The 61944-nt window shown below is 43.3% G+C and overlaps 1 protein-coding gene, 1 long non-coding RNA gene and 1 pseudogene across 6 annotated transcripts; 1 reads left to right on the top strand and 2 right to left on the bottom strand.

The window, feature by feature from the left end:
- Positions 1-4771: 4771 nt before the first annotated feature.
- Positions 4772-28524, bottom strand: senp3b (SUMO specific peptidase 3b). 2 transcript variants are annotated; one of them, XR_011672242.1, is made up of 12 exons: positions 28354-28524; positions 26701-27495; positions 26159-26299; positions 24629-24740; positions 20327-20474; positions 12694-12741; positions 8866-8943; positions 6744-6881; positions 6419-6502; positions 6275-6325; positions 5468-5631; positions 4772-4989 (listed from the first exon to the last, which is right to left on the bottom strand). XR_011672242.1 is itself a non-coding variant. In XM_071379328.1 (11 exons), the coding sequence occupies exons 2-11, from the start codon at positions 27455-27457 to the stop codon at positions 5521-5523; spliced, it is 1668 nt and encodes a 555-aa protein (XP_071235429.1). In that variant the 5' UTR covers positions 27458-27495; positions 28354-28524; the 3' UTR covers positions 4772-5520. The 2 variants fall into 2 exon arrangements, 1 of the variants encoding a protein (XP_071235429.1); XM_071379328.1 differs by having other exon boundaries at positions 4772-5631.
- On the bottom strand, positions 7497-7629 carry LOC139561959 (U1 spliceosomal RNA; annotated as a pseudogene).
- A 190-nt stretch (positions 28525-28714) lies between the features above and the next one.
- Positions 28715-58865, top strand: LOC139561908 (uncharacterized). Of its 4 annotated transcripts, none has more exons than XR_011672246.1 (7): positions 28715-28796; positions 29341-29503; positions 29861-30096; positions 32715-32805; positions 33677-33772; positions 42832-42939; positions 58503-58865. It is a non-coding gene; the product is annotated as an uncharacterized lncRNA (long non-coding RNA). The 4 variants fall into 4 exon arrangements; XR_011672245.1 differs by adding an exon at positions 37719-37826 and having other exon boundaries at positions 29341-30096; XR_011672244.1 differs by having other exon boundaries at positions 29341-30096; positions 32715-32754.
- The last annotated feature ends 3079 nt before the right edge of the window (positions 58866-61944 follow it).

Below are 61944 nucleotides of genomic sequence, written 5' to 3'. Positions count from 1 at the left end.
CGGACACTGATCTTAGAACAGCGTTTTTGGTCCTGTTAGAAAATCTCATTCAAGAATAAGAATTCTAAAACCGATCCAGGGCTAGTTCATGTGAAACAAACCATATGACCAGAGCCCTGCACAAGTCTGCACGTCAACATATCTTCATTTCACAAATTTAAGTAATAATTATGCCGCGTTCAAGTGCTGGTCGGAACTAGGACATTTGGAAATGTTCGACTTGATAACTGGTTGTAGTTATACACGTGCCGCGTTCAACGAATCAACAAGTCGAAAATGTCCTACAAGTTCCGACTAACATTTGAAAGCGGCATTAGAAGACGTCTCCTATTTTCGCAACGTATACTGCTTCAGTTTATGTGGGATAACATGATTAATTTAAGTATCATCACTTACCTAGACTACCCTCTGTTTTTAGTCATGGAGATAAAACGAATCGAATGATGACTAACGTCGTTTGCTTTGGTAATGTTATTCAGAACTAGTCAGTTGATCTTTGTGTCAAAAACGTGTAACGTGTTTTTATAACAGACCTACCTCTTCCCATCTTCACAGGAATTTTGTCAATATGACTTGACCATGATGATAACTGAACATCCAATGTTACTCCTCAAAAGTGTGCTATTTGAACCCAGGGTAGAGTGGAGCAGAGGTTGCCCATCACATCTCTCAGATGTTGAAAAGGGCAACCAGTGAAGAACAAACACCATTGTAAATAAACTAGTCAGTTGATCTTTATAATATTAGAGACACATACCTCCCTCAGATTACACAGATCCACAAAGAATTCGAAAAACAAACCCAATTTTGATAAATTCCCATATCTACTGGGTGAAATTCCACAGTGTGCCACCACAGCAGCAAGATTTGTGACATGTTGCCACAAGAAAAGGGCAACCAGTGAAGAACAAACACCATTGTAAATACAACTCATATTTATGTTTTTTTATTTTCCCTTTGGTACTTTCACTATTTGCACATCGTTACAACACTGTGTATATACATAATATGACATTTGAAATGTCTTTATTCTTTTGGAACTTCTGTGAGTGTTAACTGTTAATTTTTATTGTTTATTTCACTTTTGTTTATTATCTACTTCACTTGCTTTGGCAATGTTAACATATGTTTCCCATGCCAATAAAGTCCTTAAATGGAATTGAATAGAATAGATATTGTCCCATCTTCATGACTGTCCGGTAATATAGTCAATTTTTGCAAAGCAGCACGCCTGAACTGCACACACAGAATTAACATCAACATGCATGATAGTCTTTCATGGTCGAGGAGAAATTGACTACTTCTCTTCTAGACTTTTTAAGAAACATTTGTGTGTTGAAAATGCCTAACCACTTTTGTAATCTATTTGCATAAACTACAAACAGACATACTGTACATACCCCAGACACGCCACTATGGGTTTCTTCACGGTACCCAAACCAAAAGCAGAATTAATGAGTTGCTCAGTTATGTATTGAGCCATGTCATTGTGGAATGCTCTGCCACCAGAGGTTAGTCAGCCAAAAACTCAAGTTTAGCATTTAAAAAAACATATTGTATCACAGCGCATATAAGAATATGAAAGTGTGTAAATAGTATTTTTGTTGTCTTTCATATATATTTAAAACTCTTATTTTATTTTTAATGTAAGCTAAGGACCCTGGGACTAAACACCTCCCTCTGCAACTGGATCCTTGACTTCCTGACGGGCCGCCCCCAGGTGGTAAGGGTAGGTAACAACACATCTGCCACGCTGATCCTCAACACTGTTAACTCATGACTACATGGCCAAGCACGACTTTAACACCATCATTAAGTTTGCCGATGACACAACAGTGAGACAGCCTATAGGGAGGAGGTCAGGGACCTGGCCGTGTGGTGACATGACAACCTCTCCCTCAACGTGATCAAGACAAAAGAGCTGATTGTGGACTACAGGAAAAGGAGGACCGAGCACGGCCCCATTCTCATCGACGGGGCTGTAGTGGAGCAGGTTGAGAGCTTCAAGTTCCTTGGTGTCCACATCAACAACAAACTATCATGGTCCAAACACACCAAGACAGTCGTGAAGAGGGCACGACAAAGCCTATTCCCCCTCAGGAGACTGAAAAGATTTGGCATGGGTTCTCAGATCCTCATAGTTCTACAGCTGCACCAGAGAGCATCCTGAATGTTTGCATTACCGCCTGGTACGGCAACTGCTTGGCATCCGACATTGTTACAGCAACATTTTGGAATAAATATAAAAAGGTATGCATTAATGGCTTTGTTTTCCCCAAATACAGTGGTGTAAAGTACTTAAGTAAAAAATACTTTAAAGTACTACTTAAGTAATTTTTTGGGGTATCTGTACTTTACTATTTATATTCTTGACAACTTTTACTCCACTACATTCCTAAAGAAAATAATGTAAACTCAGCAAAAAAGAAACGTCCTCTCACTGTCAACTGCGTTTATTTTCAGCAAACTTAACATGTGTAAATATTTGTATGAACATAACAAGATCCAACCACTGAGACATAAACTGAACAAGTTCCACAGACATGTGACTAACAGAAATGGAATAATGTGTCCCTGAAAAGGGGGGGTCAAAATCAAAAGTAACAGTCAGTATCTGGTGTGGCCACTAGCTGCATTAAGTACTGCAGTGCATCTCCTCCTCATGGACTGCACCAGATTTGACAGTTCTTGCTGTGAGATGTTACCCCACTCTTCCCCCAAGGCACCTGCAAGTTCCCGGACATTTCTGGGGGGAATGGCCCTAGCCCTCACCCTCCGATCCAACAGGTCCCAGACGTGCTCAATGGGATTGAGATCTGAGCTCTTCGCTGGCCATGGCAGAACACTGACATTGCTGTCTTGCAGGAAATCACGCACAGAACGAGCAGTATGGCTGGTGGCATTATCATGCTGGAGGGTCATGTCAGGATGAGCCTGCAGGAAGGGTACCACATGAGGGAGGAGGATGTCTTCCCTGTAACGCACAGCATTGAGATTGCCTGCTATGACAACAAGCTCAGTCCGATGATGCTGTGACACACCGCCCCAGACCATGATGGACCTTCCAACTCCAAATCGATCCCGCTCCAGAGTACAGGCCTCGGTGTAAAACTCATTCCTTTGACAATAAACGCAACTCCGACCATCACCCCTGGTGAAACAAAACCGCAACTCGTCAGTGAAGAGCACTTTTTGCCAGTCCTGTCTGGTCCAGCGACGCTGGGTTTGTGCCCATAGGCAACATTGTTGCCGGTGATGTCTGGTGAGGACCTGCGTTACAACAGGCCTACAAGCCCTCACTCCAGCCTCTCTCAGCCTATTGAGAACAGTCTGAGCACTGACGGAGGGATTGTGCGTTCCTGGTGTAACTCGGGCAGTTGTTGTCATCCTGTACCTGTCCCGCAGATGTGATGTCCGAATGTACCGATCCTGTGCAGGTGTTGTTACACGTGGTTTGTCACTGCAAGGACGATCAGCTGTCCGTCCTGTCTCCCAGTAGCGCTGTCTTACGCATCTCACAGTACAAACATTGTAATTTATTGCCCTGGCCACATCTGCATTCCTCATGCCTCCTTGCAGCATGCATAAGGCACCTTCACGCAGATGAGCAGGGACCCTGGGCATCTTTCTTTTGGTGTTTTTCAGTCTCAGTAGAAAGGCCTCTTTAGTGTCCTAAGTTTTCATAACTGTGACCTTAATTGCCTACCGTCTGTAAGCTGTTAGTGTCTTAACGACCGTTCCACAGGTGCATGTTCATTAGCTGTTTAATGAAGTTTACTTTTTATTCCTTATATTTTCCTTGACACAAAAGTACTAGTTACATTTTGAATGCTTAGCAGAACAGGAAAATTGTATAACTCACGCACTTATCAAGAGAACATACCCGGTCATCCCTACTGCCTCTGATCTGGCAGACTCACTAAACACAAATGTTTGTAAATGATGTCGGAGCGTTGAAGTGTGCCCCTGGCTATCCGTAATTATTATTATTTTTTAATCAAGAAAATCATGCTGTCTGGTTTGCTTAATATAGGGAATTTGAAATGTATACTTTTGATACTTAAGTATATTTTAGCAATTACATTTACTTTTGATAATTAAAACTCAAAGTATTAGTTTTTAAATGTACTTAAGTAGTATTTTACTGGGTGACTTTCACTTGAGTCATTTTCTTAAGGTATCGTTACTTTTACTCAAGTATGATAATTGGGTACTTTTTCCACCACTGCCAAATATTGCATCTTCTTAAAAATCATGAAAAACCATCCTATTCCTCAATTTAAATCGATTCGCATTATACGTGACAGAAATAGTTAACTTTCATTCATCTCTTCTTTGCCCTGTTTGTTTATTCTTATCATCATTGTCGGTTGCAACTATTGCCACCTAATCTTGTTGAATTACCACTTGTGTTATCCTTGATGATTTTCTTAAATTCTATGTGGAGGCGTCACCGGCTGGAGCACCCTTATGTATGCATTTATTTTTATTTTTTAAATTGTCTAATAAATTCAATAAATGCTTTAAAAGATAAAACAGTCAATTATGTTTTATCTGACTTCTGCTCAAAACACACACCAAAAAACTTTTTGATACCTATCAACAATGTGCTTTCAGTTACTAAAAGAAAGAGGGAAATATGAAGTAATACCACTGTGAAGAATATGTGCTTCCCTGGTCAAAAGTGATGCACTATAAAAGGGGCAGGCTGCCATTTGGGATCCAAAGTTGTTTGTAGCCGACATGGTCCAACCCATATGACGTCAACATGAACTGGTCAGATAGTTTTTATTTGAATCAAAATATGAAACATAATCATCACTGCCCTCAAAACACCATGAACAATAAGCATTAGCAACATGTTTATTTTTTTTACTGACGAGAGAGAGGAACAAAAACAAGAACTTAAGTAAAGAAGCTAGAATAACCACATGTTTCCACTCCAATCTTGTCTGTTTGGGGGGCTCCTGCGTCGATAAGGTGATAAATCTGTTGAGAGAAACAGAGAGAGTCTCCCAAGTCCAAATAAAATGTATTAAAAAAAAAATGTAAAATACAGTTTCACTGTCAGAGAATAGCAGACATGTTTTACGTCCCAAAAGGAACCCTATTACCTATACCTTGTACTGCATTTGATCAAGGCCCATAAGGCTATGGTCAAAAGTAGTACACTACATAGAGAACAGTGTGCCATTTAGGACGCACCCTTAGACTTGGCCTCTGTCAACCACAAGGCAACAACCATGAACATGAAAATTAAAAACTAGGGGGGGGCCTCAAGGGAGAAAAACAAAAGAGGGCAGAAAACACATGGGGAGAAAATATAAAAATGCCCTCCTGACTTATAGTAGTAAAGTCTCTGGATGTCGTTGCCAAGAGGAAAAAATGTTCCTTTGAAATGTAACACTTTTTTCCTTTCTTTCAGTCACTAGCTTGTTAACCATAGCTCGTTAGAACCATCCCTCACTTCCTCATTAGAATCTGCCGCTTCTTCGCTAAGAATCCTCAGAGGGCGTGGTGTCACAGCGAGAGCTTGCAGTGACACAGTTCTTTGTACATGAGTCTTCTCAGTTTGGGCATATCCTGCTGGCCGAAGCTGAACGGCTGCCCCAGGGCCAGAGTCTTGCAGTACTGGAAGGAACACGGAGAGAGAGGTTAGAAATTGTGCAGGGTTGCCCAAACTCTGTCCCAGGCCCTGCCTGGGTGCAGGTTTTGGTTTTTTCCCTAGCACTACACAGCTGATTTAAATAATCAAAGCTTGATGATGAGTTGGTTATTTGAATCAGCTGTGTAGTGCTAGGGCAAAAAAAAAAAAAGTGCACCCAGGGATGTCCTGAGGACAGAGTTTGGGAAACCCTGCCCTAGTGTAGGGAACAAAGGCCCCCAAAGCAGTGTCCAGGCCTTCTGGCACCAAATTGTTCCAGCTAGCCATCAGAAGGCAAGGTTAAGCAGTTATCATATCAAACCTATTAAATCCTAGTGTTTTGGATCTTTGTTATTTCTATATTCGTATTTTTTTTTCTTTTTGTTCTGTCCTTAAGCGGTTCTTGTCTATTAGTGTTCTGTATTGTTTCATGTGGACCCCAGGAAGAGTGGCTGCTGCATTTGCAAAAGCGAATGGTGATCCTAATACAATCCTGATTTAAAGGAGTGTCTAGGTCTTGGGGCTAGGGCTTGATTTGGAATTCAGCACAAGAGTGTGACGTACATGGACAGCTATGAACCATGGCGCTAGATCCAAGTATGAACATCTAGGATTATAATTAGGACCCACCTGAAGAACGAACGCTCCGCAGTCACTGTCATTGTTCTGGCGACCAACATTCTGAAACACACATCGAAATGTTTTGGTAAAACATATTCCCCGACACAGTCAAACAATCAACTGGTTGTTAATTCCTGAGAAATCTTGACATACCATTTTGAAATAGCCTTTCCACCCTGTGAGGAAATCTCTCTGGTCTTTCTTGACAGCCTCCGCCTGCAGGTACTTTGCAATATGCTGAGGAGGTGGTGGAAAAGAGCAGATCATTTATAGAGACCAGTTCTTGAAGTGGGCTGATGCTGTCCGCAACTTCACATTTAACTGCTTTAATACTGGCTCCTAAATATAAAATACCTAACACCCAAAATGAGTACTGTCAACTATTTCAGTCCCACTTCAAAACACAGACTAAATCAATATAGATGATTTTCAGGACTTGTTGTAATCTGACAGTCATAAGTGGCAGTCAGGCACTCACCTTCGGGCAGCGTCGGTTAAGTGTGCGTTGGGAATCGAAGTAGGTGATGGCCCTACGGGGGATGTCCACGCTGACCAGGGACCAGTGGACCTCCAGGTGGATGGGGATCAACAGCAGGTCCTTCTGGAATATGTCCACCTGATAGAGTAGAGTGAGAGCCTTATGATGAATAACAACACGTAATATGTGCTAGTTTCATCTGAGAGGAGGAAGAGAGAAAGGGCTGAAGTGAAAGTGTTGTCTGTCTTGGTTTGCTCTTGGGGAAGGGGGGGGTGTTATAAGGCTTGGGTTTCTGTTCGGCACTTTAACAAAATACATTTGTAAAGACGACTACACACTAGTACAATCAGTGCAAATCAACGTGCGGTAGGAAACACCGCTACGGCAGACGGCAAAAGTTGAAATATTTTAACTGTGGCGGCTGACGGTATTTACCACCAGCCTCAAACGGCTATTACCGTTTGAGCAAGTCCCGTCTACTGTGGCGGCTGACGGTATTTACCACCAGCCTCAAACGGCATTTACCGTTTGAGCAAGTCCCGTCTACTGTGGCGGCTGACGGCATTTACCGTTTGAGCAAGTCCCGTCTACTGTGGCGGCTGACGGTATTTACCACCAGCCTCAAATGGCATTTACCGTCATGCTCTAATAGAAAACATTGAAATCCGGTTTACTGTCTAGCTTGTACCATCTAAACGCACCATTAGGGTTAGCTAAAATGACATCAAAAGCTGAATTCCTTCTAGCTAAAATCAGGAGAAAGCGTGAACGCAGTTCCCCCACTACCATAAAGTATGCCGTTGAGATTCACATTTGGGGAATTCGCAGGTGTCAACACAAACTGGAGTGCAATGGCTTCGCCTGGGTAAACCTGCCAGGTAAGTACACTGAAGAAATATATAAAAAACGCAAGATACATACATTTCAAAGATTTTAGTGAGTTACAGCTCATAAGGAAATCAGTCAATTCATTAGGCACTAATCTATGGATTTCACATGACTGGGAATACAGATATGCATCGGTTGGTCACAGATACATAAAAAGGTAATGTATGGGCATGGATCAGAAAACCAGTGACCACCATTTCCCTCATGCAGCACAACACATCTCCTTCGATTAGAGTTGATCAGGCTGCTGATTGTGGAATGTTGTCCACTCTTCAATGACTGTGTGAAGTTGCTGGATATTGGCGGGAACTGGAACACGCTGTCGTACACGTCAATCCAGGGCATCCCAAACATGCTTAATGGGTGCCATGCCTGGTGAGTATGCAGGCCATGGAAGAACTGGGACATTTCCAGCTTCCAGGAATTGTGTACAGATCCTTGCGACATGGGGCCGTGCATTATCATGCTGAAACATGAGGTGATGGCTGCGGATTAATGGCACAACAATGGGCCTCAGGGTCTCCTCACGGTATCTCTGTGCATTCAAATTGCCTTCGATAAAATGCAAATTGTGTTCTCCGTAGCTTATGCCCGCCCATACCATAACCCCACTATGGGGTACTACGTTGACATCTGCAAACTGCTCACCCACACATGATCTTCAGTTGTGAGGCCGGTTGGACGTACTGCCAACTTCACCAAAACAACATTGGAGGCGGCTTATGGTAGAGAAATTAACATGAAATTATCTGGCAACAGCTCTGGTGGACATTCCAACAGTCAGCATGCCAATTGCACGCTCCCTCAAAACTTGGAGACATCTGTCGCATTGTGTGACATAAGTGCACATTTTAGAGTGGCCTTTTAATGTCCCCAGCACAAGGTGCACCTGTGTAATGACCATGCGGTTTAATCAGCTTCTTAATATGCCACACCTGTCAGGTGGATGGATTATCTTGGCAAAGGAATAACACTAACAGGGATGTAAATACATTTGTGCACAAAATAAGAGAAATAAGCTTTTTGTGTGTATTGAACATATATGGGATCTTTTATTTCAGCTCATGAAACATGGGACCAACACTTTAAAATGTTGCGTTGATAATTTTGTTCAGTATATTTTTGTTCAGTGAGGTATGCTACAATTTCAATGAAAAATGAATTTACAAAGGATCATGAAAAGCCAGCGTAAGGGTAAAAATAATACATTTATGGGATAAATAGGGTTTCTTACGTTCTTTGTCCATCGTTTGACTCCATCGTAGCCTTTCGTCCTCAACTTGTCGTAAAAGAAACTGTTGAAGAAGTGAACCTGAGAGAGGGAGAAAGACGGATGGTACAGGTATTCTCATTCACTGAATAGTGCCTTCAGAAAGTATTAATACCCATTGACTTAATCCACATATTGTATTTATTTTCTCACCCATCTACCACAATACTCCATAATGACAAAGTGAAACTGTTTTTGAAATTTTCACAAATGTATTGAGAATGAAATACAGAGCTCATTTACATACAGTACAAGTCAAAAGTTTGAACACACCTACTCATTCAAGGATTTCTTTATTTTTACTATTTTCTACATTGTAGAATAGCGAAGACATCAAAACTAGGAAATAACACATGGAATCATGTAGTAACCAAAGTGTTAAATCAAAATATATTTTATAATTGAGATTCTTCAAAGTAGCCACCCTTTGCCTTGACAGCTTTGCACACTCTTGGCATTCTCTCAACCAGCTTCACCTGGAATGCTTTTTCAACAGTCTTGAAGGAGTTCCCACATATGCTGAGCACTTGGTGGCTGCTTTTCCTTCGCTCTGCGATCCAACTCATCCCTAACCATCTCAATTGGAACCAAAAATCTAAAATTTGGACTCAAACCAAAAGGACAGATTTTCACCGGTCTAATGTCAACTACTTGTGTTTCTTGGCCCAAGCAAGTCTCTTCTTATTGGTGTCCTTTAGTAGTGGTTTCTTTGCAGCAATTCGACCATGAAGGACTGATTCACATAGTCTCATCTGGACAGTTGATGTTGAGATGTGTGTTACTTGAACTCCGTGAAGCATTTATTTGGGCTGCAATCCGAGGTGCAGATAATTCTAATGAACTCATCCTCTGCAGCCCAGGTAACTCTGGGTCTTCCTTTCCTGTTGCGGGCCTCATGAGAGCCAGTTTCATTATAGCACTAGATGGTTTTTGCGACTGCACTTGAAGAAACATTTAAAGTTCTTAAATGTCTGGATTGACCGACCATCATGTCTTAAAGTAATGATGGACTGTTGTTTCTCTTTGCTTATTTGAGCTGTTCTTGCCATAATATGGACTTGGTCTTTTACCAAATAGGGCTATCTTCTGTATACCACCCTTACTTTGAACTCACAACACAACTGATTGGCTCAAACGCATTATGAAGGAAAGAAATTCCACAAATTAACTTAAGGCACACCTGTTATTTGAAATGCATTCCAGGTGATTACCTCATGAAGCTGGTTGAGAGAATGCCAAGGGTGTGCAAAGCTGTCATCAAGGCAAAGGGTGGCTACTTTGAAGAACCTGAATAAAAAAAAATATGTTTTACACTTTCTTGGTTGTGATGTCTTCACTACTATTCTACAATGTAGAAAATAGTAAAAATAAAGAAAAACCTTGGAACGAGTAGATGTGACCAAACTTTTGACTGGTACTATAAGTATTCACACCCCTTTGCTATGACACTCCAAATTGAGCTCAGGGGCATCCAATTCCCTTTGACCATCCTTGCAATGTCACTACAACTTGAGCGTCTACCTGTGGCCAATTCAAATTTGTTTGGACATGATTTAGAAAAACACATCTGTCTATATAAGGTCCCACAGTTGACAGTAGCATGTCAGAGCAGAAACTATACCACGAAGTCCAAGAAACTGTCCATAGATCTTCGGGATACAATTGTGATGAGGAATCTGGGGAAGGGTATGAAACAATTTCTAGAGTGTTGTAAGTTTCCATGAGCACAGTGGTCTCCATCACTGGGAAAGTAAAAAAAAAAATATGGACCTAGCCAGACTAAAGATGGCCATCCGACCAAACGTGCAAGAATGACCTTGGTCGGGGAGGTGACCAAGAACTAAATTACCACTGATTGTAGATCTACAGAGTTTTAGAGTTCCTTGGCTCAGATGGGAGAACCTTCCAGTAGGAAAACCATCTCTACAGCACTTCACCAATCTGGGATTTATGGGAGAATGACAAGACTGAAGCCACCCCTGAGAAAAAGCCACATGACAGCAAGCCTGGAGTTTGCATAAAGGCACGTGAAAGACAAAAGAGTGTGGTCTGAAGAGACAAAAAAGTGGAACTCTTTGGCCTGAATGCAGAGCAAAACCAGCCACAACTCATCACCCATCTAACTCCATCCCTCCCATGAAGCATGGTGGTGGCCAATGTTCCCTCTAAGCTGCCACAGAAGAAATATCAGACTTTGTATGCAAGACATTTTGTTATAGGCAGAATGCATCGAAGTAGGACTCCATTGCATTGACTCAGTACAGCTAAGCGCCTACTTTACACAGACCGCTGCGGAATAACCGTTCAGAGCTACAGTATTCCCATTTGCAAATAGACCATTGCCATATATAGATCTGTGCCATTTATTTGAACTGGACTGTGTTTACAGCATGAGCGGTGGTGAGTAGACGCGCTTGTTTTGAGATCACAGCGAAAGCTGCATTTAGCCACGTGTGCACAATTCATATCCTTTGCTAGTTAGTGAGTTATTAGCCCAGTCATAGACCATTTGTAGTAAGCAACATTTCTAGACATCTTTGAAAAGTTAGTCAGGTGAAGAGCTTTTTTTGTCTTAAAGGGGAAGTGTTGTATTTTGAGACAGGCTTGAATAAGCTAAGTAGCCAATAGGCAGAGGGTAGCTTAATTTGCCTGATTCCCTGTAATAACGGTATGGGAATAATAATGTATTTTATTTTGTAAAGTGGTTTCTTGCATCAAACACCATTTTCAGTCACCTTGTCTGAAGGACAAGTGGATGAGCAGGTTAATGTCAAGCACTGCATGACTTTTTCAAAAGTCTCATGGAATGCAGGTCTACATTGAACACCACACATTGGCTGCTACTGTAGGCTGAATGATAGACCACCTATTTCCATGTTACATTTTTATGGGATGCATTTTCTCCATTGTTTTTCATGGTAGGCCACTCTGGTAGGCCTACATTATGATCAAATAGCCAAAGTAGCCTACTTGACCAATGTTAAAACTGTAACTTAAAGCGGGTAAAGCCTGTGTTCACAGTAAACACGCGCTGGAAGTTGCACAGAAGTTTGCGCTCAGCAGACTTGAAATTTGCTCAGTGCTGGAAGAAAATTGAGGTAACATTGGTGGCAGCATCATGCTATGGGGAAGCTTTTGAGCGGCAGAGACTGGTAAGGATCGAGGGAACAATGAATGTAGTCAAATACAGGCAAATCCTTGATGAGAACCTTCTTCAGAGTGCAAATGACAAACTGGGGTGAAGATTTACATTCCAACAGGACATTGACCCAAAGCAACGCTAGAATGGTTTCAGAACAAGAAATGTGAAAGTCCTTGAATGGCCCAGCCAAAACCCAGACTTGAATCACGTTGAAAATCTGTGGAGAGACTTGAATATTGCTGTTCACCGCCGCTCCCCATCTAACGCAAAGCTTGAGAAAATCTGCAAGGAAGAATGGGAGAAAATCCCCAAATCCAGATGTGCAAAGCTGATACAGACATCCAACACGACTCAGTTGTAAACGCCGCCAAAGGTGCTTCTACAAAGTTAATACTTATGCAAATGTGGTAATTTATTGAAAATTAAGTATATAGAACTATCAAAAAACATGTTTTCACTGTCATTATGCGGTATTGTGTGTAGATGGGTAAAAAAATCTAGTTAAACAATTTTGAATTCAGGCTGTAACAACAAAATGTGGAATAAGTCAGGGGGTATGAATACTTACTGAAGGCACTGTATATGGTTTTTCTGTGGGGGGGGAAAAACATTATGGATTTTGTGGAAGTATGTTGTAAATGTTTTCCTACCTTCTCGGGCACCGAGTCCATCACAAGGTCACCATACATGTTCATGACCTGAAGAAACATTTTATCACCACAATGTACAATGCCTTTCTTTTAAACTGTTTAAAGGCCCAGTGCTGTCAAACATGATGTTCCTGTGCTCTATCTACACACACACACTTACAGTATGGAATAATACTGTGAAAATGTTACCCTTTTAGTGTAAAAGCAGTTTGGGGAGATTTTTTTTTTGTACATTTCTGTGGGATGGAGTTTTGGCCTACCTGGTGACATCACCAGGCAGTAAATGCATTAATAGATCAATATGAGAGTTCCAAACCTCTCTGCCAACAGCTAGTTTCCCCCTCCCCACTCAGACCACTCCCAGACAGTCGTAGCAAAACTCTTGCTTGAGAAATTGCTATTTGACTATTTTAATCAAAACACGATCACAGTAACCATGTTTTCATCCAGTTTTTATGCAAGTAAAGTCATACTGTATAAAAAAAAAAATCACAACAGCTGTGATGGAAACAGGTAATTTCGGTACAATTTTATAAACGCAGACATAATTTGTTAGTTCGACATGGTGGGATCTTTTTGTGACAGTAAAATTAATTATGCGAGAAATGGTGTGTAAATGCCTTTATGGGCAAATATAGATTATAATAACCATCATATAGAAGTAAACACAATTATATAAATATGGTGTGTGTGGTACTCCCACTGTCCATGTTATCTGGGATCCTTGGGACGTCCCTATCCCATTGAAGTTTAAATAAAATAAAAGAATTGTAAAAGGGACACTTCTGGATTTGGGCAATGAGGCCCTTTATCTACTTCCCCAAAGTCAGATGAACTCTTGGATACAATTTGTATGTCTTGGTGTCCAGTATGAAGGAAGTGAAAGGTAGTTTCATGAACCAATGATAACTAGCGTTAACCTAGACTACAAGTCATTGTGCTATCTGCTAGCACGCAGATACCATAGACCTCCAGTCATTGCGCTAACATTATTTAGCAATTGAGCTAGTTAGCGTAAATACAAAAAAATGGTATCCACGAGTTCACCCGACTCTGGGGAAGTAGAAAAAGGGCCTCATTACCAAAATCCTGAACTATCCCTTTAAGGTAAGGGTTAAGGTGGAGATGAAGGTTAGGGTTTAGAGTCAGGATGTCCCAAGGATTCCGAATAGCACTGCCCTTCCTCGCACTACGACTAGAAAAACCATGAATTTTGTTAAGAACAGATTAAGTAAATTAAGAACTTCACAGGGTGGTGATCGTCATGCTCATCACCGCTCATGGCTCACATCAATACCATTATCCCAGAAACCCTAGACCCACTCTAATTTGCATATCGCCCCAACAGATGATGCTCTCTCTATTGCACTCCACACCGCCCTTTCCCACCTGGACAAAAGGAACACCTATGTGAGAATGCTATTCATTGACTACAGCCCAGCATTCAACACCATAATGCCCTCAAAGCTCATCACTAAGCTAAGGACCCTGGACTTCCTGACGGGCCGCCCCCAGGTGGTGAGGGTAGGAAACAACATCTCCACCCCACTGATCCTCAACACTGGGGCCCCACAAGGGTGCGTTCTCAGTAGAGGTCGACCGATTAAATCGGAATGGCCGATAACTTGAAATCGGCTCTAAGTATTCATAACAATCGGTAATCAGTATTTTTGGACACCGATTTGCCGTTTTATTTATTTTTTACACCTTTATTTAACTAGGCAAGTCAGTTAAGAACACATTCTTATTTTCAATGACGGCCTAGGAACGGTGGGTTAACTGCCTTGTTCAGGGGCAGAACGACAGATTTTTACCTTGTCAGCTCGGGGATTCGTTTTTGCAACCTTCCGGTTACTAGTCCAACACTCCAACCACCTGCCTTACATTGCACTCCACGAGGAGCAGCAAGAAGCCAAGGTAAGTTGCTAGCTAGCATTAAATTTATCTTATAAAAAACAATCAATCATAATCACTAGTTAACTACACATGGTTGATGATATTACTAGTTTATCTAGCGTGTCCTGCGTTGCATATAATCGATGTGGTGCCTGTTAATTTCTCATTGAATCACAGCCTACTTCGACAAACGGGTGATGATTTAACAAGCGCATTTGCGAAAAAAAAGCACTGTCGTTGCACCAATGTACCTAACCATAAACATCAATGCCTGTCTTTAAAATCAATACACAGGTATATATTTTTAAACCTGCATATTTAGTTAATATTGCCTGCTAACATGAATTTTTATAACTAAGGAAATTGTCACTTCTCTTGCGTTCCGTGCAAGCAGTCAGGGTATATGCAGCAGTTTGGGCCGCCTGGCTCATTGCAAACTGTGTGAAGTCCATTTATTCCTAACAAAGGCCGTAATTAATTTGCCAGAATTGTACATAATTATGACATAACATTCAAGGTTGTACAATGTAACAGCAATATTTAGACTTAGGGCTGCCATCCGTAAAGATAAAATACAGAACGGTTCCGTATTTCACTGAAAGAATAAACGTTTTGTTTTCAAAATGATAGTTTCCGGATTCTACCATTTTAATGACCAAAGGCTTGTATTTCTGTGTGTTATTATGTAATAATTAAGTCTATGATTTGATAGAGCAGTCTGACTGAGCGATGGTAGGCAGCAGCAGGCTCGTAAGCATTCATTCAAACAGCACTTTCGTGCGTTTGCCAGCAGCTCTTCGCAATGCGTCAAGCATTGCGCCGTTTATGACTTCAAGCCCATCAACTCCCGAGATTAGGCTGGTGTAACCGATGTGAAATGGCTAGCTAGTTAGTGGGGTGCGCGCTAATAGCATTTCAAACGTCACTCGCTCTGAGACTTGGAGTAGTTGTTCCCCTTGCTCTGCATGTGTAACGCTGCTTCGAGGGTGGCTGTTGTCGATGTGTTCCTGGTTCGAGCCCAGCTAGGAGCGAGGAGAGGGACGGAAGCTATATTGTTACACTGGCAATACTAAAGTGCCTATAAGAACATCCAATAGTCAAAGGTATATGAAATACAAATCCTATAAATAACTACAACCTAAAACTTCTTACCTGGGAATATTGAAGATTTACGTTAAAAGGAACCACCAGCTTTCATATGTTCTCATGTTCTGGGCAAGGAACTTAAACGTTAGCTTTCTTACATGGCACATATTGCACTTTTACTTTCTCCAACACTGTGTTTTTGCATTATTTAAACCATATTGAACATGTTTCATTTTATTTGAGGCTAAATTGATTTTATTGATGTATTATATTAAGTTAAAATAAGTGTTCATTCAGTATTGTTGTAATTGTCATTATTACAAGTACATTTCTATATATTTAAAAAAAAAAATATATATATATTTTTTTAAATCGACCGATTAATCGGTATCGGCTTTTTTGGTCCTCCAATAATCGGTATCGGCGTTAAAAATCATAATCGGTCGACCTCTAGTACAGGTGCATCAAAGCTGGGACCGAGAGACTGAAAAACAGCTTCTATCTCAAGGCCATCAGACTGATAAACAGCCATCACTAACATTGAGTGGCTGCTGCTGCCAACATACTGACTCATCTCTAGCCACTTTAATAATTAAAAATTGGATGTAATAAATGTATCACTAGCCACTTTTAAACAATGCCACGTTATATAATCTTTACATACCCTACATTACTCATCTAATTTTTTTTTCTTTATTTAACCAGGTAGGCTAGTTTGCAACTGCGACCTGGCCAAGATAAAGCAAAGCAGTTCGACACATACAACACAGAGTTACAGATGGAATAAACAAACATACAATCAATAATACAGTAGAAAAATCTATATACAGCATGTGCAAATGAGGTAGGATAAGAGAGGTAAAGCAATAAATAGGCCATAGAGGCAAAATAATTACAATTTAGCATTAACACTGGAGTGATAGATCTGCAGATGATGATGTGCAAGTAGAGATACTGGGGTGCAAAAGAGCAAAAAGATAAATAACAATATGGGGATGAAATAGATGGGTGGGCTATTTACAGACTGGCTGTGTACAGGTACAGTGATCAGTAAGCAGCTCTGACAGCTGATGCTTAAAGCTAGTGAGGGAGATATAAGTCTCCAGCTTCAGTGATTTTTGCAATTCGTTCCAGTCATTGGCAGCAGAGAACTGTAAGGAAAGGCAGCCAAATGAGGTGTTGGATTTGGGGATGACCAGTGAAATATACCTGCTGGAGCGCGTGCTATGGGTGGGTGACCAGTGAGCTGAGATAAGGCGGGGCTTTACCTAGCAAAGACTTACAGATAACCTGGAGCCAGTGGGTTTGGCGATGAATATGTAGCGAGGGCCAGCCAACGAGAGCATACAGGTCACAGTGGTGGGTAGTATATGGGGCTTTGGTGACAAAACGGATGGCACTGTGATAGACTACATGCAGTATGCAGAGTAGAATGTTGGAGGCTATTTTGTAAATGACATGGCCGAAGTTAGGGATCGGTAGGATAGTCCTTTTTACGAGGGTATGTTTGACAGCATGAGTGAAGGAGGCTTTGTTGCGAAATAGAAAGCCAATTCTAGATTTAATTTGGGATTGGATATGTTTAATGTGAGTCTGGATGGAGAGTTTACAGTCTAACCAGACACATAGAATATGTGGACAACTACAAATACCTAAGTCAGAACCGTCCAGAGTAGTGATGCTGGACGGGCAGGCAGGTGCGGGCAGCGATCGGTTGAAGAGCATGCATTTAGTTTTACTTGCATTGAAGCTCATCTGGGGGTTAGTCAACACAGTGTCCAACGAAGGGCCAGAGGTATACAGAATGGTGTTGCCTGCATAGAGGTGGATCAGAGAATCACCAGCAGCAAGAGCGACATCATTGATGTATACAGAGAAGAGAGTCGGCCCGAGAATTGAACCCGGTGGCACCCCCATAGAGACTGCCAGAGGTCCGGACAACAGGCCCTCCGATTTGACATACTGAACTCTATCGGAGAAGTAGTTGGTGAACCAAGCGAGGCAATCATTAGAGAAACCAAGGCTGTTGAGTCTGCCAATAAGAATGTTGTGATTGACAGAGTCGAAAGCCTTAGCCAAGTCGATGAATACGGCTGCACAGTAATGTCTCTTATCGATGGCGGTTATGATATCGTTTAAAACCTTGAGCGTGGCTGAGGTGCACCCATGACCAGCTCGGAAACCAGATTGCATAGCGGATAAGGTACGGTGAGATTCAAAATGGTCGGTAATCTGTTAATTTGGCTTTCAAAGACCTTAGAAAGGCAGGGTAGAATAGATATAGGTCTGTAGCAGTTTGGGTCTAGAGTGTCTCCCCCTTTGAAGAGGGGGATGACCGCGGCAGCTTTCCAATCTATGGGAATCTCAGACGATACGAAAGAGAGGTTGAACAGGCTAGTAATAGGGGTTGCAATAATTTCGTCAGATAATTTTAGAAAGAGAGGGTCCAGATTGTCTAGCCTGGCTGATTTGTAGGGGTCCAGATTTTGCAGCTCTTTCAGAACATCAGATATCTGGATTTGGGTGAAGGAGAAGAAGTGGGGGAGGTTTGGGCGAGTTGCTGTGGGGAGGTTAGGGCTGTTGACCGGGGTAGGGGTAGCTAGGTGGAAGGCATGGCCAGCCGTAGAAAAATGCTTATTGATTTTTTTTATTGATTTATCGGTAGTGACAGTGTTTCCTAGCCTCAGTGCAGTGGCCAGCTGGGAGGAAGTGCTCTTATTCTCCATGGACTTTACAGTGTCTCAAAACTTTTTTGAGTTTGTACTACAGGATGCAAATTTCTGTTTGAAAAAGCTAGCTATATATATTGGTTCCTAACTTCCCTGAAAAGTTGCATATCACGGGGGCTATTCGATGTTAATGCAGAACGCCACAGGATGTTTTTGTGCTGGTCAAGGGAAGACAGGTCTGGAGTGAACCAAGAGCTATATCTATTCCTAGTTCAACATTTTTTGAATGGGGCATGCTTATTTAAGATGGTGAGGAAAGCACTTTTAAAGAATAACCAGGCATCCTCTACTGACGGGATGAGGTCAATGTCATTCCAGGATACCCCGGCCAGGTCGATTAGAAAGGCCTGCTCGCTGAAGTGTTTTAGGGAGCGTTTGACAGTGATGAGGGGTGGTCGATTGACCGCAGACCCATTACGGATGCAGGCAATGAGGCTGTGATCGCTGAGATCTTGGTTGAAAACAGCAGAGGTGTATTTGGAGGGCGTGTTAGTTAGGATGATATCTATGAGGGTGCCCGTGTTTACAGATTTGGGGTTGTACCTGGTAGGTTAATTGATAATTTGTGTGAGATTGAGGGCATCAAGCTTAGATTGTAGGATGGCCGGGGTGTTAAGCATGTCCCAGTTTAGGTCACCTAGCAGCACGAGTTCAGAAGATAGATGGGGGGGCAATCAATTCACATATGGTGTCGAGGGCACAGCTGGGGGCAGAGGGTGGTCTATAGCAAGTGGCAACAGTGAGAGACTTTTTTCTGGAAAGGTGAATTTTTAGAAGTAGAAGCTCAAATTGACAGAACTCTGCAGGCTATCACCGCCCCCTTTGGCAGTTCTATCTTGGCGGAAAATGTATGTGTGTGTATATACATGTATATACTGTACTCTATACCATCGAACAGCATAGGCAAGAAGCAGTAGGCCATCGCTCATCCATATATATTTTATGTACATATTCTTATTCATTCCTTTACACTTGTGTGTGTATAAGGTAGATGTTGTGAAATTGTTAGATTACTTGTTAGATATTACTGCATGGTCGGAAATAGAAGCACAAGCATTTCGCTACACTCGCATTAACATCTGCTAACCATGTGTATGTGACAAATAAAATTTGATTCATAGACTGTTCTCTCTGCTCCCGCAAGGCAAGTGGTACCAGAGCCCCAAGTCTTGGTCCAAAAGGCTTCTAAACAGCTTCTACCCCAAAGAGATAAGACTCCTGAACAGCTAATCAAATGGCTACCCAGACTATTTGCATTGCCTGCCCCCCCCCCCCCCCCCCCTGCATTTGCTGCTACACTCTATTAATCTATGCATAGTCACTTTAACTCTACCTACATGCACATTACCTCAATTACCTCAGCTAACCTTTGCCCCCACACATTGACTCTGTACCGGTACCCCGTATTTAGCCTCGCTTTTGTTATTTTACTGCTGCTCTTTAATTATTTGTTACTTTTATTTTTTACTCAATTCATTTTTACTTAACTTATTTTTCTTAAACCTGCATGGTTGGTTAAGGGCTTGTAAGTAAGCATTTCACTGTAAGGTCTACAGCTGTTGTATTCGGAGCATTTGATAAATACAATTTGAGGTACTTAAATTGTTACCAAGAAATGATTTGATATTGAGATAAAAATGGTTGCACTGGACCTTGAAAAATAACAGCTCTTTGCAAACAAGGCACAATCCTAACTTGACATGCAAACAAGTACAAATTTTGCATAAGTCATGCAAAGATGTCATTGCAAAGTATGCAAAATGTATGCAAAAAATTCAGGTGCAGATATTAAGTTAGAATCCAGTCTGTTGTATTTGGTCGGGGGTCCCACCTTAGGGCATACAGTTGTTTAATTACTTGTTATAAGCATGCAACAGGCCTTATAATGCTTTATAGAGTGTTTAGTACAGGGTCCCACCCACCTGGTCATTGAGCCAGTTCTGTCCGTACAGCGTGCTGAGATCATCCATGGTGAGGACATGACGCTTGTAGTTGACGCGGAACCCTCGCACCATGGCCGTGCCGGACGACCTCTGGTAGGACTGGATTAGGTGTTGCACCACCGCTTTCCTGTTGGACATGGAAACATCAGACGAGGAATATAAAACGTTCAAAACCTTTTCTGTATTATACTGGCCGCCACCTTGTATTTTTTGGAAATATGACACGGAACTGTATCAGTGAAGGATAACTTAACCCATAAAAAAAATACATATACACTGCTCAAAAAAATAAAGGGAACACTAAAATAACACATCCTAGATCTGAATGAATGAAATATTCTTATTAAATACTTTTTTTCTTTACATAGTTGAATGTGCTGACAACAAAATCACACAAAAATGATCAATGTAAATCAAATTTATCAACCCATGGAGGTCTGGATTTGGAGTCACACTCAAAATTAAAGTGGAAAACCACACTACAGGCTGATCCAACTTTGATATAATGTCCTTAAAACAAGTCAAAATGAGGCTCAGTAGTGTGTGTGGCCTCCACGTGCCTGTATGACCTCCCTACAACGCCTGGGCATGCTCCTGATGAGGTGGCGGATGGTCTCCTGAGGGATCTCCTCCCAGACCTGTACTAAAGCATCTGCCAACTCCTGGACAGTCTGTGGTGCAACGTGGCGTTGGTGGATGGAGCGAGACATGATGTCCCAGATGTGCTCAATTGGATTCAGGTCTGGGGAACGGGCGGGCCAGTCCATAGCATCAATGCCTTCCTCTTGCAGGAACTGCTGACACACTCCAGCCACATGAGGTCTAGCATTGTCTTGCATTAGGAGGAACCCAGGGCCAACCGCACCAGCATATGGTCTCACAAGGGGTCTGAGGATCTCATCTCGGTACCTAATGGCAGTCAGGCTACCTCTGGCGAGCACATGGAGGGCTGTGCGGCCCCCCAAAGAAATGCCACCCCACACCATGACTGACCCACCGCCAAACCGGTCATGCTGGAGGATGTTGCAGGCAGCAGAACGTTCTCCACGGCGTCTCCAGACTCTGTCACGTCTGTCACGTGCTCAATGTGAACCTGCTTTCATCTGTGAAGAGCACAGGGCGCCAGTGGCGAATTTGCCAATCTTGGTGTTCTCTGGCATATGCCAAACATCCTGCACGGTGTTGGGCTGTAAGCACAACCCCCGCCTGTGGACGTCAGGCCCTCATACCACCCTCATGGAGTCTGTTTCTGACCGTTTGAGCAGACACATGCACATTTGTGGCCTGGTGGAGGTCATTTGCAGGGCTCTGGCAGTGCTTCACCTGCTGCTGGCGGTCCTGCTGCTGGGTTGTTGCCCTCCTCCACGTCTCCTGGTGTACTGGCCTGTCTCCTGGTAGCGCCTCCATGCTCTGGACACTACGCTGACAGACACAGCAAACCTTCTTGCCACAGCTCGCATTGATGTGCCATCATGGATGAGCTGCACTACCTGAGCCACTTGTGTGGGTTGTAGACTCCGTCTCATGCTACCACTAGAGTGAGAGCACCGCCAGCATTCAAAAGTGACCAAAACATCAGCCAGGAAGCATAGGAACTGAGAAGTGGTCTGTGGTCACCACCTGCAGAACCACTCCTTTATTGGGGGTGTCTTGCTAATTGCCTATAATTTCCACCTTTTGTCTATTCCATTTGCACAACAGCATGTGAAATTTATTGTCAATCAGTGTTGCTTCCTAAGTGGACAGTTTGATTTCACAGAAGTGTGATTGACTTGGAGTTACATTGTGTTGTTTAAGTGTTCCCTTTATTTTTTTGAGCAGTGTATATATATATATATATATATATATACACACACACAGTTGAAGTCGGAAGTTTACATACACCTTAGCCAAATAAATTTAAACTCTGTTTTTCACAATTCCTGACATTTAATCCAAGTAAAAATTCCCTGTCTTAGGTCAGTTAAGATCAACACTTTACTTTAAGAATGTGTCATCTCAGATAGTAGAGAAATAGTAGAGAGAATGATTTATTTCAGCTTTTATTTTTTTCATCACATTCCCAGTGGGTTAGAAGTTTACATACACTCAATTAGTATTTAGTAGCATTGCCTTTAAATTGTTTAATACGGGTCAAACATTTTGGGTAGCCTTCCACAAGCTTCCCACAATAGGTTGGATGAATTTTGGACCATTCCTCCTGACAGAGCTGGTGTAACTGAGTCAGGTTTGTAGGCCTCCAAGTATTTTCAGTTCTGCCCACAAATTTCTAAGGTCAGGGCTTCGTGATGGCCACTCCATTACCTTGACTTTGTTGTCCTTAAGCCATTTTGCCACAACTTTGGAAGTATGCTTGGGGGGTCATTGTACATTTGGAAGACTCATTTTCGACCAAGCTTTACCTTCCTGATTGATGTCTTAAGATGTTGCTTCAATATAACCACATAACATCATGAGGCAGGAAAATTATCTATTTTGTGAAGTGCCCCAGTCCCTCCTGCAGCAAAGCACCCCCACAACATGATGCTGCCACCCCCGTGCGTCACTTTTGGGATGGTTTTCTTCGGCTTGCAAGCCTCCCCCTTTTTCCTCCAAACATAACGATGGTCATTATGGCCAAACAGGTTTATTTTTATTTAATCAGACCAGAGGACATTTCTCCAAAAAGTACAATCTTTGTGCCCATGTGCATTTTTAAACCGTAGTCTGGCTTTTTCATGGCGGTTTTGGAGCAGTGGCTTCTTCCTTGCTGAGCGGCCTTTCAGGTTATGTCGATATAGGACTCGTTTTACTGTGGATATAGATACTTTTGTATCTGTTTCCTCAAGCATCTTCACAAGGTCCTTTGCTGTTGTTCTGGGATTGATTTGCACCATTCGCACCAAAGTACGTTCATCTCTAGGAGATAGAACGCGTCTCCTTCCTTAGCGGTATGACGGCTGCGTGGTCCCATTGTGTTTATACTTGCGTATTATTGTTTGTACAGATGAACGTGGTACCTTCAGACATTTGGAAATTGCTCCCAAGGGTGAACCAGACTTGTGGAGGACCACAATTCTTTTTCTGAGGTCTTGGCTGATTTCTTTTGATTTTCCCATGATGTCAAGCACTGAGAACCGAGTTTGAAGGTAGGCCTTGAAATACATCCACAGGTACACCTCCAATTGACTCAAATTATGTCAATTAGCCTGTCTGAAGCTTCTAAAGCCATGACATAATTTTCTGGAATTTTCCAAGCTGTTCAAAGGCAGTCAACTTAGTGTATGTAAACTTCTGACCCACTGGAATTGTGATACAGTGAATCATAAGTGAAATAATCTGTCTGTAAACAATTGTTGGAAAAATTACTTGTGTCATGCACAAAGTAGATGTTAACAAACTATAGTTTTGTCAAGTCGGTTAGGACAAGAAATTTGTGGAGTGGTTGAAAAACAAGTTTTAATGACTCCAACCTAAGTGTATGTAAACTTCCGACTTCTACTGTGTGTATGTGTATATATATATTTATTAAAAGTTTACACTTGGTAACAGCTGGGTCATATTCAATAGTGCACACTGTAGCAAAAAAAAATTCTACAACTATTCCCGCAGTTTCATTCCATTTTTTTCTGTTTGGTGCCTAAACTCTGGTGATGATGAACAGACAGAACTGGCTCAATGACCAAGTGGGTGGGACCCTGTACTAAACACTCTACAAAGCATTATAATGCCTGTTGCATTACAGATGGTCACCATCTTCAGTTCATAAGATTTGTGCCTTGTCATAACACAAAGACTAACTTGCATCAACATACTGAGAACTTGGGTGATGCTGGTAACATGTTGGTGGTTTCCTTTCCCTTTGGTTCAAATAGCTTAACAAATAAGAAGAGGTAAAAAATACCATATTTGGGAGTCTGAAATCATAGAATTAGAATCATTCAGATTCTATGTCTGAAATAAAGAGTGCTGCGTAGAAGGAATGCGTGACTACTCTCTGTAAGGACAGATTTATTTACATTCCACCTGGCCTCGGCCAAGAGAACCAGGCTTTTTAAGGCCAATATTTAAAAGGCTCCTTACCGATCCCAAGTAGACATCAGTTAGTATAAATATTAGGCTACATTGCGTTTCTTTTTTGGGTTGGTGTCGCTCTCTGTGTATGTGTCCCTGCACAGTACAGGAAATTATGTTTCATTGGGGTTTGTACGGGTGTACCGTGTGTGAACGTGTCCATGCGCAGGTGTGCGTGTATTGCTTTGCATGTCTGTGTGTGTTTGCATGTGTATGGGTCAGACGGACCTGTGAGGCTGTGAGAAGTTGTCATTGAAGATGTCCTGTAGTTTCTCCACCACGTCGTCAGCGTGGATGGGGATCAGACTGCCATACTTCTGGAGAGACTCGTCCAGGATCCCTGAGAGAATGGGAAAACAGAATGTTGGGAGAGTAATAGTGAATCACACAGAGGATTCTACTACGGAATCACAGACAGTAGATTCTACTATGGGATGGGATTTTTTTTTAAATCACAGACAGTAGAGGATTCTACTATCACCGGAGTTGATGCAACACTTCCTTGAAGTGAACTGACCACCTGCACTGACTCTCCCTACCTTAATACACTCGCCTCCCATTTCCCCCTTCCCCAAAGCATGTGTAAATATTGGACTATAAATTGAGCCTTACTGTATTATCCTTCAGCTAACATGTTTATTCTATTCTACTGAACCGTTTACTTTATGTTCATATTCTTATCTTTTATTATTTCTTACTGTTGTTGCATTGTGGAGAAGGTACCTTCAAGTAAGCTTGTCATTGGATGGTGTATACTGTACATACGACTAATAAAGCTTGGAACTTCGTTTTACATTTTCATCATCGGTTCGATATGTAAAACCATGGCTGCGGTACAAACACTTAAAAGACACACCCTCGTCCACTTATCCCCGCCTTGTGCCCTTGCGGGAATCCCCGTCGCCATCTTGGAGGGCGGTCCAAATGATTAGCCAAGCAAGGGAAGTTTGCAACGTAAGCCCCTCAGCCCTCATTTTTAGTCGGCTTTGCGAGTGTACAATTATGTTCATTCCGGGCCTGAAACTCCCCATAATTCAATTCGCGACGATTGTACATCCGCTAAGAAAAGTCAGCGAAAACTTAAAAACAACATCAATGGAGAAGTCAACATAAAAGTGTAAGTAAAAACAAATAAGTTAGAAATTGTGCTACTAATGCACATGACGGCACAAACATGTCTTGTAAACGTAAATGTTTTTGTTTGGTTATCATTTGGAAATTTTAGAAATAAAAAAAATGTCCTTCATAAGTTCCAGCTAGGCAGGCTAACATTAGTTAGCTAATTAATTTGCTAGCTATCATACAGTAGGCGTATATGAATAATTATACATTTAATATAAGTAGACATGCACTCATAATTGACTGTAGCGCATATAAAGCACCCACAATCTACCGGTGGCTGAAAACACAATCATCGCGGGATGAACGAATGGCGAATTTCCGGCCAAGGGTGGTCCATTTAAAATCATTCCTTCCTTCCTCGCCCTGCAACTGTATACACGTCAGACGTCATCAAAAGTATCCACTTAATTTGAGGGCTGAGTGGATAGGGTGTGTCTTTTAAGTGTTTGGACCGCAGGCCATGTCATCCAACAAGCTTAATTTCTCCAACAAAATATGACATGAATTGATGTACAATGTATTTCCCAGAAATGTCTGCATAACATGTTTGTAAGAGTGTCTTAGTAATTTCATTACATAACCAATTTAACTAGAAAAGGTCATTTTCCGGAAGAACAATTATATATTTTAGTTTACCATGCACGCAGCTCATGTGTTCTTCAGTGAGGGCGACCTCCACAGGTTTCTCTCGGACGATGGAGTAGGAAGCCTCTGGTTCCCCCAGAACTCCCATCTGGATGGACGGGTAGTCCCCTGAGTAACCATTCAACCGGTCGTCTGCAGGGATGACAACTTTAGTCAAAAAACTTTAGTCAAAACAGGTGTAGATGAACAGTGAATTGCTTAGTTACAGGCCCTTCCCAACAACGCAGAGAGAATAGCTAACATTATGATGATTGTCATCTTACATCCAGGTTAGTATGAGTTTAGGAATAATTAAAACATTACGGCAATTATCGTGGAGATTAAACCGTTTAAGATTTGTAAAAATCAAGACACTCATTGTCAGACGCTTTAAGCAATACACTTGTTTTCCTCTCCTAAGTTAATAGTACCTGTTAATGTGTATAAAATAAATGGAATGTTTTATGTATTGCTACATCTAAGTGTGTTGTTTATCAAAGAAACTGTCAACCCTTCAGTTTCTCAAAAACAACTTCCCCATCTAGGGAGCTCACCTCGTTCAGACCCACTGAGCCTCTCGTCCTCTGACAGAGGGCTGAGGCCCGGGTCTGCTCCCCTCCTGTGCCGGTTGGCGTACTGACTGTACTGGGGCCACTTCCTCGCCCTCCTGTGCCCCAGGGTGCCGACCCACAGGGCCCGCTGACGCCAGGTCTTCCAATGCTGAGTAAGGCGGGACCGAAGGCCGGAATGGGAGCGGAGCTTCCGCCAGCGCCTTAGCCTGCGCTGCCGGAGCACATTGAGCCTGGACTGGATAGGGTTGCTGGGAAAGTCCCTGGCTTTATTTTCGGCCTGGTTGTTGTCATTGTCGTCGTCATCATCATCCTCCAGTGGTGCTTGCAGCTGGTGATGATGATTCTGCTCTTGTAGTGATGTGGTGGGAACCATGTGTGGGACCTCCCATTCAACCTCAGCCTCCTCTCCATCTTCCTCCTCTTCATCTTCCTGCTCCTCCTCATCCCAGCCTTCACCTTCTTCAAAATCCACTTCTTCCTCATCTTCTTCCTCATCCCCATCTTCCTCCATCTCCTCCCGCTCCAACTCCTCCATGTACTCAGCATCCCAGGCCTCCCTTTCTTTCTGGTCCAGTTTCAGGTGCATGGGGCTGGGCATCTGGTGGGTGGAGGTGGGGTCCATCCCCAGGTGACCCCCAGAGATCCCTACACCACCACCTCCACTGTCTTCCTGGCCCACAGCTAGGCCCAGCTCTCCCTGCCAGCGGTTCTGTGCTAGGCTGCTACCACTGTCCCTCATGGTCCACGGGCAACCCACGACCTGCGCCAGCTCGTCGCCTGTGGAATGAGTGAGGGGAGATAGAGACAACGGAAGAATGGCACATGACTGGTTAGTGTTTTTTTTTTTTGCAGTAGGTAAAGGTATTCTGGTACTAATAAGCAAATCTATATAAAATGAAGTGTCTTGCATGTGTGCACGCTTATTCTGCAACCAGATTTTTATTTCTGCAATTATTTGGCCAAATGTGTGTGTTAGCTAGATAAGCTGTCCATGTCACATTAGGTAGTTATCAACAGCTCAATATAAGTTCCAACAATTTGTATTGACTCATTTACATCCTTGGCCGTGAAAAAGCCATACGTGCAGTTAGGTGACGTTACTTTAACTAATCATTATTGCTGTGAACTGGAAACAGAATGTGTAATTATTGCGCTAGCTGGGCAGTGATGGTTTACACTCCTATTGAAGACGCAAAAAGAATACATATTTTACAAATTTGCATTACAGGACTGCTCATTAGGTAGTAAAACATCAGCTGGCAAGGTGGCTACAGCTAGCGTATGCAGCTAGTTTGTTAGCCATTAGCTGCTAAGCTAACTAGCTAACGTTAGCTAGCTAATGAGAAGATGGAAACATGTTTAGGTTGTTTCGACATGACCTACTTAAGCTAATTTTAGGTTAACTATCAAAATATTTGTGTTACACCTTAGTGTGTTACATACACAATGTGGAAGCAACTGCATTCGTGATATAGCAAGTTAGCTACATAACAAATTAGGTGTAAAACGGTGCTGTTAGCAAGACTAGCTAGTTATGTCGCTGCTAACGCAAGCTAACTAGCCAACATTAAAAAAAACAAAATACAGCCGGTCGGCCTAACGTATGTGTTAGAGATAACGCTAACCCGTACTCACCGTTAAACTGCAGTTTTGTGCAAATGTATGACTTATATACAGTTAAGCGTTTGCGCAGTGTTTTCAATTATATTTGGGATCAAAACTGACACAAATGTTCTAGTAAACCTCATTCAATGAAGCAGACAGGTGTAGTTGAAGCAATCGTCAGTCACCCCCAGTTACTTTGATCCCTTTCCGGACTTCCGGTTTCAAGAAAATAACATCACTTTTAGTACAGATGATTTGCTGTTATACGGCACTATGCATAATAAGGGGCATAACTTTAATTACATTTGGGACGTTTTAAAATGGGTTAAAAAGCAGTAGCAGTTTAGCAATGCGATTTTATAATAACAACCCTGCCAATTGACAACACAAATTCGGTCGCACTGCATATGCGTCATTTTTGACCTAGCGCCTTGACGTGACATCCAAGCAGAGCAGAGCAGGGCAGTGTACAGGTAAGAAAATCAGATTTTTTTTGTCTTTTCGACCATTTTGCTTTTTATCAATTTGGGAAGGAATTTGTCGTTCTGAATTTATATAATCTGTAAATATGCGTCATAACAGAAAATAATACATTATACGTAGTGTAATTATATTCAGCTGTGAGCGCTTTTGAAGTGTGCTGTGTTTTGAAAGTGTTTGTTTATTTGCCTGTCAGTGTCAACAAAATGACACGTTTATCTAGTCTAGGTTTGTGACAGTCAATGTTAAGATGGTGACAGTTATTTGTTGATAGAGCAAATTGATCGTTTTAGAATGTCTACGTGATGTTATGCATGGTTTTCTCAGATATTGAAATGTGACACTTGCTCTATAGATGATTTTCTGAAAAATACGTTTGAACTGCACAAACCCTGGCTGCGACTTCTCTGCACATTCTCAAGAATGTTATCTAAAATCTTTTCTAGTAGACTACATCAAGAGATTGGATGACACAGGGATTGCTTGCATCAATACAACTCTCCACTCATCCCCTGTTATTTCCACTCTTTCTTCTAGGGAAGCATAAAGTGCCTTAGACCGAATGAGTGTCCCCAACTACACAGAGGAAAGTATGAGCAGAGGATGGAGCAGTTCCTCTGGACATACACAGGAGGAAAGTGTCCTTCAACTGGAAAGACATGGTCATGTTCCTTGAGGGAGAGGACTGCTAGCATTGAAAGTACGCTATGCAGTAAAGGAAGGCTAACCTATATCATAGCCTTTTATGTGTAAATAGGTTATGTAAAGAAACACTGACAATGGTGACTGACTGACTGTTAGACTTATTCTTAGAGGAGTATCTACCATGGTGGATAAATGAAGATATCACATAAAGGCTGTTTACCATTAAAAAAAGGTTGGTCACAGTTCCGGTCTACTTAAGGAGTGGCTTTCCCATACGCACCAATGCAATAGCAGCCGGGTCTGGTCTAGTTAGTTCATTGACTGTATATGAACCAGAAAAATATCTCGCTTCCTCTTCAGTCACAGGTATCTACCACAAATCACGTGACAATATTTTTGCCCACAATTCCAGAACAACACGTGCTCCGGACGTTAAAGAACGAGCGTATCTTTGCTTGGCAGCCCGGCGAAGACCTGTCCACGGAGTAGATGTGTGAGGTCACGTTCAGAATCTGTAAACAGATGTTACGGTACCACTTCCTGACACGCGATGACATCATGGGGAAGCCGTGGAGGACAGTGGTGCTGAATGACTGGGCATGTGTGACTGGCCCCTGGGTGCCAACTATTTGAATCCTTAACAAATGGGTGAGTTTAGATGGATCGATGGGCTAAGAGGAGCGAAAGAGAGAGATGGGGATAGAGAAATTGCCTGGGCATGTACAGCTGGTCACTGGGGGAAAAGTTCCTCCCCAACAAATGGGTGAGTTTGGATAGATGGGAGGAGAAAGGATGCATGGATTTTGTTTTCTTTATCTAATCTGCAGGGACCAATCAAAACAGTAGTGTTACGGTAGTGTCTCAAAGACTTGGTTAGACATCATCAAATCAAATTGTATTAGTCACATGTGCCGAATACAACAGGTGTAGACCTTACAGTGAAATGCTTACTTACAAGCCCCTAACCAACAATGCAGTTAAAAAAAATCATAAGAAGAAGAAAAAAGAACAAGGAATAAAGAGCACCAGTAAAATAACAATAGTGAGGCTATATACAGGGGGTACCGGTACAGAGTCAATGTGCGGGGGCACTGGTTAGTCGAGGTAATTGAGGTGATATGTACATATAGGTAGAGTTATTAAATTGACTATGCATATATAATAACAGAGAGTAGCAGCGGTGTAAAAAAGGGTGGGGGGGAATGCAAATAGTCTGGGAAGCCATTTGATTAGATGTTCAGGAATCTAATGGCTTGGGGGTAGAAGCTGTTTAGAAGCCTCTTGGACCTAGACTTGGCACTCCGGTACCGCTTTTGAAGAAGCATCATATGGAGTAATGCATGTCTTTATCTTCTCAAGAGACATGATATGAGAGATTATTACAGTGTAAGCATGGCTTTGTTCTGGTTCAGATGTTTGGTGGGACAGTGGCCAACTCCGGATCCCAGAGACATAGCCAGTTTGTACAGGATACAGAGGACATGACAGTAGACAAACAATCAGCATACACATTCATTCATATCTACCTTCTCCCTTTGAAATGTATTTGGAAGCCATGTAAACACGTCTAAACAGTGATTTCATAGTGGCAGGTTATTGCTGTTCAGTGTGTTATGCATGTATGCACTTTGCCCTGGATGCTGCTAACTGCTAGAATGCTGCACCTAAAAGGCAACTTCCAGTTGTTACCACACTACCACACAATGTTACATTTAAGCAGACACACTTATCCAGAGTGACCTACAGTAGGGAGTGCATACATTTGTCATAATTTTTCCAAACTGGTCCCCCGTTGGGGATTTGAACCCACAAGCCTGGCGTTGCAAGCATGCTCTACCAACTAGGCATTGACCCAAATGTTCTCCATAAAAACAACAGAGAAAAAAACCCTAAAAGGTAGACAGTAGAGAAACAGATTGCACATCGCCCATAGATAAACAGGTATGGAGACAATACGACTACAGGCTATTTATTTCTCTACTTCAATAAACATATATCCAGTGACACAAAACTGTTGAAATACAATGACACGCCAGTTCAATACAATACAACTTCTGGTGTCCGAAGTCCTGTAAGCTGCACCTGTTGTTGTTCCCCTCCAATACCAGAGCTATGAGGACCACAGCCAAGTACGATCCTAGTACACAGGTGGGTGGGACACAAACACTGGTTATTTCGTATTTGTAATAAAAAATAAATACACTGACTTATATAAAAACGTAAATACATTGGAAACCTAACCTGGCACCATTTTGTTTTCTTCAGCAACTCAGCCATGATTCGTAGAGTTAAACAACTTGAGTGTCAATGAGGATTCACTAGTAGCTAGTCTTTACTGTGAATAAACCATACTATAGTGATAAAACCTCTCTCCTATCCATGAATTCATAATCAACACCCCTGATTTTGAGGCTGCTAAGTTCTGGGAAGGGAGCCTGTCATGGTCTGTACTCTGATTAAAAAAGGATTGTGGATTTGATTGGTTGCGTAACCAGCAGGGCTATTGTGATCAGATTGCAGATACACTTAAAAACTAGACGATTGCTTCTCCGATTACTTTTGAATTCGGGAAGAGATGTTTTGGGGGAAAAAGGTGCATTGTGACACGTTTCTGTTTTCTCGGTGGCATTTGGTTTGGCTTTGAAAACGGTGCCAGTTTGCGTCTGTTCCACCTGAGCTTTCGAACCACGAAAGGGACCACTGTGATGACACGGCAGGTTTGTTCGATGGATCCTTTTTGTCTTCTTCTGGGGCCTCTTGGGGGGAGGGTAGTCCAGAGGTAGCTGGGACTTGTCGGGTTGCATTGCTGAGTGTTTGGGTAGTCCAAATATTACGTTGCTGATTGCTGTTTTGGACAGCTGACTAGTGGCTGTAACGGATTGCATCTGGGGAGTAACCTACCCAATCCTGCATAAGGTACAATTATTTCAAAATGTTGCAAGTGTACATTTGTGTGGTACTGATCCTGTGACTATTAGTACTGTTTTGGAGGAAGGGCATAGCCCCCCCCCCCCCCCCCCCTTAGCAACTACCATTCTCTTACCAACTATATTATTTACGTATTTATTTGTATTTATGTATTGTATGTCTCGTTTTGCTCTATATGGAAAGAACACGTTGAATTATTTGTAATGAACATCTGCATCTTTGAAAATTACAATAAAAACATTGAAAATAATGTGGGGCACTCTCTTTCAGTGTTAGCTTGTGATGTTATATATCAAATCTTTCCAACCTATATTGATTGTGATTTATGTCTTCGACAGGTCAGAGACCCCAAGACTGCTGGTGATGCCAGGAGTGATGGTAGGAGATATGGGGGAAAAACTGTGTCAGAACGGACTGGACAATGAATAGGTTCAAAACCATTTGTTTTTATAGAAAAAAAAGGATGCCTTTCATCACACCATCCTATTCTTTGGCATTCAGTCAAAATGAGAAACGTTCATGTTATTATATTACTAAAGAGTCATATTCATTGTGAACTTTGGTGGTGACACTTCAAGACCACCAGAGGGCAGTATAATCCTACTTTATATGACTTAGAACGTCCACAATGTTATTTGGAACAGAACTTTCAACCATGAGAATGTTCTCTCCCAGGGTGTGCATAACTTTCTCTCCCAGGGTGTGCATAACATTCTCTCCCAGGGTGTGCACAGTTTCTACAGTAAAAATGCTTAGAAATAAGCTATACAGTGTACAAAACATTAGGAACACCTTCCTAATATTGAATTGCCCTTTGCCCTCAGAACAGCCTCTTGTTGTCGGGGCATGGACTCTACGAGATGTCGAACGTGTTCCACAGGGATACTGGCCCATGTTGATTCCAATGCTTCCCACAGTTGTGTCAAGTTGGTTGAATGACCTTTGGGTGATACACACCAGAAACTGTTGAGCTTGAAAAACCCAGCAGGTTACAGTTCTTGACACCTACTACCATACCCCGTTCAAAGGCTCTTAAATCTTTTGTCTCGCCAATTCACCCTCTGAATGGCACACATACACAATCCATGTCTCAATTGTCTCGATGCTTAAAAATCCTTCTTTAACCTGTCTCCTCCCCTTCATCTACACTGATTTGAAGTGTATTTAACAAGTGACATTAATAAGGGATCATAGTTTTCACCTTGATTGACCTGGTCACTCTGTCACGGAAACAGTATTCCTAAAATGGGCTCAAAGGTTATTGGCAACTACCTAAGATATTCTTTGTTTCACCGATCAGGTTTGCAGTGTTTCACAATGGCCAAGTCCCTCTGGAAATATGCTCAATAAGATCACTGCAAACACCCTGAGGGATACTCCGTCATACCTTTTTAAGGTGAGGAAACCCACCTGCATGCACACACACTCACACACACACACACAGACTCCTTTCACACATACTTTTCCTCTCTGGAAAAAGGAAAGGATGAGGAAGTAGAAGCACATTTTTTACAACTAACTGCGTGTCCACGACTATGATCAAATATCTACTATTGTGTCTCAGAACCTAATAGTTTGTCATTGTAAAGTTTTAGCCAGAATTCCAACACCAACCTTCTGTAGGACTTGGCTGGGCTCTACTTATTCGTGGTGGGATGTCAAATGAAAACATATAAACAAACATTCTGGTTTGAAGTCTTCAGGCCTCCACGCCTGATCTCACAGGAAGAATCTTTCCTCTGTTTTTGTTCCAAACAAACATGGATGGGTTTGACCCGTGAAAAGAAAAATGTCTGTCTGTGTTTGCACACACAACCACACACACATAGACATGCACACATGCACTCGCACACACACAAACACACACACAGACAGACACACACACTGAGATGACACTGCATGTGCTCAAACACGTAAAAAGAAAAAGAGCGGGCCCCTCTGGGTTGACCTGAATGATGGGAACTTGGCCTTAAGAGGCTTCTGAGAAAACACCTAATGACTAGGGGAGGAGGGAGCCCTTAATCGCTCTGCGGTTAGGATTGGATCCCCAGAAAGGCCTGTATTCATTACAGAAAACCGTAACAAAATGCAGTAAAAAGTTTTGCAACGGAAAATGAAAATGAGTGTTTTGTTTTATTGGACAAGTTCAGTGTGTCCCCTACTTGTTTCAGTCCGTGTTCTTCTGTTTGGTGCCTAATGAATACGACCCTGGTCAAAATTGGCACTTTTTTACTGCTAGTTTAATGGGTAACAAGGAGCCTAGAAAAAGGGGGTGAGGAGAGTAGGAGGAAATGTTTGGAAAATTCCTCTGTACCCTTGAGACATGTAAAGGAGTCAGTCTTAACAGGACTACTCTAAACAACCTGAAACTGTTCATGTTGGTGAAAGTCAACAGAAAATGATTCACATTGATGTTAAACTTGTACATAAACTTGGAGAACTGGACTGTCTTAATCAGTTGATAGTAATTAAGTGGGATTTCCTTCTTCAATCAGTTTTTTTTTTTTTTTAACAAGTGAATGCTGATACTCTTGAGAAGAGTTTTACCCCCTTGCATTATTCAAGGTTTATTCAAGGGCTCCACAAATAAATTCTGAAAGATATGAAAACTGGTCCGTCCATCCTCCCTCCCGTCCACTCTCCCGTCCGTCCGTCCTCCCGTCCGTCCTCCCGTCCGTCCATCCACCCTCCCCCCGTCCTTCCACCCTCTCTCCCTCCCTCCCATCCACCCTCCCGTCTGTCCACCCTCCCTCCCGTCCACTCTCCCGTCCGTCCGTCCGTCCACCCTCCCTCCCTCCCGTCCACTCTCCCGCCCGTCCGTCCGTCCACCCTCTCTCCCTCCCTCCTGTCCACTCTCCCGTCCGTCCGTCCACCCTCTCTCCCTCCCTCCTGTCCACTCTCCCTCCCGTCCACTCTCCCTCCCTCCCTCCCGTCCTTCCACCCACCCTCCTGTCCGTCCACTCTCCCTCCCTCCCGTCCACTCCCTCCCTCCTGTCCTTCCACCCACCCACCCTCTCTCCTGTCCATCCACTCTCCCTCCCTCCTGTCCGTCCACTCTCCCTCCCGTCCACTCTCCCTCCCTCCCATCCACACTCCCTCCCGTCCACCCTCCCTCCCTCCCCCTTCCTCCTGTCCACCCTCTCTCCCGTCCACCCTCTCCCTCCCTCCTCTGTATGACCCCCTAACAAGTGTTTCCCTGGGTGCCCTGTCCAGGGGCTGAGTCTCCATCTCCAGAATGGATGTTGTAAACCTGAAGCTTGCCATGACTGTAGCTATTCACTTCTCCGCCACCCGTCGTCAGTTTGGTCCCAAAGACGACCAGGAAATCCCAGTTGGTTACTCTTGGTGGACAAAATTAGTGCCAGGAGTTTTTCCGGAGACATTCCTTGGGCTATAAATCCTTTATCATTTCACTGAAGGTTACATAAATCTTCTGTGGAGCCAAGAAGGACTAGTGGTCTCTAAGGGGTCAGCCAACAGGGATCAGAATACATGATAAATAATATATAACAAACTAGTTGTTATAGCAGGGTTTGGAAAGCCAGCAATGCAAATCAATGTAATATTTTCCCAGAGACAATTTTTTCCCCCAATTACTTTGCAATGCACCACTGTAAATCCATCTTCATGGCCTTTTGGAGTTCCAGATCGGTATGATGATGAAGGACAGAGCAACCGACAGGGAGGAAAGGAACGGGAGTGGAGGAAGGGAAAGAGGGTTAGGCAGTGATCCCAATACTTTGGAGAGAGAGGGAGGGAGAGACACAATCGGGTCCTCTCTCCTCCCCTCCTCCTCAAAACCCATTGGAGGAGAAGGTCAGAGGGGCAAGACCTCTGGCTTTCTTGTCCAATGGGTTTTCAGAAGGGGAAGAGGAGAGGACGCGAGGGGCATGCATTTGAAGTGTAGGTGTGTGTGCGCAGTATATATAGTTAGGATCACCACTTTATTTTAAGAATGTGAAATGTCAAAATAGTGGAGAGAATGATTTATTTTAGCTTTTATTTCTTTCATCACATTCCCAGTGGGTCAGAAGTTTACATACACTCAATTAGTATTTGTTAGCATTGCCTTTCATTTGTTTAACTTGGGTCAAACGTTTCAGGTAACCTTCCACAAGTTTCCCACAATAAGTTGGGTGAATTTTGGCCCGTTCCTCCTGACAGAGCTGGTGTAACTGAGTCAGGTTTGTAGACCTCCTTGCTCGCACACACTATTTCAGTTCTGCCCACAAATGTTCTATAGGATTGAGGTCAGGGCTTTGTGATGGCCACTCCATTACCTTGACTTTGTTGTACTTAAGCCATTTTGCCACAACTTTGGAAGTATGCTTGGGGTGATTGTCCATTTGGAAGACCCATTTGTGACCAAGCTTTAACTTCCTGACTGATGTCTTGAGATGTTGCTTCAATATATCCTCTTAATTTTCCTTCCTCATAATGCCATATATTTTGTGAAGTACACCAGTCCCTCCTGCAGCAAAGCACCCCCACAACATGATGCTGCCACCCCCATGCTTCACGGTTGGGATGGTGTTCTTCGGCTTGCAAGCCTCCCCCAAAGGACATTTCTCCAAAAAGTACGATCTTTGTCCCCATGTGCAGTTGCAAACCGTAGTTTGGCTTTTTTTATGGCGGTTTTTGAGCAGTGGCTTCTTCCTTGCTGAGCAGCCTTTCAGGTTATGTCAATATAGTACTCGTTTTACTGTGGATATAGATACTTTTGTACCTGTTTCCTCCAGCATCTTCACAAGGTCCTTTGCTGTTGTTCTGGGATTGATTTGCACTTTTCGCACCAAAGTACGTTCATCTCTAGGAGACCGAAAATGTCTCCTTCCAGAGCGGTATGACAGCTGCGTGGTCCCATGTTGTTTATACTTGCATACTATTGTTTGTACAGATGAACGTGGTACCTTCAGGCGTTTGGAAATTGCTCCCAAGGATGAACCAGACTTGTGGAGGACTACAATTTTTTTTCTGAGGTCTTGGCTGATTTCTTTTGATTTTCCCATGATGTAAAGCAAAGAGGCACTGAGTTTGAAGGTAGGCCTTGAAATACATCCACAAGTACACCTCCAATTGACGTCACCTCCAACTTAGTGTATGTAAACTTCTGACCCACTGGAATTGTGATACAGTGAATCATAAGTGAAATAATCTGTCTGTAAACAATTGTTGGAAAAATTACTTGTGTCATGCACAAAGTAGATGTCCTAACCGACTTGCCAAAACGATAGTTTGTTAACAAGAAATTTGTGGAGTGGTTGAAAAACTAGTTTTAATGACTCCAACCTAAGTGTATGTAAACTTCCGACTTCAACTGTATCTGATCATTGTCCATGTAGTGAGGATTGAGTCTCCACTGGAGTCTGTCAACTCCCTGGAAGACTTTGACCTTCCTCTGGAGACTAGGTTCACTGCCACATCCACAGAGCAGTGCATGGACTCCACAGGTACACACATGCACACACACATGCACACACACATGCGCACACACACACACACACACACACACACACACACACACACACACACACACACACACACACACACACACACACACACACACACACACACACACACACACACACACACACACACACACACACACACACACACGACACCATAATAATAGCTGGAACGGAGCATATGGAATGGCATTGAACACCTGGAAACCATGCGTTTCATGTATTTGATACGGTTCCACTGATTCCGCTCCAGTCATTAACACGAGCCCGTCCTCTCCCATTAAGGTGTCACCAACCTGTACGTGACAACCTTAGCTCTGTGCCTATGAGCAGTCAGTTCTATAAGCCGTCCACTGTTCTGGTTCTGGTGGAAAGCGATTGTCATGATGCCAGATGTAACAGCCACACTCCAGCTGCCACACCTGGTAGAGGGTAAGCAAAGCCACGCCAACCCTCTGAATGACCCCAGACACTGGCTAGGCCCCAGACCCCTGTTCAATTGTAGAGGGCTGGAACAAAATTATGTCAATTAAAAAGCAACTAAACAAATGCAAATAGAATGTGTTGAATCGAAAACACACACACACACACACACACACACACACACACACACACACACACACACACACACACACACACACACACACACACACACACACACACACACACACACACACACACACACACACCACACACCACACACCACACACACACACACACACCGGCTCCATGCTGTGTTTTCCCTGCTATGTTCTGCAGGCAGCTGTGTGAGTGAATGAATGCCCTTCCAAGGTAAAGCCATCCAGACAGCCCATGTCTCAGAGAGGGAACAGATGATGTGAACCTTGGCTAGAGCCTCACTTTCCTCATATGCTACACACACACACACACACACACACACACACACACACACACACACACACACACATACCAAGCCCTCTCTCCCCCATCTGCAAAACATCTGGTCGGTTTATTGACATCATACCACAGAGGGTGACTCAGCCTGCGGGTCGCCTAGCAACACAGGTCAGCTCTGGCATCTAATTGGCTGGATTGGAAAGAGGAAGGGTAAAAATAAAGGCTCCCATTTTGTGTACCGGATCGGTCACAGCCTGTCACCATTGTAATGTTTATGTTGTCACAGTAAAGGCCAAGCACGTGTGTCTGTGTCATAAGAGGGAGTAGGAGGTGGAGGAGTAGAATTCAAGTGTGTGTGCTTGTGTTCGGCTTGGGCAGTATATCGTATGTAACAGATGTGAAATGGCTAGCTAGTTAGCGGTGGTGCGCGCTAATAGCCTTTCAATCGGTGACGTCACTTGCTCTGAGACCTTGAAGTAGTGGTTCCCCTTGCTCTGCAAGGGCCGCGGCTTTTGTGGAGCGATGGGTAACGATGCTTCGTGGGTGACTGTTGTTGATGTGTGCAGAGGGTCCCTGGTTCGCGCCCGGGGCGTGGGGACGGACGAAAGTTATACTGTTACATTGGTGCCGTGACCCGGATTCGAACCGGGGTTGCTGCGGGAAAGGGGGGTCAGTGTAACGGATGTGAAATGGCTAGCTAGTTAGCGGTGGTTCGCGCTAATAGCCGTTCAATCGGTGACGTCACTTGCTCTGAGACCTTGAAGTAGTGGTTCCCCTTGCAAAATCAAACTTCTCTTGGTAACCGCAGAGAATCACTTCCTGGATCAAGGGCCTTGCTGTCTAATATTTGTTTTGTGCGTGCAGCAAACTGTAAGTAGCATTTTTGAGTTACTTGTATAACTTTATGGATGTCTGTCCTGCAAATAGTTTGTCAGAGACTATAACATTTTCGCAATGCGCTCATTAGCATTTAGCTAGCAATCGCTATAGGATTTTACATGTACTCGTTAGAATTGCTAGCCTTCGGATTACAGAGGCTCAGTGGGGTTTGAAAATAGCTCCCCTTGTGTTCAGTGCCGGTATTACCGACTATCCCGGTATGCTCCCTAAAGGAGTATCTCATTCTCAATGCTTTGATGGCAATGCTTTGATTTTGTTTTTGTTATTGTTATTTTTCTTTCCTTTTTCTTTATTTTTATTAAAGTGGTTTATAAGGTTTCCTAGTAACTAACGTTGTCCAAAAAACTACATCTACTCTAAAGCTATAATTATTTCCTTATCTGACCCTTCAAAGTTCATATGGTCTCTGGTTAGTGTTTGTGGTGTTTGTGTGTCTAAACCCTACAACCATATCCTCCTGATAATCGATCCAGATCATATGTTTGTCCTCATCATCATGTTATACACTCCTCTGCATGCCTTGGCCCTAGAAGCTGTGAAAACAGATGCACACAGACGCGCGCACACACACAAATGCGCACACACACACAGACGCACACATACAGACGCGCACACACACACAGATGCGCACACACAGACAGACAAACATACACACACACAGACACCTGCACTCGCTCAACCCCCACTCCTCATGAAGCTATCCATATACAACCCAGTGTTATTATAGTCAGAAGGATTCAGGTCAGTCACTCACTACCTCTAACGTATGTGGGCCTTTTGGATAGGGAATCATTTACCCTGGAAATCTTTGATACTCTGTGTGTGTGTGTGTGTCTGCATTCGTTCTATGGCTTCCTTTTGTGTGAAAGCCTCCCTGTCTGTTTGAAGTCCCGCAAGGAGGCTTTGGCCCAGCCAGGGATTTCCACCACAGAACCACTGATTTCCACATGTTTACAGGTTGACTGAAGGCTTCTCTCTTACTGTTATCAGACAGAGTGTTTGAGCTTGATGATGTATGACTTTGACAGACTGGGACTGTGTTGTCCAAGACCTCTTCCATGCTATAAGTATACTACAAATACCATCACAAAAATGATAGTGCATTTAAGCAATAAGGCACCAAGGGGGTTCACACAATCAGCACTCAGGGCTCGACCCACCCAGTTTACAATTTATTCTTTATCACTGGAGGCTTCTAAGAGAATGTTGTTTAAACATTTTCTTGATGTTGTGTGACTTTGGGTTCTTCACAAACTGGAGCATGGTTTCCACAGGGTTGTTTTAAAGGGATACTTCAGGATTTTGGCAATATGTATATACTTCCCCAGAGTCAGATGAACTTGTAGATACCATTTTTATGTCTCTGTGTCCAGTATGAAGGAAGTTAAAGGTAGTTTCATGAACCAATGCTTACTAGCATTAGTTTCTGCTAGCTTGCTAATGAGCCTCATTGCCAAAATCCCGAAGTATCCCTTTCATCGTTTTCCTGTGACTTGCTAAAATATGAACTGGATTAATAAAGTCTTAATGATACTGTACACATTGGAACCATTCCTTGATTCTCTTCCCAAAGTTGTACTGTAAATATAACCTGATGAAATCTCTGAAGCTAAATTAATTTCCCAAATAATAGGTACATATTGTGTCTATAAACTCAAAAAAAGAAACGTCCTCTTACTGTCAACTGCGTTTATTTTCAGCAAACTTAACGTGTTAATATTTGTATGAACATAACAAGATTCAACAACTGAAACATAAACTGAACAAGTTCCACAGACATGTGACCTAAAAGAAATGGAATAATGTGTCCCTGAACAAAGGGGGGGTCTAAATCAAGAGTAACAGTCAGTATCTGGTGTGGCCACCAGCTGCATTAAGTACTGCAGTGTATCTCCTCCTCATGGACTACACCAGATTTGCCAGTTCTTGCTGTGAGATGTTACCCTACTCTTCCACCAAGGCACCTGCAAGTTCCCGGACATTTTTGGGGGGAATGGCCCTAGCCCTCACCCTCCGATCCAACAGGTCCCAGATGTGCTCAATAGGATTGAGATCTGGGCTCTTCGCTGGGCATGGCAGAACACTGACATTCCTGTCTTGCAGGAAATCACGCACAGAATGAGCAGTATGGCTGGTGGCATTGTCATGCTGGAGCGTCATGTCAGGATGAGCCTGCAGGATTAGTACCACATGAGGGAGGAGAATGTCTTCCCTGTAACGCACAGCATTGAGATTGCCTGCAATGACAACAAGCTCAGTCCGATGATGCTGTTACACACCGCCCCAGACCATGATGGACTCTCCACCTCCAAATTGATCCCGCTCCAGAGTATAGACCTCAGTGTAACGGTCATTCCTTTGACGATAAACGCGAATCCGACCATCACCCCTGGTGAGACAAAACCGCGACTCGTCAGTGAAGAGCACTTTTTGCCAGTCCTGTCTGGTCCAGCGACGGTGGGTTTGTGACCATAGGCGATGTTGTTGCCGCTGATGTCTGGTGCAGGGACCCTGTCTTTTGGTGTTTTTCAGAGTCAGTAGAAAGGCCTCTTTAGTGTCCTAAGTTTCCATAACTGTGACCTTAATTGCCTACCGTCTGTAAGCTGTTAGTGTCTTAACGACCGTTCCACAGGTGCATGTTCATTAATTGTTTATGGTTCATTGAACAAGCATGGGAAACGGTGTTTAAACCCTTTACAATGAAGATCTGTGAAGGTATTTGGATTTTTACGAATTATCTTTGAAAGACAGGTTCCTGAAAAGGGGCCGAGTTTAAAACCTCATGAAATCTCCGAAGCCAAACTAATTTCCCCTTTTAATAGGTACATATAGTAAATATAACCTGATGTAAAAAATATATACAGTATATATATATATTTAACCTTTATTTAACTAGGCAAGTCAGTTAAGAACAAATTCTTATTTACAATGACGGCTTACCCCGGCCAAACCCTAACCTGGACGACGCTGGGCCAATTGTGCACCACCCTATGGGACTCCCAATCACGGCCAGCTGTGATACAGCCTGGAATCGAACCAGGGTCTGTAGTGACGCCTCTAGCACTGAGACGCAGTGCCTTAGACCGCTGTGCCACTCGGGAGCCCTGATGAAATATTTGTTTTTAGCAGAAAGGGCAAATTCACTTCCTCCATTACTTCATACTGTACACTGAGTATACAAAACATTAAGAACACCGAATAATTTTTCTTCTTCTCTATATTCCCACCTCAGTGCTGTTGGCAGTGTATAAATGGCTGGTGTGTTTCCTTACGAGAGAGAGTCAGAGGAAGCTGGCCCAGGAGAGAAGGCTTCTGGCAAGGCTGACTTCGAGGCTCGCAGGTAAATAGTACACACACACACCATCACAACTAGGGCTGTAGCGGTCATGAAATGTTGTGTTAATGGTAATAATATATGTCTGAAGTTAGTTTGGAATTAGAATGAACCGTTATCATGCACCGTTCTCAGAACAGGGGCAGTGGAAACAAATACATGTCATTTATGCACTTAAATAGCGAATAGAGAATGCTTTTCACGTGGTTCATTTTCATGCCAGCAGGGTAGACTATACTCCTGTTGTAAAGATAAACAATGTGCTTAATATTAAGGAAGTTGATAAATATATATATATATATATACAGTGGGGAGAACAAGTATTTGATACACTGCCGATTTTGAAGGTTTTCCTACTTACAAAGCATGTAGAGGTCTGTAATTTTTATCATAGGTACACTTCAACTGTGAGAGACGGAATCTAAAACAAAAATCCAGAAAATCACATTGTATGATTTTTAAGTAATTAATTTGCATTTTATTGCATGACATAAGTATTTGATACATCAGAAAAGCAGAACTTAATATTTGGTACAGAAACCTTTGTTTGCAATTACAAAGATCATACGTTTCCTGTAGTTATTGACCAGGTTTGCACACACTGCAGCAGGGATTTTGGCCCACTCCTCCAATACAGACCTTCTCCAGATCCTTCAGGTTTCGGGGCTGTCGCTGGGCAATACGGACGTTCAGCTCCCTCCAAAGATTTTCTATTGGGTTCAGGTCTGGAGACTGGCTAGGCCACTCCAGGACCTTGAGATGCTTCTTACGGAGCCACTCCTTAGTTTCCCTGGCTGTGTGTTTCGGGTCGTTGTCATGCTGGAAGATCCAGCCACGACCCATCTTCAATGCTCTTACTGAGGGAAGGAGGTTTTTGGCCAAGATCTCGCGATACATGGCCCCATCCATCCTCCCCTCAATACGGTGCAGTCATCCTGTCCCCTTTGCAGAAAAGCATCCCCAAAGAATTATGTTTCCACCTCCATGCTTCACGGTTGGGAGGGTGTTCTTGGGGTTGTACTCAACCTTCTTCTTCCTCCAAACACGGCGAGTGGAGTTTAGACCAAAAAGCTCTATTTTTGTCTCATCAGACCACATGACCTTCTCCCATTCCTCCTCTGGATCATCCAGATGGTCATTGGCAAACTTCAGACGGGCCTGGACATGCGCTGGCTTGAGCAGGGGGACCTTGCGTGCGCTGCAGGATTTCAATCCATGACAGCGTAGTGTGTTACTAATGGTTTTCTTTGAGACTGTGGTCCCAGCTCTCTTCATGTCATTGACCAGGTCCTGCCGTGTAGTTCTGGGCTGATCCCTCACCTTCCTTATGATCATTGATGCCCCACGAGGTGAGATCTTGCATGGAGCCCCAGACCGAGGGTGATTGACCGTCATCTTGAACATCTTCCATTTTCTAATAATTGCGCCAACAGTTGTTGCCTTCTCACCAAGCTGCTTGCCTATTGTCCTGTAGCCCATCCCAGCCTTGTGCAGGTCTACAATTTTATCCCTGATGTCCTTACACAGCTCTCTGGTCTTGGCCATTGTGGAGAGATTGGAGTCTGTTTGATTGAGTGTGTGTACAGGTGTCTTTTATACAGGTAACAAGTTCAAACAGGTGCAGTTAATACAGGTAATGAGTGGAGAACAGGAGGGCTTCTAAAAGAAAAACTAACAGGTCTGTGAGAGCCGGAATTCTTACTGGTTGGTAGGTGATCAAATACTTATGTCACGCAATAAAATGCAAATTAATTACTTAAAAATCATACAATGTGATTTTCTGGATTTTTGTTTTAGATTCCGTCTCTCACAGTTGAAGTGTACCTATGATAAAAATTACAGACCTCTACATGCTTTGTAAGTAGGAAAACCTTCAAAATCGGCAGTGTATCAAATACTTGTTCTCCCCACTGTATATTAGTTAGCCTATAGAAATCTGATGAGAACCTCCTCTTTTTAATAGAGGCCATCACTCTGTTTTCTCACGCAATTGCATAGCCTATAGAAATGTTGCACAACATGAGCTCATGGGCTCTCATGAAGTATTTGATTAGATTTTCGATTACATTTGCATTGTTGTCAGAGTGATTAGATGGACAATAGAGTGCTGAGTACCAGGCAGTTAGCAAGTTTGGTAGGCTACTAATGACCATCAGCAGCATCAGAGCTTGGAGAAGCCTAATTACCATAACTAAATGGTCACGTGGAATTTGACTGTGGTCATGACTCGTGACTGCCGGTGTGGTGGTAATACGGTCACCGTAACAGCCCTAATCACAACATGACGCCACCCCACAGCACTATGAATAAGATAATGGTTCTATGGCGTAATAATCCAAAACAGATGGTTAAATCTATGTTAAGACTGCTAAGGTAATGTGTAAGAATGTAAATACAAACGCACCTTTCTCAAGCACGTGTCATTACGTGTAGAGGGTATTTGGTGTGCGTGCGTGTTTCAAAAGCCAGCTGAGCCTTATTCTATCTAAACTTGAAGACTAAAAATCACTGCCTGTGATCACTTCTGGAGGAATTTAAATATCAACTCACCCTTGTCGTCACGTCATTAGGAATAGAGAGCATTTTGGGTGTGTGTGCTTGTTTCATCCTTTAGTTCAACAAAACGTTAGTTGGGCCTTATTCAATGTCAACTAGGCTGGTGCTGTTGTCAACGGACGGATGTGTCTGCACCTAACTCTGACTTTTATTTGAAATCACGCACTCATGTCAATAGGAAATCGGCAAGGAAATTGGACACAGATTTAAATTTTAGGAATCATTCCAAAAATAATACGGAATGCAGGCCTTTTATCTGCTGGAAAGTGTTTTGATATTGTGTGTGTGTGTGAGAAAATGAGGACACTCTACAATGTACCATAGAGAATACAGTTATTCTGTTAAATATATAGCCACAGAATTTTTATTTATTTAACCAGGTAGGCCAGTTGAGAACAAGTTCTCATTTACAACTGCGACCTGGCCAAGGTAAAGCAAAGCAGTGTGACAAAAAACAACAACACAGAGTTACACGTGGGATAAACAAAAGTACAGTCAATAACACTACAGAAAAATCTATTTACAGCATGTGCAAATTTAGAAGATTAGAGAGGTAAAGCAATAAATAGGCCATAGAGGCAAAATAATTAAAATTTTGCATTAACACTGGAGTGATAGATGTGCAGATGATAATGTGCAAGTAGAGATACTGGGGTGCAAAAGAGCAAAAAGATAAATAACAATATGGGGATAAGGTAGTTGGGTGTGCTATTTACAGATTGGCTGTGTACAGGTACAGTGATCAGTAAGCTGCTCTGACAGCTGATGCTTAAAGTTAGTGAGGGAGATATAAGTCTCCAGCTTCAGTGATTTTTGCAATTCGTTCCAGTCAGTGGCAGCAGAGAACTGTAAGGAAAGGCGGCCAAATGAGGTGTTGGCTTTGGGGATGACCAGTGAATATACCTGCTGGAGCGCGTGCTACGGGTGGGTGTTGCTATGGTGACCAGTGAGCTGAGATAAGGCGGGGCTTTACCTAGCAAAGACTTAAAGATGACCTGGAGCCAGTGGGTTTGGAGACGAATATGAAGCGAGGGCCAGCCAACGAGAGCATACAGGTCACAGTGGTGGGTAATATATGGGGCTTTGGTGACAAAACGGATGGCACTATGATAGACTACATCCAGTTTGCTGAGTAGAGTGTTGGGGGCTATTTTGTAAATGACATCGCCGAAGTCAGGGATCGGTAGGATTTTACGAGGGTATGTTTGACAGCATGAGTGAAGGAGGCTTTGTTGCGAAATAGGAAGCCGATTCTAGATTTAATTTTGAATTGGAGATGCTTAATGTGAGTCTGGAAGAAGAGTTTACAGTCTAACCAGACACCTAGGTAGTTGTTCTAAGTCAGAACCGTCCAGAGTAGTGATGCTGGAAGGGCGGGCGGGTGCCGGCAGCAATCGGTTGAAGAGCATGCATTTAGTTTTACCAGCATTTAAGAGCAGTTGGAGGCCACGGAAGGAGTGTTGTATGGCATTGAAGCTCATTTGGAGGTTTGTTAACACAATGTCCAAAGATGGGCCAGATGTATACAGAATGGTGTCATCTGCGTAGAGGTGGATCAGAGAATCACCAGCAGCAAGAGCAACATCATTAATATATACATAGAAAAGAGTCAGCCCAAGAATTGAACCCTGTGGCACCCCCATAGAGACTGCCAGAGGTCCGGACAACAGGCCCTTCGATTTGACACACTGAACTCTGTCTGAGAAGTAGTTGGTGAACCAGGCGAGGCAGTCATTTGAGAAACCAATGCTATTGAGTCTGGCGATAAAAATGCGGTGATTGACAGAGTCGAAAGCCTTGTCCAGGTCGATGAAGACGGCTGCACAGTACTGTCTTTTATCGATGGCGGTTATGATTTAGTTTAGGACCTTGAGCGTGAGGTGCACCCATGACCAGCTCGGAAACCAGATTGCATAGCAGAGAAGGTACGGTGGGATTCAGAATGGTCGGTGATCTGTTTATTGACTTGGCTTTCGAAGAATTTAGGGAGGCAGGGCAGGATGGATATAGGTCTATAACAGTTTGAGTCTAGAGTGTCTCCCCTTTGAAGAGGGGGATGACCGCGACACCTTTCCAATCTTTGGGGATCTCAGACGATACGAAAGAGCGGTTGAACAGGCTAGTAATAAGGGTTGAAACAATTTCGGCGGATAATTTTAGAAAGAGGTTTGTCTAGCCCAGCTGATTTGTAGGGATACAGATTTTGCAGCTTTCAGAACATCAGCTGTCTGCATTTGGGTGAAGGAGAAGTGGGGGAGGGGGGGGCTTGGGCAAGTTGCTGCAGGGGGTGCAGAGCTGTTGGAAGGGGTAGCCAAGTGGAAAGCATGGCCAGCCGTAGAAAAAAGCTTATTGAAATGATCGATTATCGTAGATTTATCAATGGTGACAGTGTTTCCTAGCCTCAATGTAGTGGGCAGCTGGGAAGAGGTGTTCTTATTCTCCATGGACTTTTCAGTGTCCCAAAACTTTTTTGAATTAGTGCTACAGGATGCAAGTTTCTGTTTGAAAAAGCTAGCCTTAGCTTTCCTAACTGACTGTGTATATTGGTTCCTGACTTCCCTGAAAAGTTGCATATTGCGGGGGCTATTCGATGCTAATGCAGAACGCCACAGGGTGTTTTTGTGCTGGTCAAGGGCAGACAGGTCTGGATTGAACCAAGGGTTATATCTGTTCTTAGTTCAATTTTTTTTGAATGGGGCATGTTTATTTAAGATGGTGAGGAAAGCACTTTTAAAGAGCAACCAGGCATCCTCTACTGACGGGATGAGGTCAATATCCTTCAAGGATACCTGGGCCAGAACGATTAGAAAGGCCTGTTCACTGAAGTGTTTTAGGGAGCTTTTGACAGTGATGAGGGGTGGTCGTTTGACCGCGGACCCATTATGGACGCAGGCAGTGATCGCTGAGATCCTGATTGAAGACAGCAGAGGTGTATTTATAGGGCAAGTTGGTCAGGATGATATCTATGAGGGTGCCCATGGTTACAGATTTATTGTTGTACCTGGTGGGTTCCTTGATAATTTGTGTGAGATTGAGGGCATCTAGCTTAGATTGTAGGACGGCCGGGGTGTTAAGCATATCCCAGTTTAGGTCACCTAACAGTACAAACTCTGAAGATAGATGGGGGCAATCAATTCACATATGGTGTCCAAGGCACAGCTGGTGGCTGAGGGGGGTCTATAACAAGCAGCAATGGTGAGAGACTTGTAGTTACAGAAATATGGATGAACACCAATGTATTTAAATGTCTTCAAGACAGGACTTAGAGAGAGAGACCTTCCTTTTCTCATATCTCTTCTCTGGCTCCTGAAGAATGAGGGTTTAGGAGGTTTGTGTTGGGGATAGACACGGTTATTCAAACATCTTAACGGACGTTAGTATTCCATTACTTGGGAGAGTATTCATTTTTGAGAAAAAAAAAAGAAAACATTCAGCCAGACTGAATGTTTATAAGAAATACTATTTAAAGAAAGACGCACCGGTAGCTTAGACATGTTTGCGTCCTGTCTTTCTGCAGTCGTTCAATTGCCAATGTGAACAGGAGGGGGAGGGAGGACATTCCTGTCTTGTAGGCTGTTGTTTCATATGAATGGAGTTGTTGTTGTAGACAAGGCCGCCTCTAACGTAGCTGGCTACTGTAGCTAGCTAGCTTCTTTAAAACGATTGCGGTCAAGACCGGCACTACCAGATGGTACGATCGATAAACGGTGGCAGTAACAAGTTTGTCTAATTAGCGCGAGTCGGTTTGACTATGTTCTCTCTCTTTCACCGTGCATCACATAGACTGTCACACACACTGGCCCCTGCTCCACTCTTGCCCCTCCCCCACCCCTCTGTTGAAACAAGCAGTGGCTCTCTCTCAAGTCGTGTGAGCAAGTCTCCATTTGAAGTTTAAAAATACATATTATTTCTTTAAAACACATGTATTTTGATTATCCGGATATCTGAAAAAATATGATATTATTCAAGTCGTGAAATCATTTCAAATGCCTTTCCCTAGTTTGTGTTTGGTTTTACTATCCTTGTGAGGACCTTCTGGTATAACAAGGAAAATTCTGACAAGTGGGAAAAAGGAAAAAAGCTATTTTAGGGTTAGGGGTTATTAAGGAAAATAGGATTTTGAATGGGAATCAATTAATGGTCCCCATAAAGATGGTAAAACGTGTGTGTGTGTGTGTGTGTGTGTGTGTGTGTGTGTGAGGAGCAAGCGTTTGATTTGGCAGCCCTCCGAAAGCCAGTTGGCTCATAATGTGTGGTGTTGTCCAAACAAGGATTAGCTAAAGGTCGTCATGTGTTAACTCACAGAGACCAATAACATATGTGTTTATGACTACTAAATCAGATCAATAACATATGTGTTTATGACTACTAAATCAGATCAATAACATATGTGTTTATGACTACTAAATCAGATCAATAACATATGTGTTTATGACTACTAAATCAGATCAATAACATATGTGTTTATGACTACTAAATCAGATCAATAACATATGTGTTTATGACTACTAAATCAGATCAATAACATATGCGTTTATGACTACTAAATCAGATCAATAACATATGTGTTTATGACTACTAAATCAGATCAATAACATATGTGTTTATGACTACTAAATCAGATCAATAACATATGTGTTTATGACTACTAAATCAGATCAATAACATATGTGTTTATGACTACTAAATCAGATCAATAACATATGTGTTTATGACTACTAAATCAGACCAATAACATATGTGTTTATGACTACTAAATCAGATCAATAACATATGTGTTTATGACTACTAAATCAGATCAATAACGTATGTGTTTATGACTACTAAATCAGATCAATAACATATGTGTTTATGACTACTAAATCAGACCAATAACATATGTGTTTATGACTACTAAATCAGATCAATAACATATGTGTTTATGACTACTAAATCAGATCAATAACGTATGTGTTTATGACTACTAAATCAGATCAATAACATATGTGTTTATGACTACTAAATCAGATCAATAACATATGTGTTTATGACTACTAAATCAGATCAATAACATATGTGTTTATGACTACTAAATCAGATCAATAACATATGTGTTTATGACTACTAAATCAGATCAATAACATATGTGTTTATGACTACTAAATCAGATCAATAACATATGTGTTTATGACTACTAAATCAGATCAATAACATATGTGTTTATGACTACTAAATCAGATCAATAACATATGTGTTTATGACTACTAAATCAGATCAATAACATATGTGTTTATGACTACTAAATCAGATCAATAACATATGTGTTTATGACTACTAAATCAGATCAATAACATATGTGTTTATGACTACTAAATCAGATCAATAACATATGTGTTTATGACTACTAAATCAGATCAATCCAAAATGTGTTTTGACTTATTTCACTTTTTATTAGCTCCAGTAAGAATATAAGACAAATTGGTAAGATTTCACTTTCCCTACATGGTAGCCTAATTTAGATGTTGGACTCAAAAGCTTCACTGCAGTGTCCCCTTTAACAAAAAATAAATAAATACAAAACATGTATGTTGATCTTCCATTACTTCACCGATTGCTACAGCGACAGATGAGGTAGAGGGACCCGTGAGGTAGAGGGACCCGTGAGGTAGAGGGACAAGTGGGGGGTAGAGGACCTGTGTTCTGTCTGCCAACATGGCACAGGAAGGATGGGCATTGCCCAGTCAAGGCCAGACAGGGAGCGAGGCACACAATAACAGGGCTATGATAACTGGAGGGATGTGGGGTGTGTGGTAGAAGGCTGTATGTGGGGTGTGTGGTAGAAGGCTGTATGTGGGGTGTGTGGTAGAAGGCTGTGTATGTGGGCTTTGTGGTAGAAGGCTGTATGTGTGGTGTGTGGTAGAAGGCTGTGTATGTGGGCTTTGTGGTAGAAGGCTGTGTGTGTGGGGTAAAAAAAAATATATATATATATAAATCTCTTAGGCTGACATTCCTTTGCATGCCTTAATTTATTTTATTACCAGATGTTTTTTTCCTTTAATCGTAAATTATATCATTTTGAGATGTCTATATTTTGTGGGGTGTGTGGTAGAAGGCTGTGTGTGTGGGGTGTGTGGTAGAAGGCTGTGTGTGTGAGGTGTGTGGTAGAAGGCTGTGTGGGTGTGTGGTAGAAGGCTGTGTGTGTGTGTGGGGATGTGTGGTAGAAGGCTGTGTGTGTGGTAGAAGGCTGTATGTGGGGTGTGTGGTAGAAGGCTGTGTGTGTGTGGGGGGATGTGTGGTAGAAGGCTGTGTGTGTGTGGGGATGTGTGGTAGAAGGCTGTGTGTGTGGTAGAAGGCTGTGTGTGTGGGGTGTGTGGTAGGCTGTATGTGGGGTGTGTGGTAAAAGGCTATGTGTGTGTGGGGATGTGTGGTAGAAGGCTGTGTGTGTGGGGGTGTGTGGTAGAAGGCTGTATGTGTGGGGTGTGTGGTAGAAGGCTGTGTGTGTGGGGTGTGTGGTAGAAGGCTGTGTGTGTGGGGAGTGTGGTAGAAGGCTGTGTGTGTGGGGAGTGTGGTACATTTTACATTTACATTTTAGTCATTTAGCAGACGCTCTTATCCAGAGCGACTTACAGTAGAGTGCATACATTTTTTATTACATTTTTACATACTGAGACAAGGATATCCCTACCGGCCAAGAGCAGACGCTCTTATCCAGAGCGACTTACAGTAGAGTGCATACATTTTATTACATTTCTTTTTTTTTACATACTGAGACAAGGATATCCCTACCGGCCAAACCCTCCCTACCGGCCAAACCCTCCCTAACCCGGACGACGCTATGCCAATTGTGCGTCGCCCCACGGATCTCCCGGTTGCGGCCGGCTGCGACAGAGCCTGGGCGCGAACCCAGCCCAGCCTGGGCGCGAACCCAGAGACTCTGGTGGCGCAGCTAGCACTGCGATGCAGTGCCCTAGACCACTGCGCCACCCGGGAGTCGCCCGGGTGGTAGAAGGCTGTGTGTGTGGGGTGTGTGGTAGAAGGCTGTGTGTGTGGGGTGTGTGGTAGAAGGCTGTGTGTGGTAGAAGGCTGTGTGTGTGGGGATGTGGGGTAGAAGGCTGTGTGTGTGGGGTGTGTGGTAGAAGGCTGTGTGTGTGGGGTGTGTGGTAGAAGGCTGTGTGTGTGGGGTGTGTGGTAGAAGGCTGTGTGTGTGGGGTGTGTGGTAGAAGGCTGTGTGTGTGGGGTGTGTGGTAGAAGGCTGTGTGTGTGGGGTGTGTGGTAGAAGGCTGTGTGTGTGGGGTGTGTGGTAGAAGGCTGTGTGTGTGGGGTGTGTGGTAGAAGGCTGTGTGTGGTAGAAGGCTGTGTGTGTGGGGTGTGTGGTGGAAGGCTGTGTGTGTGGGGTGTGTGGTAGAAGGCTGTGTGTGTGGGGTGTGTGGTAGAAGGCTGTGTGTGGTAGAAGGCTGTGTGTGGTAGAAGGCTGTGTGTGTGGGGTGTGTGGTGGAAGTTATTCATGTATTCAGCATCCATTTACTGATCTGATTAAAACACAATGTCTATGTATTCATCATCATTAAAACATCTTATTAAAACACAGTCCTTTCAGTGCTCCTATGTATGACTAACAGTAGGCTTAACAGTCATCCATTGATTTAATTATACACTCCTGTCTGTAACAGCCTCTTTATCCGTTAACTCAGACAGTGTTCTTGTATTTGAAGGGTCTGTGGAGACTAACGACAATGGCTCAGACACTAAGTTTATATACACACACACACACACACACACACACACACACACACACACACACACACACACACACACACACACACACACACACACACACACACACACACACACACACACACACACACAGAGAGTATGTTTTACTATCCTTGTGGGGACCTAAAATGTATTATTTACCCTAACCCTAACTCCTAAGCCTAAAATAACCTTTGTCCTCATGGGGACATGGGAAATGACCCTACGAGGGAGAATGTTCCTTGTTTTACTATCCTTGTGGGGACTTTTGGGTATTTCCGGTACCCATGAGGATAGTAATACACCCCCCCCCCCCCCCCCCCCATGCGGCTATATACTGTAAAAGGAGGGGTGGGGAAGCTTTTTACTTCTAAAGGAGCGGTGGGGAAGCTTTTTACTTCTAAAGGAGGGGTGGGGAAGCTTTTTACTTCTAAAGGAGGGGTGGGGAAGCTTTTTACTTCTAAAGGAGGTGTGGGGAAGCTTTTTACTTCTAAAGGAGGGGTGGGGAAGCTTTGTACTTCTAAAGGAGGGGTGGGGAAGCTTTTTACTTCTAAAGGAGCGGTGGGGAAGCTTTTTACTTCTAAAGGAGGGATGGGGAAGCTTTTTACTTCTAAAGGAGGGGTGGGGAAGCTTTTTACTTCTAAAGGAGGGGTGGGGAAGCTTTTTACTTCTAAAGGAGGGGTGGGGAAGCTTTTTACTTCTAAAGGAGGGGTGGGGAAGCTTTGTACTTCTAAAGGAGGGGTGGGGAAGCTTTTTACTTCTAAAGGAGCGGTGGGGAAGCTTTTTACTTCTAAAGGAGGGGTGGGGAAGCTTTTTACTTCTAAAGGAGGGGTGGGGAAGCTTTTTACTTCTAAAGGAGGGGTGGGGAAGCTTTTTACTTCTAAAGGAGGGGTGGGGAAGCTTTTTACTGGGACACAGAGAGGAGAGTTTGAGGCTGCTGTCATCTTCCAGTAAAACACTGACCCCAGTGTCAGCCAGGAGGGGTGAGGGTGGGGTGCGGGGAGTTAAGTGTGTGTGAGTAATGCATTACCCTTGCGAACACACACATTAAGGAGGAAAGAGGTGTGTGTGTGTGTGTGAGCGAGGATAATGCATTACTCACACACACACACACAACAAACGCACACACTTAACGTGCATGTGTGAATAATGCATTATCCTCGACTATCACACGGAAGGTGTGTGCGTGTGTGACCTGTAACATCACTGTTTTGCTAGGAGTCCACCTGTCTTTCTGGCCCCAGAAAAGGGATGTTCTGTTTTCCCTCTGTGAAGATTCAGAGATATAGACAGTCCACAACACATGGAGATGTATGATAATAAACCAGTTCTGGACACAGTGGGATAAATATGCCCTCCAGGCTGGGCTGAGTAGTAGAATCATTCAGAACAATTTTAAGCAAGTCGAAGTCAAGTTGATAATTCATCAATATCTTTATCATCATCGTGACCTTATAGCAGTACAACAGAACAGTCACAATAGTATGAGCTGTTGCGTTCTGTAGTTAAGGATAGGAGTTTTCCTGAACTCATAACTTGACCAGGAAAAACTCTTGGCCCTGGTCATAGTCAGTAGGAATAGTATTAGCAGGAGCCGGTGTTAACACAATGCTGTTGTTAACTTAATGGACATTCGCAGGTGCAACTTTTATGATGTCGTAGTTTCACAGCAGACGTTTAACTACAGTAGTGTTGCTTTATGTCGTTGACGTAATGGCATTTCTCTCCAACCTCACGCATGTGTGAGTCGGACTGCCTCTGCTCCCTATGCAGACTGTGTAGACTGTGCAAACTGTGTGTTCGTGGGCATAAAGTTTCGTTCCTCCAAGTGAACCCATAGCGCCACCATTTCAGTTCAAAATTTGTGTCCGTAGATTATAAACCCATTTATTTCTTAATTGCGTTAACACGATCCAGAGAGGCATAACAAATGCCCAGCGATGTAGATCACCACGGCAACAGCTACCCAAACCCATACTAACCAATGCTGCAGTGGTGATGTCAGTGAGATGGTGGCTCTGTCCCAAATGGCCCCCCAATCCCTATGTAGTGCACCACGTTTGACTAGTGCCCATAGGGCTCTGATCAAAAGTAGTGTAGTATGTAGGAAATAGAGTGTTATTTGGGTGACTGTTACCATGACAATAACAAGACATGCTGCATCAATCAACGCCCTGACTAAAGGTGTTGCCAAAGCAACACAGCGCTGGTGATTGAACCCAGATGCACAGGGGAATTCCAGAACTTCCCAGAAGTTCTTATGGAATGGGGAGGGAAGCATTGAATATACACTCTGAATAGGGGTCAAACTCATCAACAACGAAGAGGAAAGAATCCATTGATGACTAGTGATATAGTTAATATTAGGGCAGTTGGATTTGACACGCAGGCCTTATAACACCATTATAAGCATGGTTTGATACATGCATAGCTTTCTCGTAGTGCAGTTCAGGTTAGAAGGGAGAAGAAAACAACATGTTGTATGACAAAGGGTACTGAGCTAAAAGGTAGAGCTGCCGCTTTCAAGGAGCGGGACTCGAACCCGGAAGCTTATAAGAAATCCCACTATGCCTTCCAACTGGTCAAAGGTCAAATGGTCAAAGACTCCAGTCACCCTTTTCATAGACTGTTCTCTCTGCTACCGCACGGCAAACGGTACCGGAGCGCCAAGTCTAGGTCCAAAAGGTTTCTTAACAGCTTCTAACCCCAAGCCATGAGACTCCTGAACAGCTAATCAAATGCCTAGCCAGACCGCTCTTTTACAATGCTGCTACTCGCTGTTTATTATCTATGCATAGTCACTTTAACTCTACCTACATGTACATACCACAATTACCTTGACTAACCGGTACCCCCGCACATTGACTCTGTACCGGTACTCCCTGTATATAGCCTCGCTATTGTTATTTTACTGCTGCTGTTTAATTATTTGTTACTTTTTATTTTCTATTATTTACTTAACACTTATTTTTCTTAAAACTGCATTGTTGGTTAAGGGCTTGTAAGCATTTCACCTGTTGTATTCGGCGTGTGTGACAAATAAGATTTGGGTTAAATGGGCAGCGGGTAGCAGTTACGTGGTGTTGTGCCAGTTACCAAAAGGCCATTGGTTCGAATACCCAAGCCGTCAAGGTGAAAAACCTGTCGATGTGCCCTTGAGCAAGGCACTTAACCCTAATTTGCTCCAGGGGCACCGTACTACAATGGTTGACTGACCCTGTAAAACAACACATTTCAATGCATCTATCCGGTGTATGTAAAAATCTATATTTTTAATTGTTCTTATTATAAAGGTCAAAATCATACAGATCAATGCATGTTATTCATCATGCATTGCTCACTCTATAGACCACAGAATGGCAACCCCTAGTCAAACTGTTATCCTAACCCCCTGGAGGGTAGTCAAACTGTTATCCTAACCCCCTGGAGGGTGGTCAAACTGTTATCATAACCCCCTGGAGGGTGGTCAAACTGTTATCATAACCCCCTGGAGGGTAGTCAAACTGTTATCCTAACCCCCTGGAGGGTAGTCAAACTGTTATCCTAACCCCCTGGAGGGTAGTCAAACTGTTATCATAACCCCCTGGAGGGTAGTCAAACTGTTATCATAACCCCCTGGAAGGTAGTCAAACTGTTATCATAGCCCCCTGGAGGGTGGTCAAACTGTTATCATAACCCCCTGGAGGGTGGTCAAACTGTTATCATAACCCCCTGGAAGGTAGTCAAACGGTTATCATTACCCCCTGGAGGGTAGTCAAACTGTTATCAAAACCCCCTGGAGGGTAGTCAAACTGTTATCATAACCCCCTGGAGGGTGGTCAAACTGTTATCATAACCCCCTGGAGGGTAGTCAAACTGTTATCCTAACCCCCTGGAGGGTAGTCAAACTGTTATCATAACCCCCTGGAGGGTAGTCAAACTGTTATCATAACCCCCTGGAGGGTAGTCAAACTGTTATCATAACCCCCTGGAGGGTGGTCAAACTGTTATCATAACCCCCTGGAGGGTAGTCAAACTGTTATCATAACCCCCTGGAGGGTGGTCAAACTGTTATCATAACCCCCTGGAGGGTAGTCAAACTGTTATCATAACCCCCTGGAGGGTGGTCAAACTGTTATCATAACCCCCTGGAGGGTAGTCAAACTGTTATCCTAACCCCCTGGAGGGTAGTCAAACTGTTATCATAACCCCCTGGAGGGTAGTCAAACTGTTATCATAACCCCCTGGAGGGTAGTCAAACTGTTATCATAAGCCATAATCTACTCCTAGTCACCTTCCGTCTCTTCAGTATGAATCACTAACAAACCAGACAGGCTTAGTAAGTCACAACAACCACAGACATTACAAGCAAAGCATTACGTTTATAGCTGTGTTAAGCTGTGTTAATACAGTTTCTGGAAAGAGATTGTTATGAACGGAGGAGTTTCTGAGAAGAGCTGGTTGAGTAATGCTGCTGACTAGATGCAGTATTTATAAAAACACTGAGGTTTATGTTTTTGACACAAAGTATATATACACACACACACACACACACACACACACACACACACACACACACACACACACACACACACACACACACACACACACACACACACACACACACACACTACGTTTGCACATGTTTTTAATGTAAACTAGTGGTAATTAGTCATAGGTGAGTGTACAGCTAGATAAGATTTAACAGCTGGACTACTATGATATTATATAACATCTCTCTCTGTCTCTCTCGCTCTGTTTCTCTGTCTATCTCTCTCTCGGTCTCTCTCGCTCTCTCTCTCACACATTTCCTATTCATTCCATCATCTCACTCTCTCTCTCTCTCTCTCTCTCTCTCTCTCTCTCTCTCTCTCTCTCTCTCTCTCTCTCTCTCTCTCTCTCTCTCACTCCGTCTCTCTCTCTCTCACACATTTCCTATTCATTCCATTATCTCTCTCTCACTCTCTGTCTCTCTCACTCTCTCTCCCTGTCTCTCTCTCTCTCATTTCCTATTCATTCCAACATCTCTTTCTCTCTGTCGCTCTGTCTCTCTCTCTCTCTCTCTCACATTTCCTATTAATTCCAACATCTCTCTGTCTCGCTCTCTCTCTGTCTCTCTCTCTGTCTCTCTCACTCACTGTCTCACTCACTCACTCTCTCACATTTCCTATTAATTCCAACATCTCTCTTTCTATCTCTCTCTCTCTGTCATCTCTCTTAATTCCATTCCATCCTCTCTCTGTCTCTCTCTCACCTTTCCTAATCATTCCATCATCTCTCTCTGTCTCTCTCCTGTGTTCTAGATGTGTAAGAAGCTGTGGTCTACGGTGATGGAGGGGAACAAGGTTCTAGAGCATCCATCCTGGTGGGCAGAGTTCACCTCAGACAAGGTGAACTCTGTGGTGGGTTTTCCTCTGACCCAAGCTGTAGGGTTCTAGATCGCAGTTCTAGAGTCCCTGGTTCCCCGGACCCACCCATTGATTAATATATACACTAGATGACTGTTGAAGCCATGGTACCTCCATTTTGGAAGCTATAGAAAGGAAGTCGTTGTGACGCCTCCTGGTTCGCGACGAAGCTACAGACACCTTAATGCTTTAAATATAACTTTCAAATGATGTTATGTGAGATTAACATAAACATGTTCAATTAAAAATATATAAAAACAGTTTACTTAAAGTATACATTTTAATTACTTTATTGAAAATGCAAATATATTGAAAATGAAATACAGAAATGTCTAATGTACATAAGTATTCACACCTCTGAGTCAATACAATACAATACACATAATAATTCACATTTCCTGTTGCTGCAGGATTATTTTTCTGCTGTAGCAAACTGGCTCGAATTAAGATCCTACATCTGTATGGCCCTCAATTTACTATGGTAAAATTGGGGTAATTGTGGGAAACTGCCTATGAAGGGAAGTAGCAACACATCTGCCACGCTGATCCTCAACACTGGAGCTCCTCAGGGGTGTGTGCTCAGTCCCCTCCTGTACTCCCTGTTCACCCATGACTGCATGGCCAGGCATGACTCCAACACCATCATTAAGTTTGCAGACGACACAACAGTGATAGGCCTGATCACCGACAACGACGAGACAGCCTATAGGGAGGAGGTCAGAGACCTGGCCGGGTGGTGCCAGACTAAGGAGATGATTGTGGACTACAGGGAAAGGAGGACCGAGCACGCCACCATTCTCATCGATGGGGCTGTAGTGGAGCAGGTTGAGAGCTTCAAGTTCCTTGGTGTCCACATCAACAACAAACTAGAATGGTCCAAACACACCAAGACAGTCGTGAAGAGGGCACGACAAAGCCTATTCCCCCTCAGGAAACTAAAAAGATTTGGCATGGGTCCTGAGATCCTCAAAAGGTTCTACAGCTGCAACATCGAGAGCATCCTGACTGGTTGCATCACTGCCTGGTACGGCAATTGCTCGGCCTCTGACCGCAAGGCACTACAGACGGTAGTGCGTACGGCCCAGTACATCACTGGGGCTAAGCTGCCTGCCATCCAGGACCTCTACACCAGGCGGTGTCAGAGGATGGCCCTAAAAATTGTGAAAGACCCCAGTCATAGACTGTTCTCTCTACTACCGCATGGCAAGCGGTACCGGAGTGCCAAGTCTCGGACAAAAAGGCTTCTCAACGGTTTTTACCCCCAAACCATAAGACTCCTGAACAGGTAATCAAATGGCTAACCGGACTATTTGCATTGTGTGCCCCCCCCAACCCCTCTTTTTACGCTGCTGCTACTCTCTGTTTATCATCTATGCATAGTCACTTTAACTATACATTCATGTACATACTACCTCAATTGGGCCGACCAACCAGTGCTCCCGCACATTGGCTAACCGGGCTATCTGCATTGTGTCCCACCCACCACCCGCCAATCCCTCTTTTACGCTACTGCTACTCTCTGTTCATCATATATGCATAGTCACTTAACCATATCTACATGTACATACTACCTCAATCAGCCTGACTAACCGGTGTCTGTATGTAGCCTCGCTACTTTTATAGCCTATGCACATTTGTGGCCTGCTGGAGGTCATTTTGCAGGGCTCTGGCAGTGCTCCTCCTGCTCAAAGGCGGAGGTAGCGGTCCTGCTGCTGGGTTGTTGCCCTCCTACGGCCTCCTCCACGTCTCCTGATGTACTGGCCTGTCTCCTGGTAGCGCCTCCATGCTCTGGACACTACGCTGACAGACACAGCAAACCTTCTTGCCACAGCTCGCATTGATGTGCCATCCTGGATGAGCTGCACTACTTGAGCCACTTGTGTGGGTTGTAGAATCTGTCTCATGCTACCACTAGAGTGAGAGCACCGCCAGCATTCAAAAGTGACCAAAACATCAGCCAGGAAGCATAGGAACTGAGAAGTGGTCTGTGGTCACCACCTGCAGAATCACTCCTTTATTGGGGGTGTCTTGCTAATTGCCTATAATTTCCACCTTTTGTCTATTCCATTTGCACAACAGCATGTGAAATTTATTGTCAATCAGTGTTGCTTCCTAAGTGGACAGTTTGATTTCACAGAAGTGTGATTGACTTGGAGTTACATTGTGTTGTTTAAGTGTTCCCTTTATTTTTTTGAGCAGTGTATATAGGGAAGGTAATCAGGGAAGTGATGGAGTCCAGGTGAGTCTGATGACGCGCAGGTGCGCGTAACGATGGTGACAGGTGTGCGCCATAACGAGCAGCCTGGTGACCTAGAGGCCGGAGAGGGAGCACATGTGACAGTGTGACACAGTTTTGTGTTTGACCTGGTGACCTAGAGGCCGGAGCAGCCTGGTGACCTAGAGGCCGGAGCAGCCTGGTGACCTAGAGGCCGGAGCAGCCTGGTGACCTAGAGGCCGGAGCAGCCTGGTGACCTAGAGGCCGGAGCAGCCTGGTGACCTAGAGGCCGGAGAGGGAGCACATGTGACAGTGTGACACAGTTTTGTGTTTGACCTGGTGACCTAGAGGCCGGAGCAGCCTGGTGACCTAGAGGCCGGAGAGGGAGCACATGTGACAGTGTGACACAGTTTTGTGTTTGACCTGGTGACCTAGAGGCCGGAGCAGCCTGGTGACCTAGAGGCCGGAGAGGGAGCACATGTGACAGTGTGACACAGTTTTGTGTTTGTATTTGCCTGGCAACACATGCACATGCACACACACAACACACACATGCACACTCACACGTTGTCTGGGAAGGAAATATTCATTAATCAACACCCCAACCCTTGTCCTCCCAACATCCGGTCCTTAAAATGAAGCTTTGGACATATGTTGTCTCAGATTTTACAGTGTGTGTGGTGTGTGTGGACGTGTTTAACTATTCTTGGGACCAGAAGTCCCCTCATGAATAGTAAACAAACAAACATTTGACCAACTGGGGACATTTTGACAGTTCCGACGAGGTCAAAGGCTATTTTTAGGGGGTTTAGGGTTAAGGTTAGAATTAGTGTTAGGGTTAGAATTACATTTAGAGTTAGGGTTAGAATTACATTTAGAGTTAGGGTTAGAATTACATTTAGAGTTAGGGTTAGAATTACATTTAGAGTTAGGGTTAGAATTACATTTAGAGTTAGGGTTAGAATTACATTTAGAGTTAGGGTTAGAAGCTAGGGTTAGGTTTTTGGATTAAGGAGGGTTAAGATTAGGGTAAGGGTAAGAGTACGGGTTAGGGGTTAGGGAAAATAGGATTTTGAATGGGACAGAATTGTGTGTCCCCACAAGGTTAGCTGTACAAGACTG

The sequence above is a fragment of the Salvelinus alpinus genome, chromosome 31 (genome assembly GCF_045679555.1).
Source record: "Salvelinus alpinus chromosome 31, SLU_Salpinus.1, whole genome shotgun sequence".
Taxonomy (NCBI): Eukaryota; Metazoa; Chordata; class Actinopteri; order Salmoniformes; family Salmonidae; genus Salvelinus; species Salvelinus alpinus.
The sequence above is the reverse complement of the archived record's forward strand: the minus strand, read 5'-3'. Positions and strand labels throughout refer to the sequence as shown.

Excerpts from the sequence above, each read along its gene's own strand:
- senp3b (XM_071379328.1), bottom strand. The coding sequence starts at position 27,457 with ATGAGGGACAGTGGTAGCAGCCTAGCACAGAACCGCTGGCAGGGAGAG. Across the intron at positions 6,503-6,743 it reads TTAACCGACGCTGCCCGAAG|CATATTGCAAAGTACCTGCA; the intron begins GTGAGTGCCTGA and ends CCACCTCCTCAG. Across the intron at positions 6,326-6,418 it reads GGAAAGGCTATTTCAAAATG|AATGTTGGTCGCCAGAACAA; the intron begins GTATGTCAAGAT and ends TGTGTGTTTCAG.